The sequence below is a fragment of the Polypterus senegalus genome, chromosome 3 (genome assembly GCF_016835505.1).
Source record: "Polypterus senegalus isolate Bchr_013 chromosome 3, ASM1683550v1, whole genome shotgun sequence".
NCBI classification, from domain to species: domain Eukaryota; kingdom Metazoa; phylum Chordata; class Cladistia; order Polypteriformes; family Polypteridae; genus Polypterus; species Polypterus senegalus.
In genome coordinates, this window is record NC_053156.1 from 115912337 (window position 1) to 115984425 (window position 72089).

Here is a 72089-nt window from a genome sequence, read left to right on the forward strand (position 1 = left end):
ACAATTCTGTCCAGGACCATCTGTAATGATTATTCTGATCCAACAATTTCCTCCACTCCACCCAATTTGGTATCATCTGCAAAACTAGCTAGAGTGTTGGTATATTTTTTTAACAAGATAATTCCTATATTTTAAAAAGAGCAGTGGCCTCAACACCAATCCCTGAGGAATGACACTTTTGAAATCCTCTAATTTGGATGTAAAGAAACACTGAACACTAATGTAATAAAGAGACACTCTAGGCTGACCTAACAAATGTTTTAACAAACAGAGCATAAAAGATCAATAGTGTGAATGTGCGAACAGCGCAGTTCACTCGCTATTTGTCACAACAGAGACCCTTTTCAAATGTTAGAATACCTCCTCTGCAACTGAAAGAGAATAGCAGTGTGTTCTGCCTCACAAAGAGAGAGCTAAGAATAGAGCTATGACGGACTGTTGCCCTAGAGTTGTGTAGTTCATCTTGAAGAAATTTGGCTTTCGAGGAAAGGTGTGCAAAGTGTATAACTTTTTTATAAAAGTTTTTTATTTATAAAATTATTTTTTTTCTACAAAACTGGTTATAGTGTGAGGTCAAACTGTGGGTTCACTCCTGTAGTCTAAAGGAGAACCTGATAGATACTATTACACTTCTATCTATTGAACACAAAAATCACTTCAGCAGCTTTGCCCTAAGAATTGTCGAGTTTTGTGCTGCTCAGAGTTGTAAAATATCCCTTTTTGAGAGTATACAGTATGTGAAGATGCAGGACTTTGCTTCTACCTGATTCGACTCCTGTTGTAATTAATGATGACACCACCGAGTCAGATGGCCATTTAATTGCCAAAACCTGGCATGGAATGGGCTCAGTGTTTGTGTGCATAATAGCAAAGAAAGCTGTATGTGCCAGTACAGCAAGGAGTGCTTATTGCAGTCCCAGGCTGGGTCTGTGGCAAAGACTAGATAAGCATTTGTTCAACAGAAACAGATATGGTGTAAAATCTCAAATTTCGGTAAACAATGCAGATAGATGGTGGGACCCAAAACAAAACTTCACTCAATTCTAAATCTAAAAAGACACACTGCAGACCTGAGCCCCGCAAACTCTTTGTCGCACACAAGTAGGACTGCTGAGAAGTAAAAATGTAGCTTTTAATGCCACGAACCACCATGATCTCCAGAAAGTAGTTACAAGGGGATTGCTCCATCAGATCCATTTGGATGTCAGCAACTGTAAATCTGAAAAATCTGAGAGTAAAGAAGGATGAGCTGTGCATACAATCCAATCATCTGTGTTTACTGTAGCCGTCCTCCATTTCACAGGTTCAAGTCTGCTCAAGGAGAACTCATCCTTTGTAGAACAAATCTTGGTCTGTTCCCATAGTGGAACTGGAGGTTTTAACCCTTGAACACTGCTAGAACAGACTCTGTCTCTCCATAACCCCATGCAGAAATGAAGAGCCTTGTAAAATAAGTTGAAAATTGTTTGAAAGGTTATTTTACTTGCCTTCCTGGTCTTCAAAACTATTTATGATTTAACAGCAGTGTTGCTTTGGTGCCATTTTGAATGTTTGTTTTTGGGTTCATAAAATCAATTTTTTCTTAGGTTATAAATTGTTTTCTAATAGTTGCATATTTTTTGTTATATTTTTTATATTCTTTTCTGATACCATCTCTGTTTTACTGTGTGCCGCCATTTTCAGCATTTTGTGGTGCTGATCTCTTGTTATCAGAGTTTGCAGAGGAATATACGAGTAAAAGAGATCTCTGTGTGGTTGTTTTTAGTAATTATTAATATTGTTAAATTTCCTTTTCCTGGCATCGACTTTGACTTTTTGGTTTAGGTTTAATGAAAGTTACAACTAATTCTTTGAAACAATCTGTTTTGGCTTGTATTTTGTGGCACTTCTTCTTCCAGTCACCTCTGTTATTCAAAAGTTTGCCCTTTGTTTGTCAAACATAATAAATATAAAATTTAAAGATAACCTAAACTGTAATGGCAAATATTGAGGAAGGCCAAAAAAAACTGATTAATGTTTTAAATGCTGCTGACAAGATTAACATGGAGGTTAAAAAAAGTTAAATCACATATCGGATCTCAATGAACGAAATATTCAAGTGGAAAATCTTTACAGAGTAATACTGTGTGATTCATTGAGAACAAAATGATGCAACAACGGTCCGTGGAAACCAAAATCACCAACCCATTGAGGGCTGAATTCAACATCACACTGAAAGCTAAAGTCAGAAATTGACATCACAAGCTGATCCAACCTGTGTGAATTTCATCACAGCAACTCATAACGTGACTCACTAGTGTGTGTGTGGCCCCCATGTGCCTGAGTGCACTCATAACAATGTCTCGGCATACACCTGATGAGATGGCAGATCGTGTCCTGGGGGAATCTCCTCCCAGACCTGGAACAAGGCATCATCGACCCCCTGGACAGTCTGTGGTGCTTCTTGGTAGCATCAGATGCACCGATACATAATGTCCCAGAGGTTCTCAGTAGGTCTGAGGAATGTGCAGGCCAGTCAATGACATCAAAGCCTTCAGCATCTAGGAACTGCCTACACACTCTGGCCATATTAGGCCAGGCATTGTCCTGCACCAAGTGGAGCCCAGGGTCCACAACACTAGAGTAGGGTCTGACAATGGCTTTGAGGATTTCATCTGAGTACCTAACAGCAGTCAGGATACTATTGCCTACTAAATGGAGGTCTGTGTAACCCTCCAAGGATATGATGGACTGGGAGCACAGGTCCTACTAGAGAACGTTGGGCCCTCATGCCACCCTCATGGATAGATATTGAATCCTGCTACAGAACTTCCACAAAAACAAGTTTCTAAAGCCATATTTGGTTTTACACAAGGAGGGTGGGGTGAAGTGGTAATTACCGAAGGGCTGTGTAATTTTAGTCTTGGAGCTCATGACATGTACATTTTTACAGACCATGCATTCACAGGTCACATTCTCTATAAAGATTATGGAGCTTTTTACCTTCTATAAAAAGTATGTTAAAAAATAACTCCAGGTTAAACTAGTCCTGTACAAATCAACATGTCAGTAAAATTCCAATATTTGAGCGATTCAGACAGGACTAAAATTCCAGAGGTCCTCTGGTAATAATTTAACCAGTTCCTGAAATGGGCATAAAAAAGAACTACCAGAGTTCTTCTTGTTGTGTGTAGTAAATAATTGGTAGGGGGTAATTCCCTTCAATTTCCAAAGCTCAATTTATATTAAAAAAAGGAAAGGGTCACCTTTGGAAGTGCAAATGGTTGTTATAAATAATGGTTGCTAATGTGGTTTGAATGGACTTTATACATACGTTAACTGCCAGTACTCGTACAGCAAGAACAGGGAGATGCTGGAATGGAGTACCAGTGAGGGACGACCCACTTCAAGCACTGACTTCACCTCAGCTCCTGGTGGAAAACGAATCCCATTTGAATCGGGCTTTGGACATGTTGTACAGGAAGAAGATTCTGGTGAGCTTCATTAGTATTTCAGGAATGATTTGGTGGGACAAAAGACCTTTACTGTTCAGGGATTCTATAGCAAAGGAGCCCATAGGGTTACATCCTACCAAGAAAGATAACATGAAAGACTGGGGGGTATACATGGCTTTCAAAATAACTTTGAGTAAATGGCAGAGAACTAGTGAAAGGACGAACAATCTAAAATATATATATATATATATATATATATATATATATATATATACATATATATATACATACACACATACAGGTAGTCCCCAGGTTACGGACATGTGACTTACGAATGAGGACGCTGCTGCAACGCATGCACCTCAGTAACTGCCCCTCCATCATCTTCGGCCTGGGGATGCTGCAAGCGGTGACTGGAGGGGGGGTGATTTTGCTGTTTGCACGGTGTAGTGTCCCTCAGGTGGCAAGCGGTGACCCGTGGTCTATAGTCATAGGGGCCACAGCTATCGATCGTATGCAGGAAGACGATTCGCTGCCCGGCCACTACGCCACTGCAGCTACAGCTCCTAACTGGACACAGGCTGGAGTGAGCGCAGGGGGGCGTTTCACTGCTTGCCCAGCATACACGGCTGGTAATGCTGCAAGCAGTGACCCAGTTGTGGCTGAACGGAGGCCATTGAGGGTTAATGGGGCGGCAGGGGTAGCATTGTAGTGTGCCTCGGATTGCTGCCTGTTAATAGGGGCGGTGATGGACGATTCACTACCCGCCTTTGGCTGCACCGTGTTCGTTCTCGGTGGGAGGACGCTGCAGGCATACTGTAGTAGAGGTGACTGTGTGGTGGGCAAGTGATGAACCACCCCCCCCTCGCCGCCCCATTCACTCTCAATAGCAAGCCTGCTGTTATGTGTGTGTGTGTGTTTTTGTCCATTTTACAGGCCCACGCTGTTGGACCAATCTCCACCAAATTGTGCACAGATTTCCCATTTGTACGGAGAAAAACAGGAGGTTGTGTTTCATTCCTTAATTTATTCCCAGGCAGCACTCTCACTGTCAGTATGTGATAATCAACAAATTGGTGAAATTCAACTCCTGCATTCTGTTTCTTTGCAGTAGTATGTGTGATCAGCACAGGAGAAAAAAAGGAAGCCAATTATGATGAGAGCAAGTCAAATGATGAAGAGAGATACTGGAGTACAACTGTAAAGGAGATGCTCTGCTGCCATGCTTAGTGATGGTAGCTGAGTGTCAAGTTTTCATATGTAGGCATTAATTTCAAAGGTGCTTACACATAAAAGGCCCTCCTATCTTATATTATAATTCTAGATTCTTTATTTGTCACGTACACAGTTATACAAGTACAACATGTAGTGAAATGTGCCCTGAATCAGCCATACAACTGTGTCATAAAGTTAACAAATATAATGTTAAATTAAGTTTTAAAAAAAAAAAAAACAAAGAAAAAATTTAAGTTAAAAAGAAAATTAAAAGAGTAGAACTAAGGTAATACAATATATAGAGAAAAAAGTATATATCCAAAGCATTACAATTTAAAAAAAGATCTAAGCTGTGTGCAAATGTAACCGAATAGAATCTCTATTTACTGTAAAGTGCAGTGTACTAATCTGCTGGCTAAAACGCACTTAAATGACATGGTGGCAGCTGAGAAACAATGAGGTAGAGAATTCAGTTTGTGTTAATAAACAGTTGAAGGAAATGTGTGGTGGCATGTCTAGGTTAAGACGTCTTATAGCCTGTGGATGAAAGCCCTTCCTGTGCAGCCGATCCCCCCCTCTGTTCTGGCCATAAGACTCCTAAAACTCTAAATGTCAGCAGGTCGAACAGAAGGTTACTGAGGTGAGATGAGTAGTGTTCGGCCGCCTGGGTCACTCTCTGTAGTTCCTTAATGTCCCGTACATAGTTATTCCCAAACCAGGAGATGATATTCTGAGTCAGGACACATTCTACAACACCAGAGTAAAAAGTCCTTGGGATCACTGGAGAAATCCGAAACTTCCTCAACTGTCTAAGATAATAAAGATGCTGCCTCACGTTTTTGGATTGATCAGTCCATGTAAAATCCTGGATGATGTGAATGCCCAGACATTTGAAGCTGCTCACCCTCTCACTGTAATGATGTTGAGTGGGGGGTTTAGGACTGCTGCTGTCTCCTACTGAACTCCACCACCAACACCTTGGTTTTGCTGACATTCAGTTGGGGGAAATTCTCCACTTCCTCCATGTATGCTGTTTCATCATTGTTAAAGACGAAGTCCAGCACCACTGTGTCATCAGCGAATTTGACAATGGAGTTGGAGGGCATAGAGCAGAGGGCTGAGTACACAGCCTTGTGGAGCTCCTGTATTGAGTGTGATGATGCTGGATGCACAACTTCCAACTCTCAACACTTGTGGTCTCCCTGTGAGAAAGGTGAAAACCCAGGTGCACGGGTGGCTGTTCGGTCCTGAGTCTCTCAGCTTGGTGAACAGTCTATGGGGGGCAATTGTATTAAAAGCCAAACTGTAATCATTGAACAGAAATCTTACATAGAAGTCTTTTGGCCTATTGATTGCACTATAAAAGGTGGTACATAGATTGACTGATCATTGATTTTTTATTTTTTTTTAATTACTAGGGGGCTGCTCACTTCGCTCACCAACCCCTTTCGTCCCAAAACCACCCCCAGCACTACGTGCCTTTGCGAAGAGGGGTGCTGAACACACCCCAAGGAGATGTGGCCACTCCTCCAAAACCCCTCTTAAACGGTGATACAATGGGAAGCAAATAACAGTTGGTTTTTATTTTTACCTCCTGTTTGCTTGATCAGCTGCTGGATTACTGCTGCTCCTGTGTGGCGTGACCTGCATTTCGTGCAGCGCTTTGAATGTTTTAAAGTCACTGCTTTGTCTCTCTTCTCCCCCAGACATCCTCAAACACTATGGGATCTCTTTTCACTGTTCCGTTATTTCACAGAGTAATATTTTCCATTTATTTGCACTAATGTGAACTTTATTCTCATTTTTTTGAGACTTTCGAATTTTCCGACTTCCATTATCTCTAACCTACCCTGCATGTGTATCACAGGACTTGCTTCCAAAGGTTGTAAGTATGACGTGACTTGTCCGTGTCGCAGAAAGTGAAAGTGTCTCTCTGTCTCCCAAAGATCTCTCTTCAAAAGATCATGTCTACGTCGCAAAGTTTTTTGTTTTTTTTTGTAATAGAGAGACTACTGGTCTCCAGTGTAAAATAAGATAGATAGATAGATAGATAACATAACTATTATGTTATAAAATAGAGCTATTCAGACTGCCACATCTGTTAATACATTATAGAGCCTGGCACGGATTAACAAAGAGCCAGCAAACTCTGGGTAACACAGGCATTACCCTGTTTGTAGACAACCATCTACAGAAGAGATGTGTTTGTCCCAAAGTGAACTTCTGATCGAAAAGATTTTACCTCATTGGAGTAACCAGAACCAGCCATTTAATGGCCAGAGGCTTCCCTCTCCATGGCGATCTATTTTGTTCCTATGTTGAGCTGTATTTCTCTCCATAATCCTCAAGTTAAATGCATCTGGCCCAAGGGTGACATTGCCAGAACTGACGTGGTAGTTGGGGCTGATTTCAAGTCTCTAAAAGCAGCCTCTACTTTTTCAGCCAATGCCGGTGTTGATGGCCATTTCTCGTATAAGATCTCTCATAGGTATGGCTTTTTCAGAAAAGCAGGGCACATCAGCTTGGAAATAATCCACTAATCCAACTGTAGCTACCCACTTAAAATACTTGGCTTCAGAAAGCCCGAAAATGAAATCTCTTAATATTAACCTTCTTAGCGTTAGACCCGAGCATCACTCGGGCATCTGTATAGACAAGTCTCATGTAAGCGTTAGATCCGAGGATTACTAAAGTGCCAACAGCATTAGTGCCAAACGATTGCTCCAGAAGCAATATATGCATGCGTTGTGTGACAGGCCCGAGTGTTACTCAGGCCACAGTGCAGACACGTCTTCTCCTAGTCTGATAATGGCGGCTCGTAAGACATGATTTTCACTAGCCATGGGGTTGCGCGCTCGACAGTGATATGAGCAGCGATGACGAGGAGAATCTTTCTTCTGGCAGTGAATTTGAAATGGACAGTGAAATCGGAAGCGAATTCAAACTTGACGCTCGTGTCAATCGCACATGTTCAAAATCTGAACAGCCTGGAAAGAAAACCCACAAGGAATCACACTACTATTGTCTCAATCGTGACGTTGGATTGTGTATTTCACTGTGCTTCAAGATAAATACCACATAAACGACACATACTATTATTATTATTATTATTTTTTGTATCATTATTATACTTTCTACACTTCTTACTTTATACGTTTAGTGTTTTGCATGTTTTACAGAAGTAAGATCAGATTTAATAAATATATAATTTTTTCAAGAAAAAATGTAACATTAAGGAGGTTGGTAATAATAACAATAAAATGTGAAAAATTCCTCGTGGTGGTGAATACCTTTTATAGGCACTTTATGGTACGTCTTTTACGTGTCCGCGTGTACACTTCACAGCTTTCGTTTTTCGTTTTACAAAGATCTTTATCCTTCCCACAGCTAATCATAATGGAATAAAGCCTGACGATATGGAAGGGCTGTCTAGAAATGAATAAAACACACTGATTGCCTGACCTTTTCTTACATGTTTTCATACAATAACCTGTGACTCATTAATAGAAATGACAAAGAAAGGCTATCTTCTTGCAGTCCCAACGCCAACCTCCACCGCCAACACACTGAGCAGGGGATTTAAAATTTAAATGTTGAGTGACTTGAGTCCACTTTATCGAGCTGGCAGCGTCACATACAAGACAGGAATGAGCGAGAAAAGATCAGATTGTGAAACTGGAGGACGGACAAGCACGGACCATACAGACGCGGAATCCAAGCCCAGATGGGTCAGCATGTCACCCGAGACCCCAAACCCCAAATGAAGATCCAGCTTGCACACGTCTGTCCTGTAAGCCTACAAGGCATATTTGGGTTTAGATCGACAGTGGTGTACGTTTATCAGCAAATGCCCAGAACATCTTCAAACAAGTGCTTTGTGGGGGTTTTTTTTTTGTTTATGGGGGATTTCTACTGCTGAATAGTAGGTTATATTTAGCAGCACTCCACAGAGAAAGTGGAAAACTGGTGGTCTGGTCTGGAAATGAATCTGTCAAAATACTACATAAAGAAAATACAAGAGGGCGCTCCTATGGCAGCTCCCGTAACTGGGCTGTGAAAGTGCAGATTAGTCAAGCTAATCCCATGAAGAGCCATTGAGCCGAGGACATATGGTACCGGAGGTCTGTTACTTGTGAGCTCTTCAGGAAAACAAGAAGAACATGACCTTTACTAAGCAAATTCTTGTAATCCATTTATAAGAGTGGTCTCTATTTTTCTGAACTGTCGCTGTGACCATTCTAATGTGGTTACATGAGAGAAGACAGACAATAATAAGCCACTTTCACAAATCATTAAGCATAAACCTGTAAGTCAGATCTCTCTCTCTCATAAAAATGTTCCACACAGATTTAGGAGTCAATGGTTCAGTTCTAAGAAACTGCAAGGGGAATCTCCACCATCCCCACATCTCTTCATCAAGCAGCGTTCATCATGACATCAATGGATGGAAGCACACTAGACATCAAAGTACAGATGGTAGCGTGTAACCCAACTTCTCGCAGCTCAGACATGTCCACATATTACTAATCATTGCAGAATATGGAGGGCCAAAGGCCAACAGTATCGTTCATGTGTGATGTTTCGTCTGACCTATGGTGTGAGCGGATAGTGGTGAGTAGATCTAAACATACTGTCCTGTTAGAGTAGGGGGGCAATACTACTATGGTCATGTCGCAACTTATATCTTCCCAACAGCTTAGGAAATTAAAATCCAAATGAAATCCTGATTCAATGGTGTATAACAATAATGTGTGAAAACTACCAAAGGGGGGGTTACGTATTTTTATAGGAACTGTAAACCGAGCGCATGGTGTTGCCATCACCCTGTAGTTATATGAACGGACAAATTCCGTGAAAATCCCCAGTCATGTGCTACACCAATAGTTTCATTTCTGTTATCACTGTTTATCTCTGTAATAATGTTTATATTTTAACATGCATGTCTGCTATTGCATAGAAATATTATATGGTGATGTAATCTGTACATATCTGCACTCTGTGAACAGCGCTAGACATTAATACATCAACGTGAATTTGACTGAAATCGGAAATTGATTAGCCAGCTTGAGTTGCAGTCTTGGCAGTAGAGATCGCCTCGATAAATCTGCTTAATCACAGACAGACGGTATTCTGGACCCCCTTTGGACTAACGCTGGGGTCTCATTAGCTATTTGTCTCATCGTATTTCTGATTACACAGATGTTTTCAAACTTCACGAGTCCCCACTACTAACCAAATGAGTCAACTACTAACAGAACATTCTCAAGAACTGCTTAATCTAATTGAGGCTCACAGGGTATTGTGCTGCTACCACAGCAGCACAGGGCACGAAAAAACAGAACACAGCCCTGGACAGAGTGCCAGTCTATCACAGTGCCCACCTGTGCACACTCCCATCCATCCATTATCTAACCTGCTATATCCTAACTACAGGGTCACGGGGGTCTGCTGGAGCCAATCCCAGACAACACAGGGTGCAATGCAGGAAACAAACCCTGGGCAGCGCAGAAGTGCCAGCTCAGAGTTTTCAATTATCCTAGCCGCCATGTTTTTGAGGACGTGTGAAGGAAGTGTGGACTCCACACAGACAATGACCATGCATGGGATTTCTTGATTCACGGGACAACAGCTCTAACCACTGCACTGCCCATTGACCTCGTGCCATTCGATGAACACCCACATAGCGATGTGTGTCCTGGTTTCGTATTTAATAGTTAAAGAGCACGTCTCTGAACAGATCGCTGATGATAATCTATGAGGAATAAAAAAAAAAGAAATCTCTCTATGCCTAACTTAAAACTTAGTCAGAATTATTTTGCATTACTCTAAATCACTTGTCCAACTGCCAGTTATCTTTCTGCATTGGGAATGCCACTAGAATTAGGCCAGATATTGACAATTAATAAACTTTGATTCGTGTCAGCATTCAGAAAATCTCTGGGGGTGACTCAACATGTGCAAACTGAGCCCTTTCGAAATGGAACCTTAATACTCATCTACTGTTGATCGCCTTAAAGTTTGACCCTTCGCCTGGGAAATTTCTGTGCTTGCCTATCATAGAAGACTTTGGAGATACTCTAGAGGCCACCTAAAACACGGATGTATTCTTGCACTCAACTCTGTACCATCAAGTGGATGCAGTTTTGGAAGTCACCTTTGCCACAAGCTATTGATCTACTCTGTGCCAGTTGCTGGGTCCACATTAATGTGCATCCACCACGACAAAGGTTCAATAATGCCTACAACTTGGTGACGGCCAGTGTGATGTTCTACGTTGTGGTGTGCTGAGCTGGTAGTCTCACTTCAAGAGAGGCTCAGAATCAACAAGCAAATATAAAGAGCAGGTTCAGGTATGGAACACACAATGGACCCTCTGGAGGAAGTAGCAAAGGAGAGGATTAAAACAAACCTGAGTGTCATTATGAACAATGCTGCACATCCTCTCTCTGACACACTAACAGTGAGGACTTTCAGGCAATGAATTATTCAGCAGTGTGTCAAGAAATGCCACTGGGGCTCCTTTCTACCAACAGCAATACAACTACATAATGACTCACTGGGACCGGGACACTCAAGACAGTTTTGGTTCTTATTAATATTCTTGCTTTATAGTTAGTTATTCTGGTGTGTGTTCAGACCAAAGTGTGTATATTTTTATTTATTTTTCTTACTTACTTATCTACTTCTTTGTGTATTTATTTATTTAAAGAGCTTCTGTGAAAAGCCAAATTTCCCCCTGGGGACAAATAAAGTTCACTCTATCTATCTAATCTGTGATGTAGTACCTTTCATTTCTATCTATCTATCTATCTATCTATCTATCTTTCTATCTATCTATCTATCTATCTATCTATCTATCTATCTATCTATCTATCTATCTATCTATCTATCTATCTATCTATCTATCTATCTATCTTTGTGTTAAAACTCAAAAAGCGGGGTAGAAAGTTTTATAACACTACTCATATGTCCATTTGAATGAGAGGAGACACCAAACCGCGGGGAGGTTGGGTTTACATTCTCATTTATTCACTTAGAAGATGCTTTTATTATCAAAGAGTAAACATTGTTCTGGGGGACTCTTTGAGAACAAGTGTTACAAAATTGATCATCACAAGCGAAGAGCTCAGAACAAAATACAGGTGCGATTCAATTACTACGTTAAGAAGCCCAAGAGCTGATGATCTGTTAGATACAAGATGAACAAACAAGAGTGTTCAGGCGCTTCACAAACACAGCAGTTCAGATAGAAGTGGGTAGCTTGTACCACCAGCAAGGAGCTACACGCAGAGAGAGTGTGGATTGTGTTTTGACAGCACACAGAGCTGTTATTACCAGAGGCTGTTCGCTAGCAGACCTGAGTGGGTGAAGGCAGCATAGGACCTCACAAGTGTCTCCGTATTTATAAGTGCTGACCCATTGACTGCTCTATAGGCAACCATCAAGGAGTTCAGTTTAATAGATGCTGCTACAGGAAGCCAATGTAATGATCCGAGTGATGTGTACCCACCTTAAGTGGTTAAACACCAGGGGCCTCATGTATAACGCCGTGCGTAGAACTCGCACTATAACATGGCGTAAGCACAAAAGCCGAAATGTGCTTACGCACAGAAAAATCCAGATGCAGGAATCTGTGCGTACTCAACTTCCACGTTCTTCTGCTACATAAATCCCGATCAGCGTGAAAACTAACGCTCGTGCACGTACATTATGTAACGCCCCAAATCCTCCCAGAATTACGCCTATTTGAATATGCAAATCAATATAAATCGCCCTTAAACGCAGCCTTCTGTGAAAAGACAATGGGAAAAGCACGGGGAAAATATAAGAATTTCAGCGAATACCAAGTGGAGGCAAAGGAAAAACATACTATTTGTTCAAATAAACCGTGGTATAATCAACAAAATGAAGTTGATCGAGTGACATAGCGTGTTGGAGAAACTTGAAAGCTCACATTCACAAAATAGCACAGTGCCGGAAATAAAAAAGAAGTCACATATCAAAGTCGCCGTGAAAAGAAGAGTTGTAAGCCCACTGTCTGAGTGTCATATGAATGAAAGCTTATTAGGGTACAGAGAAAAAAAGGCACACAGTGGGGAAAAAGCACAAAATGTCAACTTCAATCTCGACATTTCCACTTTAATCACGTAGTTTATTTGGTCATTAAAATAGAACATCATTAACGTCATCTTAAAATCGTTTAATTAAGCAGTTTCTCAAAACACATCGTAATTAAAGTAGCACGTTAAATGCTTTGTTTTGTATTTGATCTTCTATGTGCTCTATGTGTGTGAATCACTACTTGCTTCTTAAACCGGCTCTCTTCCTCCAACTGGACACAGAATCCATTACATTTGTGATATTACAGCTCTCTGAATAACTAAAATACTGAGATGTATACATGATGTCATTTTCATGATGATAGGAGTTAAAGAACGTTATTAAACATGTGTTTCACTTTGATGAAATAATTTATTGCAGCAGTACTCAGGGGCGGCTCTAGGCTTGTGGTGGCCCTGGGCAGAGGTGGGCTCCTTCGCCCACCAATGTCAATAAGGTAGCTTATGCATGGTGGATGGCCACGTTCGTTGCAGACACTGCTTACCCGCCTCGTGCTCATGACACAAGCATTTAACTTTTGCCGAAATTTGTCGCTGCATTTTTAGCTGTGTTGTTATTTTCTCTTTCTGTTTTATATTCAACTAGCAAAATACCGCGCTTCGCAGCGGCGAAGTACTGCCTTAAAATTTTTATTAAAAAGAAAATTAAACCTTTTTAAACTGAGGGAAAATATACCAATAATTATTTGTTAAGGATCTCTTTGTATACCACATTTTATGACCAAGCTGTGCGCTGAGCTTACTCTTGAGCATGCAACGTACATTTGGCCATGTGAAAAGCAATCTTGCCTCAAATCTCACAGCTTGGATTGCTGCTGTCATAATCGGTTTGAGTTTCATGGTTTGTTTCAATTACGACAGTATTTGTAGGACTTGTGTTGAAGAGACATTTGGCATCTGTCAAGCGTTGTAAGTATACAACCGGTTTCATCGATAACTTCACATCCAGCTTTTGAGAGTTTAAACATTCATAAACATTAAAGTGTCCACTACTGAAATCGTCACCTGTGAATCTATTTAAATATCAAATATTTGGCTATTTCAGTACACTTGAAAGCGACAACCGAACAATTCAGCGGCAGCCATCAACTCACATGCAGATGCATAGGTGAAGGGCTTAAGCATTTCACTCTTCTAGTGCTCCTGTGTAATATAATTATCTCCTGTACTGTCATCAGTCCACACCTTGAACCTGTCCCAGTCATTCAATACAAAAGACACAATGTTCCTCCGGATATCAAGAGTGAGCCTGATATGGCCGTGCAATATGTAACACAGAGAATGGAAAAGGCAGGTGCCATCTCCGGGCATGGAAACCACTCGGTAAGTGACAGTTCTTTGATCGATGGTGATCACCTCGATAGACATGTTAATGGGGGTACGGTTGGAATGATAAAGGAAATGGGTACCTGAACAATGTAAAGTAAGTCTAAAATACCTACACAATAACTATAATCGTAATAAATGAACAATAAAACATCTGAGAAGCCGTGGATTAATTAAAAAGGCTGTAGTTTTTAGCAGGGAGACGTGAATCCCGTGGCGAAGCAAGGAAGGGAATGTAGAGACTGGAGCAACGGACGGCCTTATATAGGCAGGCAGCCAACAATGTGGGAGGCGTTGGGATGGGGGACCCAACGCCACCTCACACGGTGACCGAGCTGCAGGCTATGGACATACAGTCATGTGAAAACATTAGGACACCCTTTGAAAGCATGTGGTTTTTTGTAACATTTTTAATAAATGGTTATTTCATCTCCGTTTCAACAATACAGAGAGATTAAAGTAATCCAACTAAACAAAGAAAACTGAAGAAAAGTCTTTTCAAGATCTTCTGTAAATGTCATTCTACAAAAATGCCTATTCTAACTGAGGAAAAAGATAGGACACCCTCACATGTATTCCCTCTTAAATTGGCTCAGATCTCACACAGGTATATCACACCAGGTGCACATAATTAGTAGATCGTTACTCTGCATGTTGAATGAGGCTTGCCCTATTTAAACCTCAGACATTTAGTTTGGTGTGCTCCTGACTGTTGAAGTGAGAGTGAGCACCATGGTGAGAACAAAAGAGCTGTCAGAGGACTTCAGAAAAAAGATTGTAGCAGCCTATGAGTCTGGGAAGGGATTTAAAAGATCTCAAAAGATTTTGAAATCAGCCATTCCACTGTCCGGAAGATAGTCTACAAGTGGAGGGCTTTCAAAACAACTGCCAACATGCCCAGGACTGGTCGCCCCAGCAAGTTCACCCCAAGAGCAGACCGCAAGATGCTAAAAGAGGTCTCCAAAACCCTAAAGTGTCATCTCGAGAACTACAGCAGGCTCTGGCTACTGTTGATGTAGAAGTACATGCCTCTACAATCAGAAAGAGACTGTACAAGTTTAACTTGCATGGGAGGTGTGCAAGGAGGAAACCTTTGCTTTCCAAGAGAAACATCGAGGCCAGACTGACATTTGCCAGAGATAAAGTTGACAAAGACCAGGACTTCTGGAATAATGTTCTTTGGACAGATGAGTCCAAAATTGAATTATTTGGACACAACAGCAGAGGACATGTTTGGCGTAAACCAAACACAGCATTCCAAGAAAAGAACCTCATACCAACTGTGAAGCATGGAGGTGGAAGTGTCATGGTTTGGGGCTGCTTTGCTGCAGCAGGACCTGGTCAGCTCACCATCATAGAATCCACGATGAATTCTACTGTGTATCAGAAGGTGCTTGAAGAACATGTGAGACCATCAGTTAGAAAATTAAAGCTGAAGCGGAACTGGACCATGCAACATGACAATGACCCAAAACATACTAGTAAATCAACCAAAGATTGGCTGAAAAAGAAGAAATGGAGAGTCCTGGAATGGCCAAGTCAAAGTCCAGATTTGAATCCCATTGAGATGCTGTGGGGTGACTTGAAAAGGGCTGTACGTGCAAGAAACCCCTCAAACATCTCACAGCTGAAAAAGTTCTGCATTGAGGAGTGGGGTAAAATTTCCTCAGACCGATGTCGAAGACTGGTAGATGGCTACAAGAACCGTCTCACTGCAGTTATTTCAGCCAAAGGAGGTAACACTCGCTATTAGGGGCAAGGGTGTCCTATCTTTTTCCTCAGTTAGAATAGGCATTTTTGTAGAATGACATTTACAGAAGATCTTGAAAAGACTTTTCTTCAGTTTTCTTTGTTTAGTTGGATTACTTTAATCTCTCTGTATTGTTGAAACGGAGATGAAATAACCATTTATTAAAAATGTTACAAAAAACCACATGCTTTCAAAGGGTGTCCTAATGTTTTCACATGACTGTATATATGTACGTAAGTAGGATTCAGTTAGCATTGGGAACCCGCGTACCAAATTTCTTGAAGATGGGCCCATAAGTAACAAAGACCGTTGAAAAGTTCAATGTGGCGGCCGACAGTGGCATCATACCACTGAAATAAGTACCAAATTTCAGCCTTCTACCTACACGGGAAGTTGGAGAATTAGTGACGTGGGAAAGTTCAATATTGTGGCTGACAGTGGTGTCATACCACCGAAATAAGTACGTACATTGGTTTTGGTTAGCATAGAGAAACCGCCTACCAAATTTCGTGAAGATGGGGCCATGAATAAGAAAGTTCAACATGGCGGACGTTGTTGACCGTTATGACCGTTACGTGTAGAATTTCGAAATGAAACCTGCTTAACTTTTGTAAGTAAGCTGTAAGGAATGAGCCTACCAAATTTCAGCCTTCTACCTACACGGGAAGCTGGAAAATTAGTGACATGGGAAAGTTCAATATGGCGGCTGACAGTGGCGTCATACCACAGAAATAAGTACGTACATTGGTTTCGGTTAGCGCAGGGAAGCCGCCTACCAAATTTCGTGAAGATGGGGCCATAAATAAGAAAGTTCAACATGGCGAGCGTTGTCGACCGTTATCGACCATTATGACCGTTACGTGTAGAATTTCGAAATGAAACCTGCTTAACTTTTGTAAGTAAGATGTAAGGAATTAGCCTGCCAAATTTCAGCCTTCTACCTACACGGGAATTTGGAGAATTAGTGATGAGTCAGTGAGTGAGTGAGGGCTTTGCCTTTTATTAGTATAGATATATATTGGTGTAGCCGCCACTGCAGTCCTTGCTTTTATTTCCCCAATTAACCGATCGCCACACAATCAGCTTTGTAATAGAAGATAAGCCATCTGTAAGTTTATTGCCGATTCTTCAAAACATTTAAGGAACATTGAAATATCTTCGGAGTACATGTTTAATTATTTTATCTTTCACGACACTCCCAGTGAAGAATATAGATTATTTAAATGAAGTTAAAGTTTTATGTGTATAATTTAACAAACATATTTTGCTGCATTTCATCTTAAAAATGATATCGTCATCATATGTAAATACGCGCTTTATAAAGTGGCTCAGGTTGTGCGATATTATAACTGTAGTGCAAGTTTACAGTGGGGTGATTGTACTTACAAGTACAAAGCATTCTACAAGGAGCAATTGATTGAGTGCATTTAAAGTTCTTAGGATGAAACTGTTTCTGAACCGCGAGGTCCATACAGGAAAGGCTTTAAAACGTTTTGCAGTGGCTGAGACAGTGTGTGCTTGAAGCTGTATACCGATAATTCTCTTTCCGATCAGCTGCTGCTGTGATTCACACTCAGATACAGTGATATAAATACTCCGAGTGGTGCAGTGAGAGTAATATGGAAAAAGATGATCCGCTGTGGCAACTCCTAATGGGAGCAGCTGAAAGAAGAAGAAGAAGAAGAAGAAGTGAGAGTAACAACGCTAAAGCAGTTATGGTATTTGGAATACTTTCTTTGTATCAGTATACTGCTGCTGGATTATGTGAATTTCCCCTTGGGATTAATAAAGTATCTATCTATGGCTGTTCCCTGGACCATTATATTGTTACAAGTTTAATTACAATCAGATGCTTTACAATAATAAACAATATGCAGTTAATTTCAGTGTATTTATAAAGCTGCGTCAGGAAAATAAGGTGTAACCACACAGGAACAGTAGCACTGCTTTGACGCTGGGTGCCGCCAGTCTGCAAAACCGAGTGGAGAACTTGCATACGACAAGGTATGAGGTACTGTGGAAAAGTGTGTGACTTTACGCCAAGTGTAGGTTTTATACATCGCGATTTAAATGTGGAAAAGTTCTTACGCAACATTTCTGTGTGTACGCACCGTTTATACATGAGGCTCCAGATATACTGTTGCATTTTGAATCATTTGCAGCAGCTTAGTGATACATACCGGTGCTCCGACAGTAAGGAGTTAGTGTAGACCAGATGTGACAAAGTGAAAACCTAGAGCAGGAGTTGTGTGTTGTGACATGGCCAGCGAAGGACAGCTGTTCATTTATCATCACCCCAAAGTTGCAAACTGACTCAGTAGATGTTAACAGTAGTGAGCCAAGTGGAACAGAGATGAGGTAACAGGGAGGTCCATCTTTAGCAGGTTGAGCTGGAGATGGTGTTCCTTCATCCAGGCTGCAAGATCAGTGAGACATGCAGAGGTTTTTGCTGATGCTGTGTGGTCTTCTGGAGGCAGCACCAGGTACAGCTGTGTATGATTAGCTTAGCACTGATAGGAGAAACCATAGGACAGGACGATATGGCCTAGTGAGGAGGTGTATAGAGAGAAGAGGAGATGGCCCAGCAACGATCCTTGTGCCTTCCCCATGCTTCCTTTGTGCCCCCTTGACATTGTTCTTTGGTTGGATCTGCCCAAGTGGTAGGAGTCAAAACTACCTCAGGACAGTCACAGTGATGCCTAAGTTAGAGAGGGTGGCAAGGAGGACCTGATGGTTGATTATGTTAATAGCAGAGGAGATATCAAGCAGGACGTCTGTAATTTTAGTGCCGTCAAAATCGCTCGTGTCAGAAACTTTCCATGGACTACACGTTCACATCTCAGTAAATGATATGGAGCCTTTTACCGTCTATAAAAACTCGGTTTTCAGCTCTCACACGTGCACACTTGCCCACTTCTACAATTTAAGACAAAAATCAAACATGTTTGACTTTTTTTTTTCTTCAGGGCATGTCACAGACTATTCAGACTGAGTCACTAGTTATGTTAAACTACACATCTGGATATTACCGGACTGTGCCACAGCTGCCTCTGACTAGCTAAGATTATGTAAGGGAAGTCTGCGACAGAAAATAATTGGAAATGGCGTGTAATTTAACATGATCTTTCATAACCTCTCTGTACTCTAATTTAACACCTAGCCATTTAATCACTTCCCAACACTGCCTGATACTCAAGTGTTGAATTATATCATTTATTATGTAAAACTACCGACACTGCATTCAAAGTCATGTGTTTGTTAGCGACTCGTCCACTTGTGGTAAAGCTAAAACTTAAAAACCAACACATAACTCCGCTCATTTGAATTCCAAGAAGAGTGGCATTTGAATTCCTGTGTACTTATGATAAATACCCCAGCATGCTGCAGGTGCTTAGTGAAACCTTTAAGATTTTTCCCTCGTCTCGACTGCACCTTGCCAATATCTCCTGCTTGCTTCTTAATACCGCAGATAACACTCCATACTACATGCTGCATACTTCCTTGGAGCCAATGTTATAAAAGTGAGGTCATGCATTCCTGGTATGTGCCAGAGTTCCCCATTTAAGGTGACTTCAGTTTTTGTGTAACTTAGATCCTGGGGTTTCCCGCTCGCTTTACATTTCACCCACTCATCTTCTGTGATCAAATTAGACCTCCTATCATGACGCAGCATGTGAAAGTGAAGGGAACGGGCAACGTCAGCAGATGACAGCCACTGACTGTACTGCGAGAGAAGCCCCCCGTGCACGTTCATGCTCACTTGTCTGAGAAGTCCTGTCTTAATGATGACCGAGCAGAATGAGGAGAGACGCCTTACTTAGCCTGTTAAACAGCAAGGTGGGGAAAGGCAGGATGTGAAGGAAGAAGTGGTTTATGTCAGCCCTGACATTTACTGCTCTAGCTTTGAGAAAACCAACCCCGAAATGCTTGTAGGCTACGCAAACATTTTTTTTTTGGTCTGGATACTTCCTTTTATCAGCTTGGATCTTAAATAAACTTGGCATAAAACAGCACAACATATTTCAACAGAATCAGTCGCTCTCTCTCCCTCTTTTTTAACAGGCCTCCAAAACCGACCATAAAAAGGGACTTGAGGAACAACTTCTATTAAATCCTGCAGCATCTCTTTCTTCTGCTTAATAAAACCATTTGGCCTATTAGTTTGCTTTGCATTATCATTTGTTTTAACTGCAGCTTTGAGAATGGTGTTCTTTTAGGATCGGACTTCAATAACGACATAAGAAGAGTAAGGCAGATGTTTTAGGTCATAAAAAAAAAAACATGATACGGATCTGAGTCTTGGTGTTCTTTTTTTTTTTTTTTTACTTTGCTGCCAGATACTTGAATGGAAGAAAAAAAAAACTAAACTGAAGACTGGACAATTAGTCTAAGAAATTAGACACAAACATTCCCAGTATGCATAAGACACAGCCAGGCTAGTTACTGCGTGGAAATTGAGAACAAAACAAAGCACCCTGGCAATAGATTAGCTGAGGACGGTGCACATTGTGGAAGAAAACCTGAAACACTAAATGGACTCTCTAATATTGAACTTCCTGGCCTACATTTGCACAGAGATGATCGGCTCTCTCACAGCTCCGTAAGACTGGCTTCAAAGAACAGCCTAGACCCGTCTAAGAGGAGTTTACTCTTCCTCCTACATCTGCAACACGTGTGTGTTAGTCTGACTGAGGAGTTGACATTTACTTTGTGTGAGACTGTGCCCCCCTTTCAGAGGTTATTTGTGTGTGATCAATCAATTAGGGAATGGGGAAGGAATGGGACATGGGGATCAAAAGTCACTGTGGTAGCCTATTAAGACTATATATTTAACAATATTATTAAGAGCATTTGATTTACATTTGCCCCAATGATTACCTGTTTTATTTCTGCTCTGTCAAAATCCCAGTAAGCTCATGTAAGGAGGCACAGTAGTGCAAACTGGAAAGAGAAAGAGGAAACAAAAATCAAAAAAAAAGAACAGAAAATGCTGATCATACCTACAACACCTTTAAGCAAATCTGGACTAGGGAGAGTTCATACGGTTTTCCAGGCAGTTACTCTTAAAAGACACCTTTAAGAGGATTTTGGAATGAAGCGAGAGGTTTTTGGACAGGCTTGGAGATTATGGTGCAAAGTAGTACATTTACTTTTTGTTTTTGCATAATTTATTTCTATACATTATATCTTTTATAATTTACAGTAATGTAGCTCAGCAGAAGAACAAAATGAAGTCAACAAGTTGGCTGAGGTCATTTTTAAATCCCTTTACAGGTCCTGGCATATACTGAAATGAATAACCTCTACCAGAAAAGGAATTATCCCAGATTTAGACAGGAGTCCCTGTGGACTATGATGTGTGCTGAGGACATTGTGATCTGGTAGGAAGCAGGTCGAGGACACCCTGGAGAGGAATGAAGATCAGTAGGAACAAGACAGAATACATGTGTGTAAATGAGAGGGAGGTCAGTGGAATGGTGAAGATGCAAGGAGTAGAGTTGGTGAAGGTGGATGAGTTTAAATACTTGGGGTCAACAGTACAGAGTAATGGAGATTGTGGAAGAGAGGTGAAGAAGAGAGTGCATTCAGGGTGGAGAAGAGTGTCAGGAGTGATTTGTGACAGACAGGTATCAGCAAGAGGGAAAGGGAAGGCCTACAGGACGGTAGTGAGACTAGCTATGTTATATGGGTTGGAGACAGTGGCACTGAGCAGAAAGCAGGAGACGGAGCTTTAGGTAGCGAGTTTAAAGATGTGAAGATTTGCACTGAGTGTGACCAGAATGGACAGAATTAGAAATTAGTATGTTAGAGGGTCAGCTCAGGCTGGACTGTTGGGAGACAAAGTCAGAGAGGTGAGATTGCGTTGGTTTGGACATGTGCAGAGGAGAGATGCTGAGTATATTGGGAGAAGAATGTTAAAGATAGAGCTGCCAGGCAAGAGGAAAAGAGGATGGTCTAAGAGGAGGTTTATGGATGTGGTGAGAGAGGACATGCAGGTGATGGGCGTAACAGAACAAGATTCAGTGGACCGAAACATATGGAAGAAGATGATCCGCCGTGGCAATTCCTAACGGGAAGCAGCCAAAAGAAGAATAAATAAAATACCAGATATAAATAAAAAAAGGCACCCCACCTGGCACGGTGCCGCAGTGTGGTAGCGCTGCTGCCTCGTAGTTAGGAGACCTGGGTTCGCTTCCCGGGTCCTCCCTGCGTGGAGTTTGCATGTTCTCCCCGTGTCTGCGTGGGTTTCCTCCGGGCTCTCCGGTTTCCTCCCACAATCCAAAGACATGCAGGTTAGGTGGATTGGCGGTCCTAAATTGGCCCTAGTGTGTGCTTGGTGTTTGTGTGTGTCCTGCGGTGGGTTGGCACCCTGCCCGGGATTGGTTCCTGCCTTGTACACTGTGTTGGCTGGGATTGGCTCCAGCAGACCCCCGTGACCCAGTGGTTGGAAAATGGATGGCACCCCACCTCCACTCCTAAAGATCAGTCTGAATTTAAGTCCACCATCCTATAAGCTCATGACGTCCTCTGCCAGTTTGTAATGGTGTACACACACGCCAGGCTTCAAATCACATGAATACATCAATTTTTATGGGATGTAGGACAAGAAATGAGTACCCACAGAAAACTCACACACACACACACACACACACAAGGGGAAAAATCTGCAGACTCTACTCTGACTTTGTGATATCGAACACGAACCCTGCTGCTGTGGTACAATTACAAGGAAATAAACCTATGAAAATATGCAAAAGACACAAAGACACAATGAAGCAAATAACATTTATATCATAATTTACAATCTGAAAAGCTCAACATAAATAACAATGTAAACCAAAATGTAAACATAAGAAAACAAACTTTTAGAAATCCTTTTCCAATGCATTTTTTCTTGACAGGGTTTAAGCACAAACATGATAAACTTTGGTCATTAATGTAAATAAAAAAAAACAAAAACAAAAAAAAAAAACACACACATCTTCTGTAACTGCTACATTCAGTAGAGGAGATCGCCCACATACTGCAGACGCCCCGTCAAGAGCCACAGTTCGCCTGTTTCAGTTTCTATAGCACTACAGAGGCATGTAGTGTGTCCAGTGACAAGAGTAGTGATGTTCTGTGGTGCTATAAAGACAAGTAGCTTGTTTTCAAAACAAAGATGCTACATTAACAGTTACAGCAAAACCATCTTTTGAACGAAAAAAAAACCTTACACTATTGCTTAAGTGTAACGGTTCCAGATTTTTATTTAGGTTTCTATGTAATCAACTTTGGTATTAGCTTCAAGTCACTTGATTTTGATTATCAAGATGCATCTGAAGCTCTGCAGCAGACATTGCTACCTGTTCTTTGGATTCAGCTAAAAGAAAAGTGAAAGAGGCTTTGATGGAGTTAATCGTTTTAAAGCAGCAGAGTGACTAATGGTGCAGCCGCTTCTCACGACCACTGGACACACACAATGAGGTAAATTGTTGAGAAAAAAAAATATATATTCTTTCTTGATTTTTTTTTTTCTTTTCTAACAAAATGCCCTTTTGTTACAATTAAATTAACCTACAGTTATATACAAGTACTAGAGAAGGTCTCACAAATAAGAAAGTCAAACAGAGCACTACATGTTTACACAAATGATCTCCAAGATTCAACACTTCAAATGTCCACCTTTGGCAACACAAAGCCCATGTGATTGGTTGACAAAACCCTGAATTCAGTTTCTTCCTCTCCTTCGTTTTCACCGCCACTTTTAAATATAAATAGTCTTAGACTCTTTGTATGAAAAAAAAAAAATGTACAGAAATAAAGTATCAACAAAGAACAACCATAAAGAAAGTAAAAACATCATTGTACAGTATATTCAATTACAATGATTAATTCATTGTAAACATTATATCAAATTATTGCTTCAACTATGATAAATTGCATAATAAATTAAGAATGATACACACATTAAACATAAAAAAGGGGGGGAGAAGTTTGAGAAAATGATTGTCTTCAACGTAAGTGGGGAAAAAGAAAGAAGGGACTCTGCCAGTGCCTCTTGTAAGCCCTGAGAATAGAGGTCCCCTGACACGAGACCATTACTGTAGCAATTCAAAAAAATAGAATAAATGTACAATATATTGCTACAGGTACCTGGGCCATCAAAAAAGTCAAATGTACATTTTCCTCCTTCAGACTCAAGGATTTCGGGGTTCTATTGCTTCTTGTTTTACCTTTAGAGGTAGAAGAGGCAGCGAGCTACTCTGAGGCAACTTAATGACAGATGTCTCATTGCTAGGCTCATAGAGCCCCCCTGGAATAAGTCCGTTGCCAATGCTCGTGTGAAAGGAGGTTTTAAGGTCCATCTCCCTCCACAGCATGTGGAATATCTGTTTCTCCACTACCGTTTCTACGTCCATGTTATCCACCTCGTCAAGGCGGTCAGCATTGTCGCTAATGTCAAACTTGTCAATTTCTTCATTGACCCGATTTAGCTCTTCTGAAGAACGTCCGCCAGAACTCTGAGAAGCTAGACAATTGCCCTTGAGGTGGACTTTGAGACTACAGAGATGGATATAGCTCTTCTGGCAGTGTAGGCACTTGTGTGGTCGCTCACGGGTGTGCAGCCGCTTGTGCAGCTTGAGGTGAACAAACTGGGTGAACTTTGCAGGGCACAATTTGCATTGGTAAGGCTTCTCCCCAGAATGCAACCGCAGATGAGTCTTTAAGTTGCTGGTGCTGCTGAAACGTTTATGACAAACCTAAAAGACAAGAAAAAAGTAAAGCTTAACACCTACTCTACTAAGTAAATGTTCATTTGGTATAGCCTTGCTGTTTGTACGTTATATATTATACAGTATATAAACATACTTATGCACACATGCATTCACACTCACACACAGGTCAATGCTGTATTTTTAAGGCAGAACCCTCTACCACGTAGGCATTCTATAAGGTAATGTCTTGCAACAACATTTATTTTCATACAAAGCATGTACCTTAAATTACAAACAAAAAATCTCGAAATAATAATAAGGTAAACAAAGATTCTATATATTTTATTGACTTCAGAACTCAATGTGTTATCCAAGGCTGCAACAAACTAATTATATACAAATAAGGCCAAAAATAAAGATTTTTGTAAAGTTAGGGAAAAGGATAAAAAGCAGGCTCCTGGAATCAGAACAGGCCATAAACAGACAAATTAAACCTTGGCCATCATTTGTTCAATTCCTCAGTTACTGACTCAAGTTATCAAATGTAGGCACATTACTACTAACATAATTTAAAAACCTAGTTAGTTATGTATGTAAACTGATAAAGTGAAAGTTTTTCTCCGATTGCGAGAACAAAACTTCTGAGAGTCAGAGGTCAAAGCTGGATTTAAACTTCAGGCACGCGTGAACTTCTCCTGGTGTATGTAAAGGTGAACCTCAGGTCCCCATTAAGAAAGTTTCAATGTTTATGTACTACCATACAGGCACATTCTATTCTGACAGATGGCACAAAGCATCCTACACAGTATTAAGCACTTAATATCCATCCATCCATTATCCATTCCGCTATATCCCAAGTACAGGGTCACGGGGGACTGCTGGAGCCAATCCCAGCCAACATAGGGCGCAAGGCAGGAAACAAACCCTGGGCAGGGTGCCAGCCCACCACAGAGCACTTAATATGATGCAATAAATTATTTATTATTATAAAAAAATATATATATAAACTGAACAAAGACTATCAGTGTCCCAATTTATATAAAAGAGATTCTGCCAGTCAAATTAAGTTTTTTAAGCCTCTGGTAGCACACAAAGAGGCGCAGGTACAAGTCGCAAAAAAGAAGTAATGTATGTGTATGTGTTGATTTTGTTGATCAATAATGAACAATGTTATGGGGGTCAACTTTTCACGTGAATTTTCTGACCTGACAGGAATGTTTGGAAACCCAGCCTTGCTGCTCCAAGTACTGTATTTACAACAACAACATGAAAAAGGAAACCTAATTGTCAATGATAAAATATATATAACAAAACCAAGTTGACTGCCATGTAAAAAAAGGACAGCAGAGGTCCTTATTTTGTGTTCAGTTTTAAAATCAATGGTACAATCAAGTCCTTACCTGACACTCATGTGGTTTTTCTCCGGTGTGAACAAGGTAGTGCTTCTGTAGATGTGCTAATTGTGTGAACCCTTTATTACAGGTTTGACACTTAAAAGGTCGTTCTCCACTGTGTACACGAAGATGAACCTGATTGGACCAAAAAATTGAACAAAATAAATTATATATACACGCACAAACATATACACCGTTGGTAAGCAAATAAAGGTCTGCTATTTACACAACATTTATCAATTATATGGATGGCTTGATGGTTCACATATCACAGAAAACTTTTTTGTAGTTTAACACAAAGCAATCAATCTCATTACATGTTCAAGAAGACAACCTACTTTTAAGTTGGATAGCTGCCCAAAGGTCTTGCTGCAGACATTACACTCGTACTTGATCTTGCCATTCTGTTTTTTCAACGGGTAAGGCAAAGTCTTGTAGCCAGACATATTGCGCTTCACCTTGGTTGGATTCACAGCTTCGTCATCATTCATGCTGCTGGGCAACATGGCTGAGGTAGACTTATTTGGCATGCAGTGGTCCAAGATGGCTGCAGTTCCTGCTGTGGGAGAGCCAGTGTTTGGGCTTGGAGGGCTATCCTTGAGGCTAGTGGCCAAACCAGTGGCAGAAAAAGCACTGTTTGGGGCTGGGATAAGAGAATCCCTGTGCGGTTCTAAGGAAAGCAAAAGTCGTCGATTTCCTTTGGGTGGAAGCACACTAGGAAGCACAGGCTGATTTAGCATGTGTTGTGTGAGGCCACTCCCCGCCAGCAAGTTGTTGTAAAGAGGATACATACGTTGGAACAGGCTAAAGCTATTTAGTCCATTCAAGTTAGTGCCAGCCCCACCAACTGTGCTTAGATCATTCAGACCATTAATGCCACTATAGCCAACAGGGTAATGAGATAAAAGGTATCTCGAATAATGAGGGCTAACTGAATTGTAGGAATGTAAAAAGGCTGAAGACACATGGTTGGGGGGAGTGTAGCTTGGGTAGGCACTGATGCATTTGCCATTGTATAGTCTGTTAAGGTAAGGGAAGAGATCTTTGGGTTCCTGAGAAGAAGGAGTTGGAGGAGAGCTTGAAAGGCCGGGGCTGCTGTGTGGACTGTTACTTTGAAGACTGTGATCCAGATTGCTGCATGCAGTGGGACTTGGAGTGGCAGATGACTGGACCGGAGATTGAGTAATGTAGCTGGGAGAATCCAGGCCATAAACCGGATTAGACTTTGAGTAATCCTCTGGGACATGAGGACGGACGGGATATACCACCCGAGGCAAGAAAGTGCGCTCCATGTTGGGCTTCTTTAGAGGAATTTCAGAGTCTCCAGGAGAGCTGCGAGGAGGCTTATTGTTCATTTTAAGAATCTCCCTCACACTGTGCTCTGTCTTTCCGGATGTTTTTTGCTGGATGCAGTCCGTCTCGGTCGCCTGCTGCTTTTTGTCCATAAGGCTTTGCTCTGCATCATAAAGAAAGCAAAACAATTCATTAGAAAATTCCAAGGCTAAAAATCATCATTTCAGCCACAAATCCCAAGTATGGCCACATTGGCAGTGCTTTTCATCAAGTCATGTTATTTTACTTACTCAATTTATTTTGGTTCAGTTCAACAGAAGATTTCCACTTTTTTTTTTTATTAAACAGAAAGAGATGTTCAATTACAAATGTACATTTTAAGGTTTTAATGTTAATATAGTCCTTAATATCAGCCACACAGAAAAAGTAAAAAGAACAGTCATTTATGTTTAGCACAAAAACAGCCTTTTTTCCATTATAGCCTGATTCACTCCTGCTAGTGGCAAAGACAAGAGACCTGAACAGAACTATTATAGAACCATCAATTGCCACACGAAGAAATCTATCTGGCCAAACCGGACAGTACCCTGACATAACCGAGAAGCACCTAACAAGTTTACACAAAGAGTGTCAAACATGCTTTCACTCTTTTGCTTCTTGTCTTCTAGAGCCTATGAATTGAGCATGACTGCCATTCTGCTACAGAAGCATCTGCCAAACCACAGTGGGTGGCTTACTCTCCATTTCAACCACTTAGCAATGAAAACAAGGCATTGCGGAGGGGAGAGTGCTGACTGGGAAGTTCAGCAGGGGAGAAGAATAAACATAGCAGGAGTGTAAAAGGCTTTGGCAGCCACTTGGGGAAACTTGGCAATACCACTGACTATTGTTTATACTTAAAAAGGTCCAATTACAGGAATTATAGGAGAAGCCCAGTTGAGCTGAGCAGCCATGCTTGGTGTATAGTAGTGTAACTTTAAAGAAGTACAGAATTACAGTGGAATGGCCTGATCTGTCATACTAGTTTACCATCATTTAAACACACACATAATGTCTGATGTGGTACTCTAGGATCTGTCTGCAGAGAGCTTGCCTGTTCTCCTCTTGTCTATATGGTTTTCTTGTTTTTGTCCTTGTATACGCCTCAGATATGCAGCTTAGATTGACTACAAACTCTGACCTGAACCCTGTGTTTGCAGGTCTGGTTGTGTAAGGGTACCTGATGATGGACTGACACCCCATACAAGGAAAGGATTAAGCCCACCTCACAAATGCAAATTAGAATAAGTGACTTCAGAATATGACTGAACGGAATACTGTTCTGAGTTTGTTTACTGATGAATTCACTGAAGGCAGCAAAAGACAAAATGCTCTTTGTTACCAAACCAGAAATGAATGAAACCTGCTGCTTGCATTTCAGCTAAGTCAGTATCAAAGGAGAAAAATGTGTCTACACATGTAGTGAAGAGGTACACAGCAGACTTTTTGCTGAACATTTCAGCGAGAACATATATCATCAAGTCTATTAATTTTGGCACTGTGGTGTGAAATATTGGGTAAGCCCTTTGGATTTTAAACTACACCGTTACCGATATAGTGTGTCACCACCCTAAGCATGTTACTTAATCAGTTTGTGCTTTCAGAAAGCAGTATGATGGATGGCTTATACTTTTTATACTTTCCTCAAAAGTAAACATGTTAAAATGGCAATACTGGAATAGGAAACCACTCTTCATTATTAGACATGTTTTTACTATGGTAAAATTAACAACCATCTCACGCCCGGTCTACAATATATTCCATTAGCTCTTCTGATACACAGTAAGTTACTTTGTTAAAAGTAACAATAACACAAATACCTGCCACCTGTCCATTAATTAACCAAATCATTTCCATACATGGTAGTAAGGAATTCGAGCCTACACCAGTAACACATGGGCACAAGGCAGGAAGCAAATGTGTATATGGGCGCCTGTTCTCCCCGAGGCACACTTTACACACCAGACCATTCTGGAGTCATCAATCCACTGAACATTCACCCATTCAGAATGTAAGGGGAAAGTACATGGCCTTGTAATTCTCCTTTAGTAAAGCCATTAGCCAAATCAACAACAACAATAATGAAAATTTAAGAAATAATGGTTAACAGTGTGAAACGCACAAGGAGTCTGCTGTAGGCTTTGGTGCTGGGTTTATGTTTGTGTGGTATACACTACTACATGCATAAAAAATATATTATTAATAAATGTTGTCCTCAATTATTTCCCTCGCTCTGGCAAAACATAACAGATGATGAGTCGTTTGGGTGTAAACGATAGCATACTGTGTCACAACGAAGACTTGGAGTATACAATATCAGATTATAGAACTTTGGTAATATGCAGCCATTAAACACATCTCAAGACCTGAGCAAACATTTTGCTGGAATTGTGTAAAAATGCAGTTTCATGTAAAATTAAATCAAGTAGCATGAAGACAGACCTTCCTGTCAAAGTGTCAGCACTGGGAACCGATTTCTTCAAATCTACACAGAATCTCCTTTTATGCACAACATGATACTAGCGTGCAAAAGCATTAATGTTCAAGACTGTTAAGCATCACATAGACCCACACATGCTGAAGTACGACTTTCAAGCAGAGGAAGTGCACACACCCGGGAATCAAGCTACCTTTCTTTACTACTTCTTTGAAGAACTCATTCATCCAGGAACCCATAGGGACAAGACAAAAGAAATGCAAAGCAAACAAAGAAGGACTTATCAGGGAGATACAGATCTACGACCGAGGCTGGCTTGACAGGAAGTTCAAGTCGTCAATAAGTAACCTCATTTTTTCAGTTAACTAAAAGACACCACATGTGGAAGATGGTAGTGCCATCAATAGTGCCAACTTAGTTTATATGCCATTATTTTCTTAAGAAATGAATTATGGACTTCGACATTGGATTCTTATCAATTTGTATCCTTAAGAGGTCTATTAGACTAATGGAAAAACATTTTTTTCAGAGTCTGTCTCGTGTTCATGCCAACATTTTTCTTAGGCAGGTGTTGTGTCCTTATCTGATCCAAGTTTTCAAAAGGTAAGATCATGCAAGCTTTTGGGATTGCACAGCTGAAAAGATGTTTATGCATATTTATACAAATGCCATACTAAGGGGACAAAGCAACAGTATAGCAAATTAGTTACATGCAGAATGCAGACTCGAATAAAACTTTAAGGACGCTTGATACTGCAAGCTAAAATGTTTGTTGGATCAAAAACCTTTTCAGATCTCCACTGTTAGACAAGCTTTTTATCCTGTAGGGATTATTTCTGGTAACTGTTGGTATGGCATTGTAACTATTAGGCAGTGTGTTCAAAGGATGATCTTCCCTATAATCATTTCAACGTTGGTTAAAATGCAAGGGGCTTGTTATTTTAGGGGCATATTCCCTACATATTTAACCACTGCATTTGCAGCAATATCATAGATCATACGAAGTAAGAATGAAAGACACAATGCAAATAAAATGTATTTTTATAATTATTATTAATGAGCAGTATATCGCAGATACATTATTTACTCAGACACTTAAATACTTGCCATTGCCTTATTTTCACACACATACAAATATAGAGAAACTATTAAAAAGTACTAAACTGTGTCTCGCTTTCTCTTTTGTTGTTGTTCAGTAGAACTATAAAAGATTTCTCCCCTGGTTACTCCTACCCTTCCTTTCTGTTTTTTTTTTTTTTAATCTCATCATCTCAGTTTAACAGGCTAAATATCAAGAGATCTTACATTATTCATATAGAGCTTACCAGAGGTATATGATGATATTTTAAACTGTCATATCTAATGAGCTATTATACACAAAACTTGTTGCAAATGATAAAAATCAAATCTTTCTTGGTTTCAGAATTTAGATACCACAGTTTTCCATGTATTATATACAGTACTAAAGTCACAACAGACCACAAATGTATCAATACAGTATTATAAGGGTGCTCTCAGCCTCAAGCACTAAGAAACAAAAATCATCTTCACATTTCCAATCCAACTAACGCAGGTATGGGCAATCTTCAATCTAGAAGACTGACATACCTAAAGTGTGTTGTAATACATATCATAAACTGTGGAGATTTCCAGCGTTTGCACGGACCACTCGTGGCTTGTACATATTTTCAGTATTTAAACTCAGAATTACCAGCAAGAACTATATTGTTTTGAGACAACAGAAATATGGATAGCTGATACTTTTAACATATTCATCAATAGTAAATGTGTTAACCTGGTAATACTGGAATAGAAGTCCTCTATTCTCTGATTTTTTACTGATATATTCTTACCATAGTAAATTAACAATGACCACAAACCGAGTGTAAAGGATATTGCATTATCTGTTTTCTTCTATACTATGAGTTACTTTGTTAAAATGAACAATATATCTGCTAATTTCAAAAAGAGAAACCCCAGCCACTCTAGTCACATAGTTTGAAGCCATTCATTTCTGTATATGGCCATGGGGTACCAGAGGCTATACCAAAAGCACACCAGGCCGTTCCAGAGTCACCGATCAACCAGAAATTAACCAGAAATTGCAGGAGAAAGTATCTTGAGAAAAAACACAAGACACGTGAAGAACACACTAACACAACGTGGACTGTTATGGGCTTGGTTTGAACTTAGGTATATGGAGCTGTGTGAGCTCTATTTAGAGTGACACTGCGCCACCCCAGAAGCACAATTAAAATCCAGAAGGATCAAGTAAATGACATAAAAAGAATAAAGCTCTTATACTAAAGCTAATGTATAAGGGAAATGTGAAACCTACCCATTCATCCACTGGCGCTTTCAGCAGAATTTTGAGAGCCAACAAATCAATAAACATAAACAAGATAAAACACTATCTGTATTTACAAAACAATCGATTTACTAAAATAAGGAGTTCACCTAAACTGAATTTAATGAATTAGTTGCCTCTAACGTCTTTCACTGTCTGTGACTGTTTGGGGCCATGTCTACCTGCCATTGATCTACCCACACATTTCTGCACTGCAACACAAACATGAAAGCTTCACAGAGAAGGCATCTTGAGTTGTGTGGAACTCTGTGGTGCACCTCAAAACAAGTCTTTCTTTATCAGTTAGTAATGCAGACAGTGGGAATGCTGTATGTGATATTATTAATTTTAGTCTTCCTGCTCTCGCGCTTACAATGAACACAGCAGCCTTGCTAATGCATAAAGGGTTAGTTTTTATTCTTAATTCTGAAACACCTTGTAGGAGGAAAGAGTCATCTCACGACAGCTCTGCAGTTTAAGACAGATACTGGGTTTCTTTTTTTTTTGCTGATTCACATTTCAAGGCTAAAATAAGAACTATCATTACAAGACTGATCTGACTCAGTCATGTCGTTATGTGAATGTCACAAAAAAAAAAAGAATGTGTTGGCAGTTTTTGTATTTCAGTGTTCATTTTAATATAAATACATTCATTCTTAGTATAATTTGATTGACGGATACAGGTAATAAATAAGTATGCATCTACTGTATTTAGTTATTTACGTCACTAAATGCATTATGTTTTGCCATGTACTAAAGATTTATATTTGTGCATCTGGATGTAGAGAATTCAGTCATGCCACCAAAAGTCAGTGGAACACATCACTGTACTAAAAAAAAGTATTATTTAATTGAGGAGAAATAAAATTGTCAAAAAATTCAAACATCAAAATAATACGAGAAAAACAAATGGATTCAAACTTTAGGCATCTTATGTTGCTGTAGAGATTGTGCAAGGCACAGCAGTACATTTTAGAGGCCTAGCCTGAAATACAAACCTTTTCAGGCAGTTTTAAAACAAGTCACAAGAGTGATTAGCAATATATTATTAGGATATTTTAGTTGTCTGCAACTATGAACGACATCAGCTATGCTTTTCTGCGTCATTAAATGTAGTATGTACATTTGTGACATTGCGGTTTCTTCTAAAGGAATGAAAGAATTTTGGTTTAACAAGGGTGACTACAAGAAAACATATTTTTACTTGAGAGAGATTTCCTAATTTCCTGTAATCTTGTTAATAAAAACTATTTCCATAAACAGCCTCATGTGAAGCCACTTCAAGTGTTCTTGCAAAACTTCTGGAAACGGATCTCTCCCATACACAGACGTTTCGAGAGTGCATTAGGACAGAATGAAAATTACTGTCTAGTTTTGTTTTATGCAATTAGTCCCCCATTCCATTACAAACAATCAAATTCCCAAGATGTGAAACATCAGACTGATCTCTAAGCTTTAGTTTTATTACAAAAATAGAAGAGACACTCCCCTCCCCAAACACACACTCTACCCCCTAAAGAGAACAGTTAAGTACAACTTACGGATTTTTATCACAAGCTCCCGGGAAGGTGGATAGTGAAGTCTCTTGGCAAATTCTGCGCAGTACCAGACTAGTAGCTCCTGGTTTGCAGGAATAGCCTTCACAGTGTAAAAGTAAATGTTCATTCCATTCTGGCAAGCTGCCAGGTTCTGTTCCTGTGCCGAATGTGCTGGATTGACATAACGCATCCAGTTACTCTTTTCTTCATCAAAGCCATCAATGAAGTGGTGAAGCTCCCCATCAGAATAGATCTTAAAGGGGGGGAAAAGGTCAAATATTTTTGTAAGCATAGTTATTGAAGTTTTTTTTTTTTTTTTTAACATTAACAAAAACAGGGTTTCTTGGTCCATCTTAACTCCTTTTTCCAACAAGACTCTGAAAAACTCTAAGCTTCCTCTCTCCTCATACTCTAATCTGGGTCGACCACTCACTTGTTTCTACTAACCAGTGGACAGAATGAAAGCATTGCTACTTTATAGCTAACCCAGCCACGTTCTTAAAACACAACAACCATATAATGCCTTGTTAATTGGAATGCATTCTGACACCTCTCCAGCTATTCTGGCACTAAACTCTTCTGGGGTCTGTATGTAAAATATTCCAAGAAAACTATCTTTGCAGTTACCGGACATTCATAATCTCTCCAGAAGCGTGACTTTAGACATAAAGATGAGACTAATTTATTTTTCTAGCTCTCACTTAAATGTGTTCAAACAGGTCCTCTGGTAAGGAATGTACACTGGCCGTTCTTGTCTGTTTTTTTCATACCACAAACATCACAATTTGTCCAAATTTGAGCTAGAAAACTACTGGTTATTCAACAGTAGCAGCACATTTCCACTAGTAGGCACATGTTCCTATGGTAATGTTATCAGTGCTTAAAACAAAAAAGTAGATATCAAGACAAACATTCTGCAAGGCATGGGATTCCCTTGTTTGGCCATTTAGGTTATAGTTAAAGGGCCTAATATAAAATACAGTCAAAGGGTTATGGGGCTGTTGATAATTTTTATACTAATGCCTTAAAATCTCTATGATGCCTTTCTGTTATAATCAAAAAAGAAAACAAAAATAAAAAAAAATGTTCCTGTAAAGACAGAAGAGGAAATAATTGTGGCCACTTTAAAAAAATAAGACAGGACATGCCCTTTAGTAGTTTTTGGTATGAGGAAATGGAAAAGTAGCAAGGTGATGTCTGTACAACTGACACATTAGGTTTGGTGGTGGTGGGGTGGCTGTGTTTTTGTACGTGAGTAACAGTGCATTTCCAGGAATGGCACTTCCATTACAGTGCATACTGTAAACTTTGGAGGAAACTGCTTTCTAAAGGTAATTTTAAAAGCCCTGAATTTTTTTCCACTGCATGATTTACTGCACTTGCTGACAGAATATGTGACCTTTGTTCTAAATCTGTAGACAGGCTATGTGAAATGGCAAAAATGATTTGATACTTATTATGGAAAAGAAAAAAAAACTGAATAAAATTCACCCAAAAAATAAATAATCTCACAACAAAAAAAATGTTTACCAAATAAGGTTGACTTGGCACTATGAATGAGAAAGACAAAAATAATAAGCTTTATCATTAATGCACTGCTCTGTTTTCTTAAACAGCTGGATGAGAGGGGAAGCATGATGCTGCAATACAAAGTGAACTGTCAGAAATCTATCATCTTCAGACCTTTTTTTTTGCAGAGGCGGTTAAAAAGGTCAAAATAAAGCAGTCAGAGCTATATTCCAGGCTCACAAAGGGGTTTACCAATTTTAATCTTTAAAACTAAAATATTGTTTATTCATTGCTATATTTCACACCTGTGGCCAGTATTCCATCTACCCCCGCAGACATACTCCCATGCTTCTTGAGTCAACCTGAGTCGAGGAAGTGACCCACTGCTCAGCCCTTGTAAAGCCCCTACTTGAACTACTGCAGTTACAATGCAAAAAGAAAACATGTTGTTTCCTTCATCCACTTTGTAAAATAAAGACTAAAAGAGGAAAACAACCATGTTTAAAGAATTTGGATTGTTCCCCTATTTCTCTATTCTGCATTTTTAAATTCTGTAGATCACTGCGAGGAAACTACATGCAGGCTCTTTTAATGATCCCCAAAAGAAAAAAAAAAAAATCTACTTGGATTCTACTTTTACTCATCACAGTGCAGTTTTTAGAGGTTTATACCAGACCACTATCACTTAAAAAGAAACAAATGGCTTTTTAAAAATAATTGGAGAGTTGGTCTTTTTTTTTTTTAATTAAATGGCAATAGAAGACAATTAAAAAGGAAAAAAAACAGATAACTACTTAACTATATAAACTCATCATTTCTGGTTGTGGTTTCTTTGAATCCACAGACTACATGCTGTAACTTTTCTATCATATGGTTATTTTTATTATTATTATTATTAATAATAATAAGAGCAGAAACACATTCCTTTTTTCTTATCTACATAAATCATAAAGCACAAATACATATAAAACTAAGCAAAATGTCTGTTCATGCAGGGGGTACAATGCATTTCATTTTTTTCAGATAGAAAAATGGGGATACATTTTTCTACACACATGATTTTTCCAAAATTTTACTTGCTGTGCACATTTCCTTCAGATGTGCTCTACAAACTGATAGCAACCCTAACATTGCACAGTTACTTTTATTTTCACTTACCCGCCAGAAATACTTTCTATTTGCATTTTTCGGTACAGCATCACTCCTATAGGCCTCACCCACAAGAGGCCCAAAACGAGTTCCTTTTGGGATGTACTCCTTGCTGCTAACTCCAATAACCTTAAGGCCAAAAAATAAAGAAGCAACAAAACAAACAAACAAATTTAAACAATTGACACTTAATAATGATCCTATTATAGTTTTCTTTAAAGTAAAATATTTAAATAAGTTACCAAGCGATAAACAACAAAAAGAAGATTTACATTCTGTTGTCCAGGACTCTTCAAAAACCAGCAAGAAAATGACTAAATGTGCTTAGGCAGATTTCATAATGCTAAATTGGTTTAAAAATGATACTAGATGAATGGATAGAATAGTCATAATGAATACATATGGATATATTTAGCAGCTTTTAAAAACTTGCAACAGAAAATGACCTAAATCTTACTTACAAAAAATATAGTGCACCAGCTCATTCAACATATAATATTATAAAGTTGAAAAACACAAACTGGTATTAGGCTATATAAATGACATAAGACCCTTGGTCTTTGCGTCAGGTCAGCTCATGCATTCAAATCCATATGAAACACCCATACTGCTTTCTTACAATTCATCCAAATGTAAAGGCTTATCACCATTGCTGACAAGTTTGAACATTTTCTCGGGTTACTACAGTTGTGTTCTACATTAGAAAGACATGTTGTGTCTTTGAATTGGATTGGAAGCATTAAAGCATTGGTGTGTGAGCAAGTGGGTCCTCAGACTGAAAGGCACTCCAACCAGAATGAATTCTTCTTTTGTACCTTATACTGTCTGGAAATGTCAAGGCCCTACTGATATGGAATTAGTAGGTTAAAGACTCCGGATTAATGAATATATATTTTTATTTATTCCGAGCCACCTGTACTTTGCCTCTCCTCTATTTTACCCTTTCCTTTTTTATTTCTCCAATTGAATTTACTGTATTGCTGAACCATTTTGAAAGGTAAGGTGAACTGCATTTAGAATGTTATTGATAATGATTAAGTACTTCACAGTACATAAACTATGATTAAACATACACTTTCATAAAGTTTAAATTTAAATAAAAAGTTTCAAGTTTTACATCTCATTTCTGTTTTTTTCTATCACACTTAAAAACACAATACGCAAAAGAGAAGGGCATGAGATACATATGGCATTATCAGCCCAACATTTCCTTTCTGAACACTTTCAGAAGATTATTTTTATTTTTGGCTCTCTGCTAAATAATGGCAGAGATCTGAAAATGACAGATGCGATTTTCATTTTCCCCTTTCATTTATCATTTACATCCTATTATACCAGAGAGGGACTTTATGCCCTCACCGTTCAAATTAGTAGTGGAACAAGTTGCACATCATATACATCCTACAAAAATGTTTTAAACAAATTGCTTGAATGTATTAGTTAAAGTGTGCAGTGAAGCATTTAAAGCATTCTTTGCTCACTCTAAAGTACATTTTGAATATTCAACCAAACTTGTTTTACGAGATAACCCGAAATTACTTTGCTCAATGGGTATACATCTTCCGTACATCCTTGCAAACTACTAGCAGTATGGAATTTTGAGAGAAGGCTTGGTGCAACGTATAAATTTACATTGAAACAAACACCACTAGAGTGCTGAAATATTATTTCTTGACTGCATTTCGACACAAGGAGGAATTAAAACAGATTGCAAAGTAGCATTTCAATAACAACATTAATACATTTCTGATTATACCAACAACAAATAAAATATTGTCTTTTTTTTTGCTTTGTGTTACATTGCCATGTGAGCTGAATAATCTCAATGAATTATGCAGCCCTTTTCAACACAGATTGTATTCACTTAAGTACTGTACCTTTATGCTTAACTTGTTGCTTCACTGCCTTTATTACAAAACAAAATATGGACTACAGGTGAAGGTAATTCAGTCCCAGATTACTGAGCCCCCATTCACAGAAGTCTCATCCTGTGACCTCTTAATCTATTTGTGGCATCTATCACTGTCATCGGCCTGGATCAAGACCCACCATCTATCTCACATAAGTTTCCCAGCTTGAGACCTCTGTGGATCCCTGACTTTAGTTAAACAAATCCAACTCATTCAGACGGTTAAAACAGGAAATTTAGCATTCATAATTTCCTGTTAGTCTGCTGGCCAGCTATAGAAGGAAAAGCAATGAAGCACAAGTTTCTAAACACTAGGAAAACAAATGATTATTTTTGCTTCTAGGTATAGTTACCTCTCTAAAATGCATGACAAAATGTATGGTTATAATTTTGCATATCTGAAAGTATGGATTACTGTCTGTCAGTTGCTTAATCCTCCTAAAGTACACGTGTCTTTTTGAAGAGGCTTCAGGATTTTAGATGTTGACTTTTTTAGTATTACTTCAAAGATCTGAAAATTCCTTTGAATATGCAGAAAGAATAATCTACTCATCATTTAGAGTTACGCTTCTTACATAGCTTGTTTTAAAGGCATGCAAAGAACGAATAAGCCGCTGCAAATTGAGAAAACAGCCGATTCCATGGCTAGTAACCTGTAGTGAAATGTGCATTTTTAATGGATACAAAAAGTTTGTCTAAACAGCCTTTCACTCAACAACTCCATGTACAAAAGCTAAGTAAACATACAAATAACGCCACTGTTCTTCATTTTACTTTCATAAACTTGAGATTCAATCTGCATTGTTAGCCCATCTTTGTATTTTTTAATCTAGAAAAAAAAAGTCACTTTTCACAAAAGTCCAGACATCATTAGCTAATTATAGAATAAAATGCCTCACTTACCATTTTGTTTCAGGAGTAAATCTTTAAATATTATTAATTTGCATTTAAGGAAAGGCATAATATTACTGAATATACTACTAAATAAATCGGGCTAAATATTAATTATCCTAACAATAAAAGATATTGGCTGTAATAGGTCAAATTTTGTTCTGAAGAACTGTTCCTGTCTAAGAGAAATTATCAGATCCTCGTCATGGCCAAACTAAGTGCAAAAGTATCTGTGAAACTTTACACATCTCCTACATCATGATAAAAAAAAGAAATAAACTTGTCTCCGTATGATCAAAGAATCTTTCAAATTATTTGAAATTTACTCAAACACTCCATATTAACTGTGGCACAATTATTAAGCCAAGCTTCTGTAAATAAATATACAGAATTTATTTTAAAGTGGAACTGCGATAAGTAGGCGATTGTCTTAACAAAGTATGATGCTTATCTAGATGTAGATTTAATGGTTACATTTCACTTTACGCGGAGTACTTTTTCAAATTCGAACATGGATACAAAAGGCAATAATTTCTAGCTTAAATGCTCTATTTGTGTATTAAAAAGGATAATATCTTGGTAACAAAATAAGTGAATTGATTTTATAAATTAACATATAAATAAGGTTGTTCATTGCTGAGAAAACTCATTTATTCAACAAACAAGAAGCAACACTCACCTCTTTTGAATTAGGTGCATATTTAAATATTAAGTTTCGCGGAAGAGAAGCCTCAGCGCGGGTTAAGTTTCCAGCATCAGAAATAAGGTCCACTGGATGGTCATTGACTATGTAAGTACATTTCTCTTCAAATTCCTCCTCTGTCCATTTGGTCATGTCGGCATCCTCCACGTCCATTTTCATGGTGCAGTCTCTCATCTCCGGTGGGTCCTCTGCACGTAATATTTCCGAGCTATGCTGTGAGGCAGCCTGAATGAAGAAAGAGAAAGGCTTTAATCTTCATTGTCGCCGCCCCCCAACCATCCCCCAACTGCCTGTGGTTTCCTTCGAGACAGAGTGACTAATAGGTCAGTCTGTTGCACTATGGGACACAGTAAGGGAACAGTTGGTACCAGCTGAGCAATCAGATAGTCAAGCAGGCTATAAGGAAAGCTAGGTCCAAGTCTCCATAATGATGTGTGGAGGAATGCTACCACTGCTGCCTCAGGGTAAGTCTAATGAACACCCACAGAGTGGAAAGACATGTCTTGATTTAAAAGTATGTGGAGGGAGACACACATATATACAGAGAGAGAGAGAGAGAGAGAGAGAGAGAGAGAGAGAGAGAGAGAGAGAGAGAAGAAACAAAAAACTTCACAGATTTCACTGATGAGACAATACATTGCCACCTGGTCAAAATGTGTAAAAATAAAGAGAAGCAAAGGGGATTTATTTTCTATAAATGAGAGATGACAGGGCATACTAATATTTGTTCATTGGTCACTTCATGAGTGCTCCCTTCCAAAACAAATAAATAATACCGGCAAGCTGGACAAGTTTGTCAGGTCTTACTGCCAGCTTGGATCCGATTTGTACACCCTCACAGGTAAGCCAACGTTTGAAGTAGCAAATCGTTCATGAAAACATCAAACATCCGCTCTGCTTAAAAACATGAGAGAGCACAAATCTGTGCAGGACGTGGTTATACTGTAGGAGGTGGTCTTAGGACTTAAGGGGGAAAAAAAAGTGTTGCAAACAAGGGAAGGAAGAGGCAGGAACTACCTTCTGCGTCTGAATGGAGCTAAAATTGGCAGCAGTGTGCAGCACAAGCGGAACCAGCACGCCATTCCAAACAGCTATAGGGAAAGAGCGGAGGTGGGGGACAACTTTCCCACCGGCTGCAAGAGCCACAAACAAAGCGCACAAACAACCTGCCCTGACGTCCTCGACTGCATCCTCTCAGGACTGGAGGAGCGCCTGTCCTCGTCGCCAGGGCAACCAACTTTTCCGAGAACGCGAGTGAATCTTGAAGTCGGTGAATGAAGGGGGCGCTCAGGTAAAAAGAGAGAAAAAAAAACTGTTTGAAAGTAGTAGGCTTCTGTTATGGAAAACATCCCAGCTCGAGCGTAAAAATGGAGTATTAAAGACAAACTCCGAAAGTGGCCCTGGAGAGAGACTCAGGCTTGTTGGCACTGCGCGAGTGTCGGCGCGACAGCGTTTTGAATCGATAGACGCTGCGGAATCTAAACTAATTAAGAGGTAAATTCTAGAATATAAACTTTTTGTATTATATAAAAAAAGTGAAGGCGATGCCTGACAACAGAGACAAAAGTGCGACATTGTGCTACTTTGTGCAGTTCGTTCTTCCCCTTCAGTCTTCACGTGTTAAAATATCTCGCTTTCTGCTATTAGTTCAATAATAAAATTAGATAGCCAGGTTAAAAATACACGTCAGGAGAGGAAAAGAGAAAAGCGCCGACAGACGAGTACTCACCGGGAATGCTTGAGCCGAGCCACACATAGGGCTGAATGGCTTGTGTCCGTCGCTGCGCTCCCTGGACAGGTGCTGCTCTGTCTATGTCTGCTGCTGCTGTCGTGCGCGTGCCTCGCTCCGCCACTGGAGCGCCTCTGCGAGTGTGACAGACGAAGGTGTGCGCGCTCAGCTCTGCGCTCGCAAACTGACAGTCGGCTGCGCTCAGCTTCTCTACTCTACCTCCTCAAGGAGGAGGACGGCTGTATGCCCGCAATAGGAGGTGGGGCTACACACATCCCCACGCTCTCCGGAGGGTTATAAACTGCCTTTTGAATTTATGATTATTAGTGGTGCTCGTGTTATTGCTTTCACTTCTAAAAAACGCTCCGCCAGCGATATCAGTTCTGAGTGCACCACAGTCACCAAGCGCTTCGATAAATTTGCCGGAGATGATCGCGCTTGGTTTTAAAAACAGAGGGACTCTCGTTCACGCGGCTGCTTTAACTACAGTCCGGGCAGAACTTCCTTTCGCCGCCTTTACTTGCACACGCAACAAATTCTGTAAGCAGAACTTTGCGGTAAAGTATTTGTTTTACAGTTAACCAGTCTCTTTCTGGAGGCTGAAACGCAATGGGAGTATATTTTTAAGCTAAGACTTGGGGGGTTTGGGGGGTTAGGGTTTGAGTCAGCTATAGAGTTGTTAGCTAAAAAAAAAAAGAATTGTGTGATTTGTAATGTGTATAAAAAATGCGCAAACCTAAACCTCACACACTAATCATTGTAAAAGTGCACTAAACGTTAAAAGTAAAGGAACAGTACGTCCCTAACTGAGAACTGTGAAAGTTTAACCTTACATATATACGCGTACTACAAATATGAAAAAAGTACAGAATGCAACTTAAATTATTACGAATATTAAACAGGTATATTTTTTTTCAGGGTTTTCAGCAAAAAAACATCAACTTTTCGCTAATTAGGTAAGCCATTTAAAAAAAAGCTCTCATTTGTTATGTTGACCTGGATGCAATGGAGCAAACAAGAAGTAAATTAATCAAGTTGTTTAGGGTCTTGCATTAAATGAAAGGTCGTAGACTGAAACTGCAACTGCATGGATTCCAGACAGGCTCCTTAGGCACTGTGTAACACTAACCTTCTATAAAATGTACTTTCTATTAAATTGGCCAGCAACATTGGGATACTGGCTAGATCAGTACTCTTATGTAAATACATATTAACTGGATTTATCAAGTAAACTGTGTTTGAAGATAAAGTACTTTGCCATAGTGCCAGAGAAGATTGTGTGTCACTACTTAAAGCAGAGTCTCCACATTTTCAAAAGATTGAACCTCTGGATCCATTTCCAAAATATCTTCCCTTGGCTGACTTAAACTCTTATTTTCAGACACACACATATTGCTTGCGTGTTCTCAACCTCCTCCCTGCCCCCCTTTTTATGTGAAACTTTGCAAACCAAGGAAGGACATCCTGTGATGAAGAGACACAATACATCCAGTTGTTTACGGTTGGGATCTTGGATCAGCTTATTACAAAACAAATCGAATGCCTCACTTCCTTTACCGTGGCCTTGACAGATGCCCCAAGCAGAGCTGTTGCGTGTCCCAAAGGCATCTCTTGACAAAACCATAAGTTAACATTCATTGGGAGAACTAATGTTAAATGAAGTTTTACTCTCCCTAAACCTTTCACTTCATTCCTATGAGTAGTAATGACAGGGTGGAGCATTTAAAAAAAAAAATATATATATCACCTGTATGTGGTTATAAATCTGAACCTGTTTTACTAGATTTTGCAGTGCACCATTAAAATATGCCATAAAGTCTAGTAAAAGAAGTGATGAAAATTATATTATGAAAAGCAAATGACCTGCAAATACAATTAAAAAAAATAAAAACAACTTACCTTCTACTGAAAAAAGCAAAGTGAAAAAAATTGCTCTGTTTTTGCAAGTCTCTGACTTTTAAAAGTAAAATAAATTGAATGTGTTACATATTACTGGAACAGTACGTGTAAGCAACACTAGTGACACATTACAAGAACTGAACATTCATGGTATATCAGGGGGTTAAATGCTCAGTTATTTGAAGTCATTTTGTCTGTTGACTCACTGTACGTCAGCAATATCCTCAAAGCCTCTGAATGGTACTCCCTGGTAACCCACTATGCACCCCCTCCTCCCCTTTCCACTACCCCTCTCTTGAGAAATCCCCTCTGGCTTCCTCTGATGTTATCATCAGCACTGTAGTAATTGACAGATGCCACAAGACTAGAAAAGGCAACCACATCACCCTCCCACCCTAAGAAAAGAAAAAAAAAAAAACAGCTGTGACCAGGTTATTACAGTATATGTATAAAAACAAAAACAAAAGCAAACCTAAACCAGGGTCTAAGAGGCTAAGGTCAGGGGTCCCACTCTGCATCTCCACCCCAACTGTTCTTGTCAGTGACAAATCTGCAACCACATCACTCACAAGTTCTCCGGCGCTCGCTTCCTGGAAGCAGATGACTCGTTGATCTCAAGATGAAATCCCTTCCATGGCCTTACACTGGCAGCATTTGGGCTCCAGTCGCTGTTATTACACAGCAAGTGAGGTTTAAACAAAAACAAAAAAGTTCTTTGAAACCAACATGTGGTTCATCCCTAAACCTCAGAAGTCAGGCAGCCTGTTTAAGAAGGATGCCTTATGGATAATATACCCCCCTTCCCTCACCATCACCAAAACACCTCCGCCTATGCCCCCCAATACACCCACACCCACCATGCACTAAACTGACTTTAGGAGATCTTACAACCTCCAGGGTACACTTTAGAAACCCACTCAACAAAGCACTCTGGGTTGGGGGGATATTGAAGTGAAATTCAAATTGCCTTTTTTGTTTATACAATAGTTTTATGTGGTTTTCAGGCCTGGAGGAAAACTCCTTAAAACAAAAGTGAATAAGCCATTAAGTACCGCCCCCCCACTCCCCTCTAGGGTTTAATATCATTTGAAAGTTGTGCTTTTGTCCCTAAGAATTTCACGCGCACAAACACATAAACAAAAAAAAAAAAAAGTTTGGCCTGCAAGCTTGGAGCACCCTTCTTGACAGAGCACTCTCACTGGCAATAATTCAGCTTTCTTTTTGCTCTGCTGAATGTATATTAAAAGCACCCATATTGAAGCATAGAGCCTCCTCTCTTCATACGAGGATGGACACAAATTTTCCCATTTTATTGTTTTATCCAAATGGCAGCAAATTTGACTTTTTGAGGGAAAAAAATAAAACTACTAAGGAAATGACAGGTCATGTTTTTCCATTCAAATTTGTTAACTGTTGAATTTGCAAGCTAAATATATAAAATGGAAACATAAAAAAGGAGTGGCTTCTTTGTGTTCACTATACTACACACATTAACAACTTATTACTTGACTTTTTGTATATTTTACGCAAACTAGAGGAGTACTGGGATGTTACTGTCATAATTTTGTTAAGCTTTTTTGAGACACACCACCACACACTTTTAAGGTTGCACACATTGAGCCACTCAAGACACAAGAAATTGTCTTCAATATGCACACATTTCATACATCTTCCACTTGTTATATACTCAGAAATACCTTCGGATCAAGCTCACCTAAAAAAAAAAAAAAACATATCACAGAGTGCTTGTCTTGAACCCTTACTGCCACCTCTTATCTACTCTCCATCTAGATCCCTATTGTCTCCTAATGGCCTTTATTTAAGCAAAGGTAAATTTCACCAGGAGCTTCGCTTGTTTGCAGCTGAAATAAAGCTGTTCAAAGAAAGCCATACTCAGGCTAATGAAGGGTTGTGCCGAGACCTAAACAAAGATAGGTGCTAGGGCTCCCTTACAGTGAACACCACCAGAGCTGTAGAGAGTTAAACATTGTTCCATGAAAGGCTAATCCCACAATGGAGGGTCCATGGGTCCATTAAGAGGAATTAAAAGAGGTTAGAGGCAGCAGTGATCCAAAGCCTCAACAATGAACATTTACAATCGATCAAGCCACAGCACAACTTGTTGACATTTTAATGCTGCATAATTGTGTGCACAGCACGTGCTTTGGCCAAGTCTCGTCACACACTTGGAATAATTACTTTTCTTACATAAAGTCAGCAAAGGTAAAAACAGCAAGAGAAACTTGACTTTTTTAACCTCACATAGCTGACCCAAATCCAGCAACAATCTTTATGAGCAAGAGTGTGTTATGTATGAGTGCATGCATATTTTAAAAAACACGCACACACCACCCTATTGTACCATCTGGAATGACGGCCGCCGACCTCAGCAAGAGGTGAAGTTTGCCATGGGATGAATGCTGCACCCCAGACAGGACCTTAATCTGCAGTAAGAGCTAATCATGCTCAATTTAGCACACCAGTGATTAAATTGTACTTTTCATTACAACTAACAAGTGAGGCAGACACATGCCACCAAAATCAATGTCTCTATCACTTCATGCTGCAAACTGGGATGGAATACATTAAAAAAAAAAAAAAAAAAAGAAAAAAGATACTTAAAAAAAACAAAAAAAAACCTAAAAAAAAACAAAGCAAAACAAAAAACACACACACACATACATACATAATGGTCTGGTATTCTTTTTTGTGTGCCACTTAGCCAGAGTCTCTGAAAATACTAATTAAACCACTACAGCTTATCAGTTTTCTGTGCTAATCGATTTATCTGTATAATTTGTCTAAGGCTGGAATTATTTTGTCATGTATATGACTTTTTGGAATTCCAAATGTTTAAAAAAATACTTTAAAAAGATATACATATTCTGAACTGTTTTAAAAAACTAAAGACACAGGAAAATGCTGGAGGCTTATCAAGCAAAAAACGAAAATCATTTTATCAGAAAATGTACACCTTCTTGAGCTTTAAAAAGAAATGAGTTATTTTTTGCTATTACCATAAAAGAAAGGTTTTAAAAACAAGTACATGCTAAGCTGACAAAGATAAAGAAAATTGATATAGCAGGCAAAAATTTAAATTTGAGGAGCAGACAAATTCCATCCTTTTTTTAAGCCCTTTTCCCCACCCCAGTATTGTGTGTGGCACCCAAGGTTCTATCCCAGTAGCACTGGAATCAAGGCAAAAAGTCATTCAGAAGGGCACTCAGTCCATCACAATGTACATGTACTCACAAGGATCACGGTTGAGTCTAACATGTGTGTTTGCTGTCTGAGAGGAAACCAAAGGTACAGAAAAAACCCCACTGAGATCAATCTGCAAACAAGTTGTATTTAAATTCAAGTCAATGTGATTGAATGAATTGTTGTAGGAGAACCATACATATGGGATCTCAGAACCATGGTCTCAGTTTTGTTTGTTTTTTTTTTTGTTTTAAAAAAAAAAAAGACTTATTCTAAGGTACTTTGGTAAACATTAGCCTAAAAAAAGGTGGAGGGGGGGATTGGTTTATGTGGGCGAATTTGATACTTTGTAACATTTTTCTTGTTATATCAAACTGAAAAGAGTTCATGTCCACATAATGCATACAAGCCAAAAAAACAACTTATGGAGAGAGTCCCATAATTGGATGACTTAAGTCAAACTTGTACTAAGCAAATTAAAATGTCCTAATTGCACCTTCATTTATGCAACATTTCTCATTCTGACATCTTTTAAAAGTTTAAAACTGTATGTGTCAAATAAGCACTTGTTACACATTAGAAGGGTCACACAAAATCACCTTTGTTCAACATACCATCTAGTCTGTGAAGGTCAATTAGCAAATCGTTAAGAGGAAACAAAAACCAAAAGATGCAGTTAGCTACATGGACTGGAGTTACATACAACAGTCCAGTAACATACAGCATTAACATTAAATGTCAAATTCCATATCACACATTAGTTTGGATCAGGCATTGCGGCTAACCATCAGGCTGCTTCATTAATAGGGTTGAAAAGGATGTGACATTGTTGATCTGACAAAAATATTTTTGATCAATTGTAGCAAAAACAGGAACTTAAGTAGGTTTTTACTGTCTGCAGTACCTTCTGGGATGTTTAACACAGACTATTCAAGGCTGAATTGACTTGAAAGATCCAGACAAGAAAGGTTTCTTATAGATCAGCAGTTTGTGGAATACAACATACTGCATATTTTGGTTAATCACACTCCTTTTCTAAACATTTTATAGGAACAGTGCAACTTGTGTCCCCCATAAGCATGGATGTGAGCAGACGAGGCAGGAACGGAACCTGTGACCTTTTGGTTTCACCTGTGACTCTTTAGCCTCTAGGGTGTGCTACTTGTAGTCATAAATATACAAACATATTTACTGCTTTTTATTTAAAAAAAAAAAAAGAACTTTCAATATTTTTTTACATATCAAATTACACTCAACAAATTATTACAGCAGAAAGATATGTTTATTCCATTTTTATTACATTGACAATATTGTGATTCTGAAAGAAGATAATAGGAATATATATATATATATATATATATATATATATATATATATATATATATATATATATATATATATATATACACACATACAGTGTAGCTGATTGAGCTTTCAGGAATTAGCCTGCCTGTAAAACACAAAGGGTTAACTGGGTCAAACCTGTAGAAAAAGCAAAACACACACACACACAGAGCCCTTGTCCCAGCAGGGGCCTAACTGATAAAATGGTGTCAAACCCAAAGCATTTGTCAAACACAGACAGAGCTGAAAGATGGAATTAGGAAGTAGATTTATCTTGCATAAAGCATTAACTTGTATAAATAGTGAGTGAAAAAGGCAAACAGGTAATTTTTCAAAAAAGCATGTGGGGTCCACAAAGGTACAACTTTCTAACATTAAATCAACTTAATGCCAAACACAATACACATTAGAATAAATGAATGTGTCAAACCTTAATGAAAAAAGCATCAATATTACACTATGGCTTAGAATAACGATCCTTCTCAAAAAGTATACAATATCAAACAGAAATAGAGCACCCTAACCTTTCAGTAAAAACCTTTGTTTTAAATTGACGACCCTGTGCCAATAATTTAAATGTGTTGTAGTTATGCTTGTTCATACTTTGCCAAATTAAGATTACTTTCAAAACACATTGTCCTCACTGCTTCTTTTATTACCACTTTAACCAAGTGAAATCTTGTTTAATCCGACATTTAAAATGCAAAGTAAATATGTAACAGTGAAAACAATGCAAGATATGTGAAAATCAATAATCTGCCAGAAAAAAAATCAAGACAAATGTCTGTAATGTTGGAGAGGTTTTTGTAGGAAATTTGGAGAGGTTTTTGTAAGAATATATATATTATCATGCAGTAAGACCAAATCAGTCTCACAGTCAGATCCAGTGTCGTTACGGCGTAATATATAGATTGAGGTTTATTCAAAAGATTGCTCATTTCATAATAATAAATTAAATAATAACATAATAATGAACTAAATAATAAAACATCGCAACCGTGACAGCCTTGTTAACTATGCCTAGCAACATTGTCTAACATATGCTATGAATAAAATGCTGTGTAACTTTGAATCGCTAATGTTAACATAAAGGAAAAAGTCTGTCTGCGAGAAGTACTGAGGCAAATAGATCGCGGCCACCCGTCCGCCCCATTATGATCTTTGAACTTCCAAAGGCACAGCGCGGACACGTAACTGGATCTCAGTGACCACTGCATGGAGCAGGCTTGCCTCTTCAACTTCAGATATCCGTGCATGTTTTTCCGCTTTATTAGTATGAATTAGAAAGAATAAAGTTAGCCAACAACATAGCAGTAACAAAGTTAAACTTGACAGCTGTAGACACCGGCAGTCAAATCGTACGGTACCGGAATTCAAGCGATCAAATAAATCCTCATTTCCAACCATCCTGATCCCTTGGGACTTGTGCCCAGGTAAACGAACACGCAATTGCTTCACCGAGTCTCGGCACGAAAATACTGGCGTTCAGTCGTTTCTGGGTATATTCTAAGTGTCCCCAGCTACCTGATCGAGTGTACGTATGCAGATAGAAATATTTGTCAGCGCTTGAGTTTATGTGCCAAAGTGAAAAAGTTCACCGTTGTCCAGGTTTGCGCCCAAGTGAAACTGTCCCAGAATGCGCCTGCATCAGTGAACATACCTACTTTGGCTCGACCGTCCCTATGAAACAATTCATGCATCTACCTGGCTGCACGCCCGTACTTTCTTGGCTTTCTACCCTTTTGAAAATAACAGTAGTGATTACCTGCCATGTGAAAAGGTCCGTGTCTCAGCCTTCGTGTGTGCACAACACCAGTACTCGTCCAGATCCCGCTTTTACTTCTCGTTGCAACAGAATGGCATTCCACTCGGTACTACACGAAAGTGCCTTTGCTGATGGGATTTCAAAAAAAGTTTCCATATGCAAAGAGCCTCCCCCCGCCTTCTCTCATGTCAACTCCACCCCGCGCAGTAATTAGGCTTAACATGAGCAATTAACAAAACAAACTTCTTTCCAAAGCGACAGCCCGATGCTTCTCTCTCGGGCTAATTGCTGTTAGGACTCACGACTTGCCCTGCCTGTCCTACCTAAGGATAGCGCGCTGCCCTGCTCTAGGGCCGATATAATAATTAAAAAAAAAATCGACAATACGACACCTGAAGCAGGACGACTTTACTGATGCATCGCAAGCACGTTTATACGCCATGCGACTTTATACTAGTGGAAATGCCTTCAAATGACTTCATAGAAACCTTCTCATCACGGGACGCAGAACTGTCACAGACAGACAGAGCTAATTTCGAAATCTTAACGTTCTGCACTTGCACTTTTTATTAACTAATTTACTGTTCGATTTTATGTATTTGTTTTCCAAAATAATTTAACATGTTGCCAGTCCCCGGCCAATTTATACGATTCCCGTGTCGTGTGACTTGATTATTTGTAATCAAAGTACTTTGTACTTTGTACTCATACATTTAAAGGAAGTGCTGAAAATTGAGATTAACAACAACTCGTACACTTTCACCGTCGCCGACGTTACGTATTCGTTTACTGGAGGTACTAATTGGCGATTAATAGACATTGCGTGCTTGACACTTTCTGTTTCGGTGCACAAAGGCGTGCTATGGTTAGTACAAGCTCCAATCATTTTTTCAGGCTAAATATTTTGAAATACATATAAACTTAGGACGATTTAACTAAAATGTTATCCACTTGAAATTTGTCGTTTAATTTAATTAATAGTGAAATCGTTGGCTCTAAAAACTAATTATATAAATATATATAGTGGTTCACATTATGTGATTAACTTTATCGAGTTACTGATCAATTACTATTTGCAAAATAAATTATTCCAATTTTTCACACTTACAGTACTACACGTTCACTTACATTTTGGGGTTATTTTAAAAAATGACTTGGTTTATTTAATGTACACACGTGGATTTTTTAAGTAACTCAAATTTTTAACGTAACATAAAATTAACTTTAAAACGACTTAACTGAAAAATGCATTGCAACGTTCCTAATCAGTTGTCATGATTCGGAACAGTCCCAAATTTTACGATATGTTAAAAATTTCCTAGAATCATTAAACAGGCCACTTAGTCTGTGGCTACACTTGCAGTGAGGTGCAAAGCAACATCATTTGAGGGGCCACCGGCCCACCCCAGGGTCGTCTCCCGCGAACACCTACACGAACCGGTGGCAATGGATGATCGGAAATACGCACGTGTTTGGGATTTGGAAGGAAAACGCTTACCTGGAGAAAACCCACACAGGCACCGGGAGAATGTGTAAACTCCGACAACAAACGGGTTTCGAAATAAAAAATTATTTCTCATTTTTAAAATGAAGGTTTTATGAAGCAATACCTGTAAGTATCCCTTTCACTTTTATTATACATAAATCCCAGGAAGGAGGCAAAATAGGGTGTAATATACAACGTACATTATCTATCTATCTATCTATCTATCTATCTATCTATCTATCTATCTATCTATCTATCTGTATTAAAGAAAACACTCAAGCCTCTGCATATACAGTACTTGTTTCGGCCACATTTACCATTCAGGTTACAGCTCACTGCTACAGTGCTGTGGTTAGAAAATAAAAGGCATGTTGAGTGTGCCTCCCCCCATCCATCCGACCCCCCTCAGTTGGCCACTTCCCTTCTACCCTTTGTTTCAGATCTTTACACAAAACAGACCAAGCCTTCCGGTGCCAGTCAGCCTCCATAAGATGCAGGGCCCTCATCAAAGTACTGGAAGTCTGTGGGATTTGTGTAGTGTATAAACCACCCCATGCATAGACAAATGCTGCCATGCACTTGGAGCGTTTTCATAAAGTATACTGCAGTATTTCAGCATGTAAAATAAAGGCTGTTTAGAAGGAGAAGGCATGTTTCTCTTTTCGGAGTTGAATTGTTTTTTTTTTTTAGCTTGTAATAGATCAGAGGTTTAAACTTGATACATCACGTATAGGGGGTGATGACACATCAACAATGTACTAGTAGTACTCAAGGGTTACTGGCATTTTATATGCAATAGGTGGGTTCAGGTGAAATTTGCACCTGACAAGCACTTAGTGACACCATAAGTCTGTGCCGACCTCACATGGTCGCTGCCTGCTGGAGCCCTGATGGGACACAGATCCCTGTGTTTACAGGGTCAGGCACTGACAGCACACCTTCATGTTTTTATTGAAAGTTAATACAAAACATGGACTTTGATCGATGTCAACAATTGGCAGATTGGAAGTAGCCTGATTACTTGCTGTATTTTTATTTGACATTGGAAAAACCCAAACATAGCAGACAAATTTTCTATAAAGTTTTATAAACCATCATATAAACTATTTACAATTTGTGTGTACAATCTATACATATGTAATAATTATTAAAATGGCTCTGTGCCAGGAAAGTCATAATTAAATATTGCAACTGAAAAGAAATAGCCACAGGGACACTGTTACCAACTTAATAACAATTTTCATACTTATTTTAGTTCATTCTATGGTTTGTAATGAAAAAATGTTTCAAGGAAATATTTAGATTTGAATCCTGACCCAAATCAGTATAGCAGGCCTTCAACTAGTTTTTTTCTTTTAAATTAAATGCACCATATAAGGCACAATGTTCAAGTATATTTTACATCATAACTGCCATTTGAAATTCCATTTTGCAGCTGATTAGACTAGGGAGCTTACACATTAAATATAATGAGTGCAAAGTAAGAACAATACCTGGATGAGACACCAGTGCATTTGTAAGGATACATATACTGTATTACATATACACATACATGCATACAGTACATAGAGACAAAAAGAATACATATATACATATGCAGTCCTGCTTTGTCCAAGCATGCATGAACACTCATTCATATATTCTATGTGTACTGTATTTATACTCGAGCAGAACAGCCTGGTGGCTAAGGGTTTAGACCAAGGTGGCCAACTCTGACCCTGGTGGGCCGTAGTGGCTGCAGGTTTTTGTTCCAACCTGGTTGCTTAATTAGAAGCCAATCCTCATCAATAACAGATTTTATTTAATTTCAAAGCTTGTTAATGTTTTAACTTTACCATGTCAGTTCATTCTTAAATCATAGATTATTGTCCTTTCTAATGATACATGTATCATCCAAGTGATTTTAAGCCTAAAACAGATGAGTAATTTTCACTTCTTCACATTCTCTTCAGTTTTCTTCTGGGTACTTAATTAAACCAAATAGTGAATGACGAATACACACAGGTGGAAACAGAGACAAGCTGGGTGCACTTGCTGGTAAACAAGCTAGATGCAGAACTGCTGGTTCCTTTTGTCGTTTGTATCTTATTGCTAATAAGGAGCAGTTAAAACAATGACTACAGCTGTTTAAGACTGAAATAAGCAATTAAAGGTTCAAAAACTCAACAAGCGAGACAATTAAAATGAAGCAGAAAAATGTCACTTGAGCAATAAGTGTTTTGTCAGCAATGAAAGGGTAAAAACAAAACCTGAAGCCTCTACAGCCCTCCAGGACCAATGTTGCTCAGCCCTGATTATAGGGTCTGTCTTAAATAGCAAATACATTAATTGAAGTTAATTAGTAGCAAAAACTATTCACTAATTAAGAAAACAGAATGAAAACTTGTAGCCACTGTGGCTCTCCAGGATCGGTGTTGGCCACTGCAGTTTAGCCTATGGACCACTAGGCTGGCAAATAGGTTCCCTCTTATCTTCTTATCTAGACTGCTCTGTGCAGTTCTGGTCACTAGGCCACTAAGACATAGCAACCCCAGAAATCATGCAGAGGAGAGCAATCAAGTGCATCCCAGTACATAAAGACATGTTGTATTCTGACAGGCCCAAGGAGTTAAACCTCTTTAGTTTTGACTAGAGAAGGCTATCTCACCTCTTCAGAGTCGTAAAGGCAACAACAAAATTGATTTATCAGATTTATTTCAATTAAACAGTGAATTACATGCATGAGGACACTGCTGGAAATTAACAGGCAGTGCATTTAAGTCTGAAATTAAGATCCACACAGAGTGGGAACCTGGGAAAAACAGCGAAATCATGCTGTTGAAGCAAAGACTCTCATAGCCTTTAAAACATTCGGGTTAGTCAGGGGGACAGCTTAGCTATCAGCTAATCAAAGAGCTTTAAGGGCTGCATGGTCTCCTACCATTTGTGAAATGTCTCAAATTTACTGGATGACCCTGAGCAAGTCATTTCATCGGTCTAGACCCCTACTCTACTGGAGTAATATTCACTATAGAATGACACTAGATAAAATAAAAAAGGAAATTAATTTATGTGTGTAAGTCAGTGTCTAAATCTAAATTCAACTGAGCAGTATATAAGTTTGGTAGGCACAATGATGTACTTTGCTACCACAAAGTGCAGATCTGAATATTAGCCAGGGCATGGATGATTAGGGGTGTCTACAATGGATGGCTAGGGGTGTCTACAATGTAGAATTTGCATTTTGTCCCCATGTTTGTGCCCCCCCACAGGCTGTCAGGCTGATTTTTTTAATTCTAAATCAGACTTACACAAGTGAATGTGGATGTGTGCATGAGTGTGCTGTATGATGAATTAGCATCCCATCCAGGGCTGGCTCCTGCCTTTCCCTCTTTGCTGCTAGCATGAAAACTGTCTTCAAGCCACCCTGTAATTGACTTCAGATAAAGAAAGGATTGTTTTTATACAATGATAACTCAGATTATATTTGATTTAATGATGAAAATATAACTTTGAGTAATGGTTGTCTGACTTGAACTGTAAATTTGTCTGCTGTAACTAACTTTGAGTCTCCCTGCAAAGGTTTATTTTTTCCAGAAATGCCATTGACTGGGGTTTTTGTTTTCTTCTCTTCCATTGTCAACTGGCTATCTCATTAATCTCATTTATAATTGACATTATATGGTCAGTGTTGCTGCTTATTTAACATAGTTTGAATGTTTATGTATGCTAATGTTTAAAGTTTAATAATTTACTGTTATTGCATAAGAGGTGTAAATGTGTGCCTGTGCTGTGAGCCTGTACTCATTGGAGAGCACCATACAATAACGCAAAGCAAAAAAAAATAAATGCTGTATTAAATTAAGGTAAGTTAGACATGTAATTCTCATCCTGTGAGACATTGTTAGAAGGCTGTGCCAAAACAGATTACTGAATCAAGACTGAGGTAAAGCCTTAGAAGGAACAGGCTGTTGTCAGGAATTCGAAGGAAGACCAATTTTGTGTCACTTTGCCAAAGGCATTTTCAGATAATGATTATTAGTATTTCAAAGTAAACCTGGTTGGCTTCTCATAAACGGCCTTACAGACACTGAGTCAGAAAGATCAGTGGGTGTCCAGCACACACCTGATTCAGTGTCCAGTCAACTTGTATTGGAAAAAGTTGGTAAAGCAAGTATCTCCTTCTCTCTCTCTCTGTCTCACTCTATCTGTGACTGAGTCTTAATTGCAGACATTTCCACTTCTGCATGCATACTGCAATTTTTACTTGATAGTTTATTGTTCTGATGTGGTGCTCTTGAGTTGACATCCAGTTTCAGTGCTGCCAGGATAGGCTTCTGCTCCATGTAAACTGTTACTGGAGGATTCTGTATAATTATGCAAATCCTATACAGATACCTTTTGTTTATTTCTCTGCAGTGACCATTAAAAAGGGGGAAAGCCATTAATTATCAGTACCATTAATTATTTCCTTACATTCTACTACATTCTTATAGGGCGAGTACTCAGACTGACTTATACAACCCTCTACTCTATTTCACACATTTGTGGTGTTCTTTGAATGCATCTTAGAAGGTCAGTGCAAAGCACACATGCCTGAAAAAGTAGACAACCAGATGGCTAACAGGAAGGTGTACCTGATGATTACCCATTGATAGTATTGGAATACCCTCACTTTGCCCAATAAGTAAAAAAAGCACAACATTCTCAAGACCACTTGATCCCATTCAAGATGCAGGGGACTGGAGTGAATCCCTGCAGTACTGGGTACAAGGTATGAGTGGCCCTGGACAGATCATTACTCTGTTGCCCATTCCCCGGACACTCACAAAGAGATAATTAGGAATAACTAGTTAATCAAACATATCCGTGTCTTTGGGGATGTGGAAAGAAAACCATAATACACAGAGGAAAACCCATATAGACATGGAGAATACATGCAGTTCAAACCCAACACACTGGATCTTTGAGGCCACAGTGCTAACCACTTCACCTTAAAAAGATCTAAAAAAACAAACAAACAAAAAAAAAAAACCAAAAACTGGTAGGTCTGCATTATAAAGATTTTGTACAAATTAACAATTTTTGATTCTTTCATTAGATTTACTGATAAATGACTAAGTAGACAGACAAAGCTTCTTATCTTTTGCTGTATTCCAGCAACATCATGGTTAGTGACCTGCACCCTAGCACATTACTGAGTACCCAGGGTATGTAGAGGGCAGATGTTGGCCTAGGCCAGATATACTTTGCATTTTCCAGTGGGCTTTGGGTCCTAAGAGTTGTTTTGTCTTCTCGGGAATCAAAATAAACTGGGAGTTTATTTTGGACTTGTCCATTGTCACCTTTTCTTAGCTTAGCTTACATTACTTTACATTACATTGCTATGCACAGACAGTACCACTATTAGCTGCCTTAGGTATATAAAGAACTGCAAGACATTGGAAAGCATGAGAACATTTATATTTACTACATGAGGAGTGCCTGTATTGTGTTTCTCCACACAGACTGAAACCATGAGGCATATTGTAATAACAGATGTAATAATTTTGCCAGAAATAAGCAGGATTTTAAATTTAATGATTGGATAGGAGCAGCAATGTCTGCTCTACTCTGACTGCTGTATCTTCTAGTATGCAATGAGACATATAGTGTGCCCATCTCAATACCACTTGACTATTTCTTGACCATTGTAATAACAGAAAGACTAGAGTGCAGTTCACTTTTCCAAACAGATTCAGTTGACTTTTTTTTCAACCCTAACCTAACATAACATTCTCAAAACTGCATACTCCAATTCTGGGTCATGAGTGCTTTTGGGAGTCCTCGTCTTTCATATTTTTTTAAAGAGGTCTTTGCGTGATCTATAGAGTTAATTTTGTGTTTTAAGAACCAGACTTAGTTCATAAAACGTTTGACTGGAGTGCCTGCTCCACTGGATTTACGTGTCTCCTAATTCCATCATGCGAGTGTAAGCAAATAACTTGAACGACAGACTGGTGAAAGCACTCTTGTCTTGCCGCAAGTCTTGGTGTAATGCTCAAATGGGAGTAGAATGAGTGTGATTGCTCTTGACGAGCCTTATTCAAACAATGTTTCCAAAGTCAGCTAAATAAAAGAAATGCCTAATGCCAATTGACACACGACCCACAGCTTTGTTGTTCTCCAAGACTCTGAGTCACCTATCTCATCATGTTTGACTAATGTGCACTACATATGCAGCACAAATTTTATGGCGATTCCGTTCACAAAGTTGCTGCCCAGCCAGGCTAAATGGTCATATATAGAGTCGATGTTGGGAGCTTAACTTACAGCTTTGTGCTTTCCAGTCTAACCCCTTAGCCAACAAACCAAGAAGTCCAGGAAGGTGTTCCTTTTCCTTAGACGTTAGACTTTTTGCTGTTAGGTTGGTGTCTTGTTTCTTAAAACAAAATACATAGACGAGTGGCTCTTTGCATAAATTCTCCAGGTACTAAAACTCCCCTAAAGACTGCCTAAAGGTTTGCAGCATATGAATGGAGTGCCTCCAGCTTACAGCCACCACTTCAGTTACCCAAATACAAACCCCAATTTAATTGATTTATCCCAAAGCAGCCAGCGGAAGTGGGCTGGCAGCAGGCCATCACTGACAAGAAGGAAGCAGAAGGGAGGGCAAAGTTTAGTAGAGTGAATGTGTCTGTGTGTGCAGCAGGCAATGGGAGGGGCTTGCAGTGGGTAGCAAGCCAAGCTCTAGCTTCTCTTTCTCCCATTCACCAGCTGTAATCACTGCCCAGTTTTGAAAAAAAAAAAAAGCCCAAACATGTTTCACGCTGTGTTAGATGTTTAGCAGCCTCAATGAGGAAACCCCTCCACTGAGTTTTAAAGAGCTGTCAGACTGCAGAGAGGAGCACAGTACAAGTACGTTTTCATCCAGAAGAAATATTTAGTTTGGCTGCTAGCCAAGGAATCCTTAAAGAACAGACAGAGTTCGGGGATTTACCTCACACGTGTTTGGCACGCGTCACTGGAAGCCTAGAGAAGCTTGGCTCCCTTGCACTGCCGCAAAAGAGATAGGAACTAGGAATCAAAAGAACAGCTGACGAGGTGGAGAAGTGCACATTGCCTGCATTGCCTGTATTATTATTTTAGTGGAAGGAGTCTGGGCTGCAGCAGTCTTTGGCATGGCCTCCTGCGTGCAGTGCTGCTGGTGACTCACCACAGCCTGGCTGCCGGGCCTTGCTTTGTTGTTCTAACTCTTCACTTTAGAGTCACCTGGGGCCTGAACTGACATGAAGTCCCAGTTCTGGTTATGCTTCTCTCCTCTGCCCAGCCATCCAGAAATAAAGAACTCTTCATTTTATAGTGCACTTCTCATAAGAAAGGAGCAGCAATTAAGCAGGTTTTATTTTATAGTGTCTACCATTAAAAAAAAAAGCTACGGTGCAATGCATAGTTATATAAATTTATTAAATAAAAGATATAAAATTTCAATATATAGCACCTTGCATAGTGAACCCATTTATCAACTCATTATCTGATCTTGTTTTCTTCATTATAGGGTCACAAGTCTCTGTAGCCTCTCCTAGGAACAGCAGGTTTAAGCAGGAACAAACCCTGCATGGGAACTCAGTATTTTGCAGGTGACTATACTTTTACTTTAAAAGATAAAATCAGTGTTGTTATGCATGTTTACTGATATCCTGTAAGGTCACTTTTAAATATTTTCTGTCTCAGATTGTTTTACCCTAATGGACTGGAATCAATCAAGCTTTTCTTTTAGTATAGTTCCTTTCAAAAAACCTTGAGATAAAGTCAAATTTCTGTTGATTTTCCTGATTTGTCTGCAGGATGGTTGCAGGAAGAGGCAGAGATTATTATAATAGGACTGAGCAGTAGACACAAGTCAACTCCTGTGAAAGGGATATCAGTTTTCCAGTCTCAAACAAATTTGAGTTCCCAGTCAGTGTAACCCTCATGTCCTTGGTATGTTAAAATGACTCCTAAGTGTCTGAGGAACCACATGGGGACAACATGCAAACCTCACACAGATAGTTATTGGGCTGGTAGCCTAGAAGCTGTTCCCGAAAGCTCCCAAATTATCAACCATTAGATACACTTGAAATGCATAGAATTACTAGGGGTTTCCCCCCTGCTCGCTTTGCTCACCAGCCACTTCGCCTGTCTGCCGCTCGAGTTGTGAAGAGGGGGGTTGAACGCACCCCAAGGAGATGTGGTCGCTCCTCTGAAACCCACTCTTAAACGGTGATACAATGGGAAACAAATACAGTTTTCTTTTTAACTTCCTCTTTGCTCGATCAGCTGCTGCCGTGCCGCATGATCTGCATGTTGCATGGCACTTCGAGCATTTAAAAGCCTGTACAGCAGCTGTCCTACTGTTTATTTTTTATTTCAGGCCTCGGGCGTGGTTAAATCTTTTGGCACAAAGTCCCGTCTCGCTAGATGTGAGTTCTTGTTATTTTTTAGTTTCTAATTTAAAAACGGAATAATAATCTGAAAATCTGACAACATCACATTAAAGTTTGATACATTCCAAAAAGAATGATACCAAACACATATATGTAGGTTTTAAAATAAGCCCAATTTAAAGTATGACAAAAACATGACATAAAAACGTCACTGTTGCACTTTTAGGATTCCGATTTTATATATATAGAGTAGATTTATATTGAAACCTCTTCACCATGATAAATTAGCAGGAAAAAATAACTATATTATAATGAAAAAGGTGGCTGAATCAAGGGGGTTACCAATGTTTGGTGCCACTTTTATATATGTGTTACAAGTCCACATACTGTATATGTGAATACTGTGCGTTGCAATCATTTTAAACTTCATAATGTATGAGGTGTCTTTTATGATAAAGTGTAGTATGTCTACAGGGCAGCTTTCAGAGACATTCAAACAGATGACAAATAGATTACATTTCTTCCTAGATTTATCAGAGCTGCAGTTTCCAAGTCCATAACCATAATTAGGAAGACTTAATTTACAAGTTTTTTGATATTTCAGACTAGGGAAGCTGCTATATAAAAGTGAGAATTGCTTAGAATATTTCTTCGTGATAGTCATACAGCATCTCAATGGGGATTTGATATGCAGTATTTTTGCTAAAAATGCAGCAGGAATAACAGACGTCAGACAAACTGATTTTTCTTTCCAGCTTTCTGTCAGAAATGTGGAAAAATATTACAAGAGCAATCCACCAAGAAACGATTTAGAAAAAACAGTAGCTCTTAAGAAATCAAGTTCAAGAATATAAAGGCTGTCTGCATGGGAGACGCCACCATCTGCCTACGACTCACAGATTAAAAAAAAGGCTATTGTATAAATTATTGATCCATAAAAAGCAGATAGAGCATATTTCAAATTAAAATTTGGAATCGAACAAGACTGCTTTTCTTCATCTAAATCTTATTTTCCCTTGCTAAGCTCCTTTGATCGAACTTATAAGGCAGAGATGTTGATACCATCAGTATGGCTTTTGACCAGACAGCATGATGAATTAAATCTATGACAGATATGACAGGTGAGGAACTGCTTGAAGGAGGCTTAAGCAGCAGGCACAAGACAATGCTCCCATTTACCAACATCCCCCTCCCAAAAAAAAAAAAAAAAAGTAAGCCCTGATGGCTATTAACGTCCCCGAGTTACAAAATCACCCTTTATCCAAGGCTGATGGACAAGGGGACTTCAGACAAAGAATTATTGGACATAGTGCTAGTTTTCCATAAGGGGGTGAAAGCAAGTCATTTGCTATCGGATATGTGGATGCTTTTTTCTTCTTTTAATCTAGATAAAGATCAATTAAAGTAATTTTTGGTCTTTTTCCAGGCCACCTTGGTTTCCTTTACTACAGGTCGTCATTGCACAAAAATGTAAAACTATAACGAGGACTCCGTATATATAAGTACTGTTTATTAGTTATTTTTTATGTGCACATTTAGCTTTTACACATGCAAACATTTCTGTCAGAGAGTTAGGGCCCACACATGACACGACGTCTGTCTTTCTAAAGCTGAAGAAATGACCTGGCAGATTTGCCATCTGGAAATATTATAACAAGTTCGAGGCACTAGTTCTTCCGTGATCTCAAAGCTGCGAGTTCTTGTTGCTATTCAGTTCAATCACAATCAGGAAATCAACCCATCTAGACTTAAAGGAACATTTCTTCAGCCTGGGAATTTGTAGTCACATTATTTCAGTGGAGGGGGTGGGGGTGATGTGACTACATTGTTTAAAGCAAAAAGTTCACTATTTTAACTCCGCTACAATTTCTCAAGTTTCTTTTTCTTATTGGTATCAACTGCTTTTCAGGAGGTGACGACAGGAACTGATAACGCCTCCATCTTTTGGTCAGGTAAGCTGGCTGCAGATGGATACTGTTGGCATAAAGTGAGTTTTTAATTAGTAGTGACCCCACTCAAAGCTAACCTCTATAATATCTGAGGCCTCTGTTCAAAGAACAAGTTGAACCTCCTCCCCATTACAACACATACAACTTTATACGTAACCATATTTACTGTATATAGTGCCTTTCATCATAGGCATGCTTAGTGTTTTATAAAAGGAATGATCTTTGCAATCCAAGAAAATATGCAAGAATGTTCAGCACAAGAAGAAAGAAGAAGTTAAAAAAATGCAAAGTATGTTTTTTTTTCACAAATTTGCTCAGCCTAGTAGCCACGATGAATAAATCCACAGAATCCGTTTATGTTCTAATGCTGGTATGGCAATAAGCCACCTACATGTCAACTGGTGGGTGCTTGCCACGTTTTACTTTGCAAGAAAATCCAAATCAGAAAGAAAGCGGCTTACTTGGAATTTAGTTGAAAAGAGCTGGCTTAATTATTGGAAGTGGAAACCATGGAACAATGCAAATGAATTAAAGTCTGTCCAAAATAGTTTACTTTAGTAAGACAGCAAGACCAAATGTGCAGTCTGAAATGTTACAGCCCTAAGAGGATCTGGCTGCTGAGAAAAATCTTTAGGAAGCTCAGTATTGCGGCGTTCAGTGTCTTGCTCTCACACATCATGTGTCTCTCCACTTTACTCATGCAGCTGGTCAAGTGACGGAGATAAAAACAATACTACTGACTAATCAACACACCATACACACACACAGACACAGACATTGGTGCGTATAGACTTCTCAGCTTTCTCCTTTTTCTGTTTTATTTATGTCTGCATAGGTTTTCCCCAGGACACTTTGATCTTCCTCCTAAATCTTCTAAAATGTGTATGTTAGATTAATTTATGATTTTAAACTGTCTCTGTATAAATGTGAGCGTGAGTGTAGGTGTGAATGTGGCATCCTACCTCCTGGTTGCTTCCCGCCTTGTGGCTTATGCTGCCGACGCTCTGCATTTAGAGAAATTTGATTGAAGGTTTGGTGAGCTTTGTTGAGCTAAATATCCTGCTCTTGTTGAAGTTTTTGTAATGTTCTAACCACGAATTGGATTATGTGAGATGGAGAATAGTATATTTTATTAAAATATAATAAAATAGGTTTGGCTCCAGCAGACCCCCGTGACCCTATTCAGATTCAGCGGGTTAGAAAATGGATGGATGGATGGAATAAAATAGTTCCTCAAGCCTTCACAACCCTGCATTGGAAAAAGTTGGACCATAACATGGATTGATCTAATTTTATCCAATATAATATAATATAATATAATATAATATAATATAATATAATATAATATAATATAATATAATATAATATAATATAATATAATATAATATGTCAGCCATTTTTACACCATCTTAATCAAGGCTTGCAAATGCAGGAGCCAGTCCTAGCAGCACTGGGTACAAGGCAGCCCTGGACAGGGTGGTATCTTTGGGGATGTGGAAGGAACACTAGAGTACCTGGATGAAAACCTACCCAGAGATGGGGAGAAAGTGTAACTCCACATGGTTAGCATCTGGATATAGGATTAGAACATAGGATACCAGATCCAAGAGGCAGCAGCATGAACCACCTACCCACCATACATAATAAAATTGAATAGAATAGAAATAACACTGTGGCCCACTGCAACCCCAAACAGAATAACATGGGCTTGATAATGGATGGATGAATAATATAATGTAATTTTCTCCACATTTGCATGGGTTTTCTCCAGTTTCCTTTCACATCCCCAAGATATTCAAGTAAGTAATTGGCAATCACATTTGGCCCAATGTGTGTGTATGAAGGTGCCCCCATAGTGGATCGATGCCCTGTTAAAGATGAATCTCTGCCTTGCACACAGAGCTTCCTCCCACAACTCTTCAGTGGTGTAAAGAAGTTCAGAGAATTGATGGAGGCATGAATGAGCAAATTCTGTGGTGGGCTGGCGCCCTGCCCAAGGTTTGTTTCCTGCCTTGCGCCCTGTGTTGGCTGGGATTGGCTCCAGCAGATCCCTGTGACCCTGTAGTTAGGATATAGTGGGTTGGATAATGGATGGATGAATGAACAAATTGTACATTAAATGTCTGCACATTTTTATTGATTTCCAAGCATTCTTTTTTTATATTAGTTAGCTTCCCTACAAAGCTAACTGACCCCAAACTGCATCGATCAAGACAGCAAATGTATGAATGAGCAAATTATAATAAAACAAGGTCTTCATATAAGCCCAAAATTTAAGTTTGGAAAGTTGATTTACTTGGATATACATGCAGCTCACATTCTTTCTTACTAAAACTGAAAACCTCTGGGGAAGTGTCCATTCATTAAGTATTTTTTCTAATATAAGAGTTTATGAAAAATAATGTTAATAAATAAAAAATAATAAAAATAAAAATCACACAATGCTTAACCCCCAGACATACACTTGAAGGTGAAGCACCTGATAAATTATACTAATTCTGTTTTGCAAATCACCATCTTTAAAAATTACCTAGAATTTTACTTTTTTTCATTTTTTTCTCTTACATATTTATCCATCCATTAATGCCATATACCTGATTTGTTTCTAAGTATTCACCTTAAAAGTATTTCAAACAGCGAAAGAGCAACAGCTCTGTTGGCTGAAGATAATGTTTGTCTAGTCAGCGAGCATATGCTAGGGATCTCAGAAGGGCTTCCTTTTTCCAAAAACCATCTTTTGCTTAGCCATTTACAGTACAGCCGCCATTTAGAGACACTACACTTACGGTACGTACCAATTTCACACCTGAGCCGCCTTCTCTGGTTAGCGAGCTACTCAGGATGTCCTAATTTGCCGAAGCCATAACAGTATTAATTTGCCTTTGTGTAGAAGATCAAACCACAGTACTGTTAATGACAAGGCCAGATATGTTGGGTTAGAAAATGTTAGGAGACCCTGCAGCTAGTGATTACCTAAAATCCAGACTTCCTCTAGTGGGATGATTTTTAAATGTAATGGTTACTTCAGCATGTAGGCCTCCAAGCCAGACGCAAAGCAATTTAGAGCTAAGGAAGGCTGCAGCTGTAGACACACACTGAAATCCTAAAACAGATTCAATAAGGCCTTGAATGTGCACTTCTGTAACCCAAATGCCTTTCAACATTTATTTAAAACCAAAAAACTTTCTTGTTTCTGAATATTTTAAAGATAGTGATTATCATTTTCTTAATGAATACAACATACGCTTTTCTTTTTTGTTAAGTTATCCAGGAATCCACCCTAGGAGGGATGCCAGTCCACCACCTGGCACACACAATAACAGCTTTATGTAATCCTCAGTTATAAAAAGATCATTTATTAAACATCATGCCCTTTGAGTGAAAGCTTACATTAACAGTAATAACTGATGGCCAATAAGTTTCTCCACAAAAGTGTGAATATTATGCTTGTAAAGTTTGCAGAATTACCTATCCATCCATTGACTGGAACTACTTGATAAAAGTTTATGGTCACAGTGAACGGTAGGTAAGTATCAATCCTGGGAAGCTCAGCAGTCCATCACACAGCCACACTAACTCGGTTTAGATTCACGAGATATGATAGCACATGTCTGTCATAATTCGATTTTATACATTAAAGGCGATTCTATAAATAATAAAAATGTATCTATTTGTAGTTATTTTGCATTGTTGAACATAAGATTATTAGTAAATCCCCTTAAAAAAATTTAAATTACTTTTATTATCCTGTCCAGGGTTGGATACGTCCTTGTGCCTAGCACTGCCGTGATGGTCTCTAGCTGTGTAAAATCAAAAACATTACAGTAAATGAATAGATGAAAACAGTGTATTGGCTTCTCCAGTAGCTTAACAGAAGTGATTCTCAAAATTACGCTTCCATGAAGTGTCCTGCATGTGGCATGGAGCACTGGTATAGTGAAGAGCCTTCAAAGGATCACAGGTCATTCAACAGCAACTCCCTGAAGGTTGGCAATTTGCCTTGGACGGCAGGTGCGAGAGACATGCGAGCTAGGAAGATGGCTTTGATGGAAGCTGGGACAAAGGTCAGCCGGCCTGCACTGCCAGTGAGGGGTTTTTAAATGGACAGAGAAAAGCAGCAGGGTGATTTGAATCAGGCATAACAAATTATGGGCAGCTGAATAGGAGAGAACAGTAATATTGCCTAAGTAGTTGCTGGTATAACACACTATTTGTAAAAGTTTCCATAATGCACTGTTATAAAAACAAACAGAACTTTTGTCTTATAACTATAAAAATCCTAAACTCACATTAAACATAAAAATTGCGATTCTAATGACCTAAGTCAATGACAGAAAATAAGGGGAGCGGAAGAAGACGGCAATTCTGTTTTTCGCATAATTTACATCTCACTTTCCGTCACCACTACACACTTCAAAAACAAATGCTCTTCATGCGCCTGCAGTTATCCTAAGGCCAGTGAACCGAACAAAAGGCATGACGGCTGGATCTCACAAGGCGTTGGCAGAGGGCATCTGGATAATGTCTGTCTACAGCTTTTAACTCAGAAGGAGAAAAAAAAGCAACACAGTTGAAAACTAAAGAACTTTTTTCCTGAACCTTATCAGAATGACATACCACAAAACTTTCACCACCAGGGCCAAAGTTAGGAGAGGAAAGAGCTCTCACCCTTAATTATACCGTCTTCCTGAAGTTAAGGCACTGCCACACAAAGTTTGCTATCTACTGTATTATAAAAGGGACGTTGTAATCCAAGTCTGTTTGTGATTTGTAATTTCCTCTTTCATCCCTAAGAAATACGTCCTCATTTTCCTGTGACACTACAACCAATCAATTCCAGATAGCATAAAATAACCGTATGTTATACAATACAGCCATGGGAGAGCTTTCCTTACAAGTCTGCCTTACTATTTGCAACTGTAAATAAAGCTTTCATTCGCACGACATGGACAAACAACTATTCACTTCCTCTCTATTCATTTTCATTTTTCAAGTAACATATCGGTTTATGGGGTCATTATTGTCACGTAAACGCAAAGTACATATTTTTGACATTTCTGGAACACAATCGTGATCTCTACTGGTGGTCTAGCTTATGACTTTACGTTTCTACCACTGAGGACAGAGACTCAGCTCTCTGTCTGGAGACAATTTCTTTTGCACAGTTAGGGAGTACTCATATAGGATCAAAACCCCATCTAAGTTTTGCACCTTATCATTAGTTTCAGTAGACAGCTGAGAATGTGCAAAATAATTTTATGTTGTTAGAATTCCAAAACAGCTGTCTAAGAGTTGCCATTGAAGGGAAATTGTTTTTATCTGTGCATCACATATACTCATGCAAATATATCACACTGTATATATATTTGAGTACACTCTATACATTTTATTAATTTGCTTGTGTGCAAATATATAGTACAGCATTTTACAGCTATTTTACAGGGGTAAGTCTAGAAAGAATAAGACAACAAAGACCAAGTTGGTGAGACTGTGAAAATGCTAAATAAAAGAAAATTTTGTAGCCTTTATTTTTATTAGTGAATGTGTTTCCTTTGTCACAGTCTCCATATCTCTCTATTATAAAAAAAAATAAAAAATCTTGCAACAAGACTTTTTCCGAGACGTGATCTGTGGAAGAGAGATCTTTTGAAGAGAGACAGATGTCATATTTACAACCTTTGGAAGCAAGTCCTGTGATACACATGCAGAGCAGGTTAGAGATAATGGAAGTAGGAAAATTTGAAAGTCCCAAAAAAATGAGAGTAAAGATCGCACTAGTGCAAACAAACAGAAAATAGTACTCGGTGAAATAACCGAACAGCGAAAAGAGATCGCACAGTGTTTGAGGATGTCTGGGTGACAAGAATGACAAGGCAGTGAGACAAAAGGACAGGTGCTGTACAGGCTTTTAAATGTTCGAAGCGCCACATGAAATGCAGATCACGCAGCACGGCAGCAGCAAGCCAGCAGCTAATCGAGCAAAAGGCAGGTAAAAAAACCAACTGTTATTTGTTTCCCATTGTATCACTGTTTAAGAGGGATTTCAGAGGAGCATAGGAGTCTCCTTGGGGTGCATTCAGCCATCCACTTCACAACGGTGTGTAGTGCTGGTGGGGGAGGGGGGTTTGGCAAGCAAAGCCCCCTAGTTTAATATATGGAGAAAATATTGTTTTCTTTAAAAAAAACAACTATATGTTTTGAACACAAAACACATTTTAATAGTTGTAGAATGTGTATTGAGGATTTTTGAAAAGTTATATGTCCGTGTATCTGTGGTAAAATATTTGTGCACACCGTAACTCAAGAACAACAGGACAAATGCTTAATAAGTTTGGTTATATTTATATGTGTTAATCTGATTAAGTTTTGGGTGAATTATCACTGCTCAGAGGACATGTGCATTTGCAACTTTTAAAAAATTACTTTTCTAAATTCTGAGTTCAACACAAGAATCGAGCTTTAAACTATTAAAGCTCAAAATTTTCAAATGTAGCAGTCACAGCAGTTAATAATTACAAAGAATGTTAGCTTTTATGCCTTTGTTAATTTATTAGGATGACTATTTGTTTGTGGCAAGCATTTCTTTTTTTTGTTAAAAAAATAAAAGCTTTTCTTACTTTTAGCTTTGAACTTAGCAGTATGTGTCGAAATGCTAGCCTAAGGATCATCTCAGCTTCACGATACAAGATATATGTTTCTGCCTCTTCTTCTCCTTTAATTTTTAGCATCTTAAATGAAGCACACCATGCATAAAGGAATGATCAAAAAATCATGCAATTTCACTTGTTTTGAATTATTAATAGTTCAAATTTTGGCTGAGGTTGGCAGCCGAAGGTAGAGGTCTTGGTGGACTGGAATCCAGACACACAAACTAGCTGTTATCCCAGGGGAAGCTGGGGACTCAGAGTCCAAATGGGCGTTATTCAAAGCCTACATTGTTTTGTGGTTGCAAAGACCTGTGGCCTGAAGGCCATAGATGACCTCTCAAGGTGGTGACCCTAGGACCCTGTTGTGGACACCAGAGGTGAGGGATACAATCAGGCTGAAAAGGGAGGACTTCCATGTATGGTTAGTACAGGAGACTCCTGAAGCAGCAGAAAGTGCTGACAAGTCCAAAGGGCTACAGCCTAAACCCGGGTGTGGGAGGAGTTCAGAGAGAACGTGAAATGTGACTGTTGATTGGGCTCATACAGGTTCTGGCAAGCCATCAGGCGGCTCAGAAACGGAAGGGCAGGGATTCTCCCAGGCTGTTCTTGGCAAGGGTGGAGAAATGATGATTCGGACTGAGGATATTGTCTGGCTGTGAAAGGAACTTTTTGAGGAGCTCCTGAACATGATGGACACGTCCTCTGTGAAAGAGACAGAGCCAGAAGCTGATGGGGGATCAATGCCTATTTCCCTGAGTTAGGCCACTGAGGTAGTTAAGCAACTCCACAATAGCAAGGCCCTGGGGATTGATGAGATCTTCCCAGAAATGCTGAAGGCTCTGGACATTGTTGGGCTGTCATGACTGACACACCTGTTCAATGTTGTGTAGTCATCGGGAACTGTGCCTCTGAAAAGGCAGTCCGGGGTGGTGGTCCCTATTTAGAAAGGGGGGCAGGAGAGTCTGCTCCAACTATCAGGGCAGCACACTCCTCAGTCTCCTTGGAAGAGCTTATGCCAGGGTACTAGGAAGGAGACTCTACCCAGTCATGGAACCTCAGATTCAGAAGGAGCAATGTGAATTTCGTCCTGGCCGTGAAGCGGTGGTCCAGCTCTTTACCCTCATGAATAATCTTGTGGAGTCATGGGGGTATGCCCAATTGTTCTACATGTATATTGTGGACTTACAGAAGGTGTATGACTTTGTTCCTTAAGGGATTCTTTGGGTTGCTGAGAGAGTATGGGTTTCCGGGGCTCCTAATAAGGACAATTTGGTCCCTGTATAATCATTGTGAGAGCTGCGTCCGCATACATGGAAAAAAAATCAGTACCATTTCCAGTGGGTTTGGGACTCCACCAGGGTTGTGCTTTATCTCCTATCCTGTTTGTGATATTCATGGCAGAATATCAAGGCACAGCCAGGGAGGGGAAGGGATCCAGTTCAGTGGCCTTAGAATTGTGTCACTTCTTTTTTGCAGATGATGTGGTCCTGTTGGCATCACTGGGCTGTGAACTCAAGCACACATTTTGATGATTTACGACAAAGTGTGAAGCAGCATGGATGAGGATCAGCAGCTCCAAATCTTAGGCCATGGTCCTTAGTAGGAAAAGGTGGACTGTCCTCTAATGTCCTGGGAGGTGAGTTATTGCCTCAATTGGAGGAGTTTAAGTACCTCAGGGTTCATGAGTGAAGACCAAAGGAATGGCAAGATTGAGTGATGGATTGGGGCAGCAAATGCAGTTATGTGGTCACTATTCCAACCTGTAGTGGTGAAGAAGGACCTGAGTCAGAAGGAGTAGCTCTCCATCTTCCAGTCGATGGTTGTCCCTACCCTTACCTATGGTCATAAGCTTTAGGTAATGACTGAAAGAATGCCATCAAGTACAAGTAGCCGAAATGAACTTTCATTGCAGGGTGGCTGGGCTTTCCCTTAGAGGTAGAGTGAGAAGCACAGACATCTGGGAGAGGCTCGAAGTACAGCCGTTGACCCTCCGCATTGGGAGGAGCTAATTGAGGTGGTTCGGGCATCTGATATGGAATGACCACCTGGGAGGAGACCCTGGGGAAGACCAATCCCAGATGGCCTGGGAATGCCTAGGGATTCCACAGTATGAGTTGGCAACTGTGGCTGGGGAAGAGGACATTTGGGCCTCACTGCTAATACTATTACCCCACGACCCGGCTTAGATAAGCAGTGGAAAATGAACGAATGAATTTTAGGCCAAATATATTTAAGTTCAAATATTTTATATTTTAGTTACATAAAAATATGAGTTAATGTTTTTTAATTAATTTGATTTTAAAGTGGATTAAAATGTGAAAAATAAACTTCCGTGGTATTGCATCTTGTAATTATTTTTGTAAATACACACAGTGTACTTCACTCATGTATTAAATATGGACAAAGACACGGGCTGGACGCATCAATTTGTTTTACATCAAGATCTGACAACAAAGTCTCTGTAACCCTTTGCTTTTAAATAGCTTTCAGTTTCATTGGTATATTGGTACAGTGAAGCATCCATATTGACTAGTGTAACACATTTGATAATATTATGAAACCCTGACCAAAAGAATATCTAAAAATTATGTTCAACACAAGAAAACAGTGCCAAAAATTTCAAAATAAACCAAACTAGGCTAAAATGAATTGAAATCAGGGCAACTGGAGGCTACAATCCTCTAATGCAGTGGTTCCCAAACTGTGGTGGTACACGGAGCCTTTTCAGGTGGTACGCATCGCGGTCCCTGAAATTTAATTTATCTGTGCAAAACCCTTTTTGACAAGTCTGTTGTGAGCAAAAACCAATGAAACTGTTTAAATACAATAATACGTGGATTCCCAAATTTAGTGTGGTGTGAAATTTCGTCATCTGAATAAATAAAACCTATTATTCGAATCAGTATTTAGTTCATTTAACACTACCATAATTCCATTTTGCGGAAGTCAACTTCTACTTCTTCACTGTTTGAGCTTTTGGTCACTAGATGAAAGCACAACGCCGACATTATTTAGTCTTCGGTAACTCTGCCTCACAGAAACCGCTCGCGTTTGTTGTTATACGTGCACTGCCGCTGTATTGCATCGTAGTTACTAGATCTAAGCACAAAGCCGATACCATTTCGTCTTCTGTAAATGCGTCATATACAGTCCGAAGACAGGATTTAGTTTCGGAGCGGAATTTATCAATTTATGTACATGCACAAATTTTTTCATTAATTTTATGCATAATTTCTTCCAATTCTTTAACTTTTATTCAGATTTCGGGGCGATTTAGACCCGAACTCCCCCCCTTACAGCTCTTCCTCCCTTTCAACAAGGTGCGGGTGGTACACAACGCAACTCACTTAACCTCAGGTGGTACTTGACGTCCAAAGGTTTGAGAACCCCTGCTCTAATGTACAGTCTTACAAGAGAACTATCACAAAAGCCACCCTTGAGAGCTATGCGTTTTAGGGTCCATTCAGAATGAGCCCAGGGGTACAGGAGCAATTGTGGTGCTAACTCAGATCCTGGAGAGCTGTTTTGGCTGCAGGTGTTCACTTTAACCACTTTGTAAATTAGTAAGCAATTACTTCTGCTCACTGAAAAAAAAAAATTTGCCTAAATTAGAAGTCGCTTGCTTTTTAACTTTCATGAGTCTTATTACTTTCCAGCAGCCAAACAATAATGAGATGTAAAATGAACCAACAGACAACAGCTAACCTGATCCTGTTTTCACCTGTGTATCCATCATAAAGTATATATTAGAGTAAAATGTTTCAAAACTTAAAGTGTCTGAGAAATATTGATCATCATGTCCACAAGACATTTGGATGATGTTCTCAGAAAAAAGAAAACAGTTTTGGAAATGTCTGGTGAGACAGAATAAGACCACTATGAAGCCACGGAAATAAATCATGTGTTAACATTACCAGGAATTGGTTGAAGTG

At 39.2% G+C, this 72089-nt stretch overlaps 1 protein-coding gene and 1 long non-coding RNA gene across 3 annotated transcripts; one reads left to right on the plus strand and one right to left on the minus strand.

The window, feature by feature from the left end:
* Window positions 1-23624: 23624 nt before the first annotated feature.
* Window positions 23625-49986, minus strand: prdm1a (PR domain containing 1a, with ZNF domain). Of its 2 annotated transcripts, none has more exons than XM_039747851.1 (7): window positions 49692-49986; window positions 39730-39978; window positions 36260-36379; window positions 33596-33845; window positions 26277-27394; window positions 25945-26073; window positions 23625-24589 (listed from the first exon to the last, which is right to left on the minus strand). In XM_039747851.1, exons 2-7 carry the CDS (start codon window positions 39925-39927, stop codon window positions 24026-24028), a joined length of 2379 nt encoding a protein of 792 aa, XP_039603785.1. In that variant the 5' UTR covers window positions 39928-39978; window positions 49692-49986; the 3' UTR covers window positions 23625-24025. The 2 variants fall into 2 exon arrangements, with proteins under 2 accessions (XP_039603785.1, XP_039603784.1); XM_039747850.1 differs by lacking the exon at window positions 49692-49986 and adding an exon at window positions 41483-41697.
* Window positions 49987-57993: 8007 nt separating this feature from the next.
* On the plus strand, window positions 57994-70207 carry LOC120525500. Its single transcript, XR_005632964.1, has 3 exons — window positions 57994-58053; window positions 58694-58775; window positions 69634-70207. It is a non-coding gene; the product is annotated as an uncharacterized LOC120525500 (long non-coding RNA).
* Window positions 70208-72089: the final 1882 nt, after the last annotated feature.

What these genes read in the sequence shown, in the direction of transcription:
- prdm1a (XM_039747850.1), bottom strand. Translation starts at nt 41,509, where the DNA reads ATGTGTGGCTCGGCTCAAGCATTCCCG. An exon ending in GCTCGGCTCAAGCATTCCCG is followed by an intron (nt 39,979 to 41,482) that starts GTGAGTACTCGT and finishes TTCTTCATTCAG; the next exon opens with GCTGCCTCACAGCATAGCTC. An exon ending in ATAGAAAGTATTTCTGGCGG is followed by an intron (nt 33,846 to 36,259) that starts GTAAGTGAAAAT and finishes CCCCCCTTTAAG; the next exon opens with ATCTATTCTGATGGGGAGCT.